The sequence below is a fragment of the Glycine soja genome, chromosome 5, assembly GCF_004193775.1.
Source record: "Glycine soja cultivar W05 chromosome 5, ASM419377v2, whole genome shotgun sequence".
Lineage (NCBI taxonomy): Eukaryota > Viridiplantae > Streptophyta > Magnoliopsida > Fabales > Fabaceae > Glycine > Glycine soja.
Genome location: NC_041006.1, coordinates 7,617,201 through 7,689,289, shown reverse-complemented (window position 1 = coordinate 7,689,289; position 72,089 = coordinate 7,617,201). Strand labels below are relative to the sequence as shown.

At 34.3% G+C, this 72,089-nt stretch overlaps 2 protein-coding genes and 1 pseudogene across 2 annotated transcripts; all 3 read right to left on the bottom strand.

Moving 5' to 3' along the window:
• Positions 1-21,481: 21,481 nt before the first annotated feature.
• On the bottom strand, positions 21,482-34,471 carry LOC114411095 (putative receptor protein kinase ZmPK1). The gene is made up of 3 exons (XM_028374857.1): positions 34,467-34,471; positions 22,980-23,037; positions 21,482-22,630 (listed from the first exon to the last, which is right to left on the bottom strand). The coding sequence occupies exons 1-3, from the start codon at positions 34,469-34,471 to the stop codon at positions 21,488-21,490; spliced, it is 1,206 nt and encodes a 401-aa protein (XP_028230658.1). The 3' UTR covers positions 21,482-21,487.
• LOC114411094 lies at positions 34,345-44,419 on the bottom strand (annotated as a pseudogene).
• A 12,774-nt stretch (positions 44,420-57,193) lies between these two features.
• On the bottom strand, positions 57,194-59,334 carry LOC114411092 (transcription initiation factor IIB-2-like). Its single transcript, XM_028374856.1, has 3 exons — positions 58,822-59,334; positions 58,433-58,754; positions 57,194-57,336 (listed from the first exon to the last, which is right to left on the bottom strand). The coding sequence occupies exons 1-3, from the start codon at positions 59,332-59,334 to the stop codon at positions 57,194-57,196; spliced, it is 978 nt and encodes a 325-aa protein (XP_028230657.1).
• Positions 59,335-72,089: the final 12,755 nt, after the last annotated feature.

Sequence of the window (72,089 nt, the reverse complement as noted above, 5' to 3'; positions counted from 1 at the left end):
TGACATTATGCAGGACTGCCTGACGATCGCGAGAGGGGGACCCAATGCTGATGGGACGGTCAGGGCTCGTCAGAGACGCCGCACGGACCATTGATCATTGTATTTATTTTTTGTGTTGTAGTTGACATGAATATTTGTAATTATTACAGTTTTTGTTTAATATACTTGACGTGTTTTGCACAGTTTATTATTTTATAATATAGTTTATTATTCCGATTGTTTGTTGTCCTTAAGCGAAGTTTACGGTTGTTTTAAATTTATTTTTTAAAAAAGGGAACCTATAATCATGAGTTTTGTTTGTAAGAATTACATAAAAAATAAAAGTTTTTAAAATCATTAATAATTCATAATTCATAATTTACACCATTAATATATAAGGTTGTACCAAAACTTAAATATTTTAAAAAAATTACATGACAATGAAATCGCCATATAAGATACTACAAGGTTAACTTTAAAAAAAATCCATGTTCAAGTACCCATGTTTGGGATTTTTTTGCGTGGGTGTGCCAGTGCCGTGAGACAATGAAGGGTGGCCATTTGTCATGTTTGGACGTCAAAGAACCCAAAAAAAATAGTCCTGTTCCCCGGTTCTGTCAACTAACACGTCAAAACAAAGCCTCAAAATCCAAAAAAATAGGAAATGGACCCTTTTTCCATGTTCAAGTACCAATGTTTAGGATTTTTTTGCATGGGTGTGTCAGTGCCCTGTGACAATGGAGGGAGGCCATTTCTCATGTTTGGATTTCAAAGAACCCAAAATAAATAGTCCCGTTCCCCGGTTCCATCAACTAACATGTCAAAACAAAGCCTCAAAATTCAAAAAAAAAAATAAGAAATGGACCCTTTTTCCATGTTCAAGTACCCATGTTTGGGATTTTTTTGCGTGGGTGTGCCAGTGCCCTGTGACAATGGAGGGCGACCATTTGTCATGTTTGGACGTCAAAGAACCCAAAAAAATAGTCCTGTTCCCCGGTTCCGTCAACTAACACGTCAAAACAAAGCCGCAAAATCCAAAAAAATAGGAAGTGGACCCTTTTTCCATGTTCAAGTGCCCATGTTTGAGATTTTTTTGCGTGGGTGTGCCAGTGCCCTGTGACAATGGAGGGCGGCCATTTCTTATGTTTGGACGTCAAAGAACCCAAAAAAAATAGTCCCGTTCCCCGGTTCCATCAACTAACATGTCAAAACAAATCCTCAAAATCCAAAAAAAATAGGAAATGGACCCTTTTAACAATTAATTTTTTGGACCACTGAAACAACACATTCAACTTTATTATGGGAATTAAACACCCTGTAAACAGATAAAGGTTACATCAACGAAAAAACAAAAAATTAAACATCACATTCAGTTGTTTAGCGGCGTCCCACTGACCTCGTCTTCAACATATTTAGTAAAGACAGCTAAAATTTCTATTGGTCCATATTTTTTCCAGTAGTTAGATTGTACTAACACCTTCAGCAGTTCTTCGTTGGTGATCAGCTCATTTATTTCATATTTTATAACCGTATCTGAATACTCAAACTGAGCTGGTTGGCAGAAAAACAATCGTCTTACCGTTTGTGATTCGTGAATTCCAAGAGGGGGAATCCCTTTAGGTGCAACTTGCTTGATTAAATTCTTCAGTTCATCGATGGTACATGTTGAAGGAATTTGAAATTTCTTAGGATTTTTTCCTGTGAACGCGCATCCAACAAATTTGTTCTGCGGTGGCATGTTCCATTTCCCGTTGTAATACAGGATCGCGTCATGAATACGAGGCATAGTGCGTTCAACTAAGTTTATTATTCCATCTGGTGTTCTTCCAACGGTGCATAATAACTCAATCGGACCAACACAAGAAAATTGATCATTACACATTAACATTGTGTTGACATCGTCATCATTTATCAATTTGATACACTCAAAGAGAATTTGGTTACCTGTATCGGTGAATGGCTTCCGGTAGTGAATTTCATCCAAAAATTGTTTGTCGGATAGCTGAAGGGTATTGTGTATTCTGGTTTTTAGGCTTGCAAAATCACACCTATTTGGTACTCGAATGGGCACTGGAGTTGAAGTTTGGAAGTAAACCCCAGTATCATTGTGAATAATCAATCCATTTGGATAAATGAAAGCCAACCTTGAGTTGACAATCGTCTGACTGCTAGTTTCTCCTAAAAATGCCATAGTTTGTGTATCAGTTGGGAGATTATTTGAAAGCAAGATAATGTGTGATTTAGTAGCCTAGTCTGCCATATATATAGATGGTTGTGACCGAGCCTTTGTTTAACTTTGTTTACAAAAAAATAGACACGCATAAATGTGTAGTCAAGTCAGCCAATGTGTTGTCGCTAATGTGTAGTCAAGTCAGCCAATGTGTTGTCGAGCGACTGCTAGTTTCAGAATGTGTACTGAAGTCAGCCAATGTGTTGTCGCGCTCAAACTGTAATACGCATGCATGTCATTATGTGTTGTCAATTATGACAATGATGTATGTTGCACGCGTAAATGATTTTTGTTGGACCAACAATTTCCTTGCTTAACCAAACGAGTACTTGATAATATTAATTGGTTAGTAACGGGTTCCAACAAATTATATCGCATAATGAATACAATTACATAAACAATGCATGTTTAGTCTTCATTTAGGTCTACATAGTGTGTTTTGAATGACATCAAGCTTGTGTATTGCTGCATTCTACTAATATATGGAATTGCCCACTGCTCTGCCTGAGAATAACAATTGCTTGACCACAATAGCACTGGAGGCGGCAACAGACAATGGTCTTTCAAATTAACCTGTTGTACATGAACAAACATTATATCATGCGCTGACCGTGCCAAACGAACCAGCGAAGTCATTGCATAATTGTTACACTAACTATATTCAATGTACCTGAACAAAATGATTTCCAAACACGTGACTGACACATATGATGCGGTGGCCAGAAGAGTCAGGTGGTGGTTGACTTCTAAGAGGGAAAAATGTCATGCTTTGTTGTTGGGACAACGATACAAGGATTACGTTATACCGTGAAGCAATCACATATCCCATGTCTGTTATATCCATCCACTTGTCCACACTAACCTGAATGAACCAAACATACACATGTAAGTAATTTAAACATTGTTATTAAAAAAAATTAACCTAAAAACATACCTTTGAAAAGCCATCAACAAGTAGGGACAACTTTAATTGTTCAAATCTCTCTGTGCCACCGAAGAGGTTCATGTACTCATGCGACCACCTGCTAAGTTCTTTAATCAATTCATTACGCACTAACGGCCACGAATATTCCCCCATAGCTAATAAAGCGGCAATGGACCGATATCCACAATTACCATCCGCTTTCACATCCACAACGTCACGAATGAAACCTTGAAAGAATGACGCAAATTGATCCAACATCGGGATGATCCTTGTTGGCTGACGCGGTTGAGAACATGATGCACTTCGTTTCACTGGAGACTTGCTGCTTTGAACAGAATGAAAAGCATCAACATACTCCCAGTAAGACGGATCACGCTTTGTGGATGTTTGACTTCTTTTCATCGGTTTCTTCGGTACACCTTTAGTGTTCACCTTTGACGGAGGAGGGCACATAGAGTTATGATCAGGGTATGCAATTTCTCGAAGTTTACTCTTCAGAGTTACTTTGCCAGCCACATCAAGTTCATCAAACCTTTTAGATATGACCTCTATTTCTTCCTTGATGGTGACTTCCGTCTCACATAACCCTTGGTCTGAAAAGCAAAGTCTCCTCCAAAAAAGATGGACTGACTCCAATGGGATGCTGCCAGCAGTATACCTAGAAAGCTCACATGCACAAGGAAGGCCGTGCGTGCTTCTCATCACACAACCACAAGAAGAGAGATTGTTGCCGAGATAACGTAGACGGTCAATCTCAGAAGCAATCTGATTTAAAGCATCCCTCGAAACCATCCCAAGAAGCCTCTTGTATAAGGTTTTTTTATATACATGGCCAACCACATGCGTACTGGTTTCAAAGGATGCTTTAATTTCGACGTGTTACAGCGTGATCATGTTGTTCATGGCATCCCAAACACTACATAGGTCTCTAACGCTATTTTGTAGTACTCTTTTGAGAGCCCAATGAGCTGATTCAACCCTACATTTAAAATATACAACAAACATGAAAATATACAACAATTAAATACCATTTAATACTAATCGTTACTAACAAATAAAATCAGTTCTTAATACCTGTTTGTTGTTGTGTTGCCTAGGTGCATGACCTTATTCGTCCATGCTGTAATAAATTTTTCCTTGTGGGGGATAATCCATGTGTCGTTAACATAGTCAATGAACATCGGCCAAGGCGAACAAGCAACTTGAAACTTCTGATGTGACTCATGGAACTCGTGTTCGGACGGACAATCAACCAAAGTACCCCAGCTATCCATTACATAGTCCCACGCATTTTTTTCCCCGATTAAAGATTTGCACTTCGCCTTCACATTCTTATCGATATGAAACCTGCACAACAAATTAGTAGACTCGGGAAACACAGTTTTCACTCCATTCATCAGTGCTAGGTCTCTGTCAGTGACAATAACAAGAGGGAGGCGATCGTGTCTTAAAAATAGGCCTCGAAATCGTTCCAAAGCCCATACAATATTATTAACACGCTCAGCCTCCAGATATGCAAACCCAGCAGAGAATGTCATCGCCGTTGGTGTCACTCCAACAAAGTCAAGTAGTGGGAGTCTGTACCTGTTTGTTTTGTAGGTATTGTCTATAAAAAACACCAGATGACATGCATTGCATAACTTTACTGCATCTAGGTGACACCAAAACAGATCACGCACCACAACTTCATCCTTCAATCTATGTCAATGAATGTATTGATCACGTTCGAGAAGCTTCATCAGATGCTGCATTTCGGTATCAGCTCCTCTTATTGAAGAACGATATGCACTTCTTGCATTGTAAAATTGCTTTATCGTGGTGCAACTGTCGGCATTGTGTTCCTTCAACGTTAGCAAGATGTTTTTCGGTTTCACCATCGACTTTGTCATATCAGCAATAATTTTCTTTTCTTCCTTAGTCAATCGCCCGACGTATGGATGTCCAACTAAGGACTTCACCAATTCATGATTATGAATCCCACATATCAACTTCACCATCCAACCTTCCCCTCCATGCACTGGTTTCCCACGAATCCTGAAGGGACAACCACATTTCCTACTCCCGGTGTCTTTTCTAACGAATTCTTTATTTCTACACTTGTACGTACCACTCCTTTTACACCCAATTAAGATAAATAAACTTCTTCCTCTGCTACCGGTCTCTGTGTCAGATCTCATAATCACTGCAACAAATCCATTTTCATGGGCAACTATTCGAGCCCATTGCAAAACATCATCTCGAGTAGCGAATACCTACAACGCAACCCTAACATATTAATTTTCATACAAACCATCAATTCAACCAATGACTCAAATTATCTATGATTACCTGAGATGTATTAAAAGCATTTGAACAATTGACATGTGGTTCATTCATCCCACATTCTTCTTGATTATCATAATCATAATCCATATGAACTTCTTGTGACATCGCAAAGTCATACCTCCATTGATCTTCGTCCATCTTAAGGACATATGCATCATACACAAGTACATTCAAATTATCATATAACCACATCCAAAAATTTACTACAACTTAAATAACAAACATATTAATAGCACATATGCATCATACACAACTATATTAAAATTATCATATAACCACATCGATAAATTGACTACTTATTAACTAACAACTAATACAAATATATTCTAAATTTATAACTACATTATTTACTTAAACAAAACTTATCACTATAATAAACAACTAATAAAAAAATTTTGTACCATTATACATTTAAGTTACCTAAATCATTTAATATTATACCATTATACCTAATTAAATCAATAATCCACAACATATATAAAACAGAAATAAAAAAAATTATAAAACAGAAATATATATATATATATATATATATATATATATATATATATATATATAAATTATAAAACATAAATATAAAAAAATTACTAATAATTTAACATTCCGGAAGACCTTCTGGATCTTAAGCTGGGGGTTTAGCTAGGAAAATCTAGCCGAGCACAAAATGGGGTGCTGTTAGTAAGCGTGTGTGAACAAAATAAGATAAACCCCCAGTTCCTACTGAATACACCGCTTTGGCAGATTTTTGTTTCTGGATCTTAAGCTCAACTCTAACTATTTTATTAATCATTCTTTAGCCCATACCCACAGTAGTCATTGAATATTTAGTAACTAAAATAAGATAATTATTATTAATGTAATCATTTGTTTTTATTCACTAAATCAATACATATATATATATATATATATATATATATATATATATATATATATTACAATATTATGTCATTGTCATATCAACATATGTCACACATCATAAATCATTATACAAATATAAAGTGAAAAAGAATGAAATTTATTTCTAGTATATATGTTTCTTAAATATTTTATTTTCAATAGATTGAGATATGAATGTTTAATTGAGGATTTAAATAGAAAAATGATGTGGTTGTTTGAAGAATGCTTGGAGTGGATTTTGCACTGTGATATATGTAAAAATTCTTAAGGGGTTTCCTAGACTATCAATTATAAGAAACAACAGGATCTTGAAACCTATGATTCTCACAAACAATCAATAAATAATAGATAATGTTTTGTGTACCTTTCTCCGTAGGAAGACTTGTACCTTTCTTCATAGGAACTTCTGTCTGTCTGGTGTACTTTGATTTCCTTGGAAAAGGAGAGAAATAAGATTTCACTTCCTTAGGCCTTTCTTTTCTGCCTCTCTCCGTTCGTGATGGCTATGGGTGAGAGAAAACACTTTCTGGTCAAGAAGGGGACCTTATTTCACGTTAGTGGGTATTAACCCCCTTTTATAACCACTACTCCCATCAAGTAGTAGTTACCTCTAGAAACTTCTCCTATTAAGCCCAATTACAATTTAGTCCTTAATCGTTAATTATTTATTTATTAGTCCCTACATAAGTCACATGCCTCTCACATGAGACATAAATTCTAACATTCTCCCACTTGGCTCATGTGACATTAATAAACATTATGGACTAAATAAATAAATAGATTAACTAACATAATGCGCATTAAAATTGACTAAATTGTTCTATACATTGGGTACATCATAATTTCATGATTAAGAATAGGAACCAATTTGAGTCATGGCGGTTGTACATCATCTAATCGACATAGTCCCTTCCATGTACTACAAATTAGTCTTCTCCTTAATGTGACCATTAGTTAGGAGTACATAATTGGTCCAACATAATGTCTTCATTCAAGACAAAACCTGTTAACATTACTCTAACACAAACATGCATGCAAACATAGAGAACAGGTAATCAGAAACATATCATAATTGAGCTCAGAGTGTCAGCAAAATTACATAAGGTAAATTACACTTAATGATCATCAATAACAATAATTCCCATACTTTCAACATGTTCTATAATGTCTTGGGCAATAATCCCTTATTCAAAGGGTCAACTATCATAAGGTTTGTGCTAATATGTTCTATTGACACTCTTTGTTTCTGAACTCCTTCCTTCACGACAAAGTACCTCAATTTTATATGCTTAGCACCCTTAGAGTACTTGTCGTTCTTACAAAAAAATATTGTTGCGGAGTTATCACAATACATTTTCAGCGGCCTAGCAATACTGTCGACAATTCCAAGCCCTGAAATAAAGTTCCGCAACCAATTAATCTGAACTGTAGCCTCAAAATATACTACAAATTCAGCTTTCAGATGCAACAACAACTGATGCATACAAAATAGCTTTCATTTATTTTCGTTCCATATCATTTCTAGGACATTCTGCGAGACTAAATTAGTCTCCCTTCTAAATTAGAATAGGTGATGTTAAATACCTTTCCATCTTGAATCTCTCTAGTACTTTATCGATATATATACTTTTTGAGATAAGTCTGACAATCATTGTGATCTATTATGGAATATTTCTATCCCTATCACATAGCTTACCTCACCCATATCTTTCACTTCAAAGTTTCTAGAGAGAAATTTCTTAGTCTCATGAAGAAGACCAAGATCGTTAGTTGCAAGTAAGATATCACCAATATACAAAATTAGAAAAATAACCTTACTCCCACTGACCTTCAGATACATACACTGATAAACAGTATTTGCCTTAAATTTAAAGGAAACAATGGCGTCATTAAACCTCAAATACCATTGGTGGGAAGCTTACTTTAAGACTGTATATTGATTTCTTTAGTTTGCACACTATGTGTTCCTTTCCTTCAACTGAGAACCCCATTGGTTGGTCCATACAAACATTCTCCTCTAAATCTCCATTAAGAAAGGCAGTTTTCACATCCATCTGATGTAGCTCCAAGTCATAATGGGCTACTAATGCCATAATAATCCTGAAAGAATCCTTTCGTGAGACCGGTAAAATGTCTCTTTATAATCAATGTCATCTTTCTGAGTAAATTCCTTAGCAACAAGTCTAGCCTTGTAACGTTCAAGGTTACCATGAGAGTCACGTTTAGTCTTGAAGACCTACTTACAACCAACTCTCTTACAACCCTTTGGTAATCCTACAAGGTCCCAAACTCTATTATGTTCCATGAAATTTATCTCTTCTTTCATGACATTTAACCACTTCTCAGAATTATCACAACTTATAGCTTGTGAAAACAAAACTGGATCATTATCATTAATGCTTAAGTTTGTTTTTGTTTCATGTAGGTATACCACATAATCATTCGAAATAGCTAGTCTCCTTTTCTCTTTGAGACCTTCTTAATGCTACTTCTTGTGGTTCCTCCATAATAGGTTCATTATGCATCATGGGTTCATTATTGTGTTGCTCCTCTTCATTAATTTTGTAGCAATAACTGAAGGAGCAATCACCTTACTGTTAGAGGCATAAGTTAAAAGGACTTACACTCTAACTTCTTTAATTTCCATTTCTCGTGGAACTGTACTCCCACTGATTTAATCATTTCTAATGAACCTTGCATTTCCAGTTTTGACAATTCTCATACTATGATTAGAACAATAAAACATATACCCTTTTAACTTTTCTGGATAACCAATGAAATATCCACTAATTGTTCTTGCATCCAATTTTCTTTCTTGCGGATTATAAATCCTTATTTCTGCCTGGCAACCCCAAACATACAGGTGCCTCATACTAGGTATCCTATTTGTCCACAGTTCAAAAGGTGTCTTTGGAACTGCCTTACTAGGAACCCAGTTCAACAAATACATGGCAGTTTTCAAGGCATACATCCACAAAGATACAGGTAAAGTCTAATTGATTAACATACTCCTAACCATATCCATTAAAGTTCTATTACGCCTTTCTGATACACCATTTTGTTGTGGTGTATTGGGAATTGTGTATTGCACACAAATGCACGTTTCTGAACAAGCTTAGTATATGGACTTGGGTGTTGCCCAGTTTCATCATATCTTCCGTAATACTTATCACCTCTATCATATCTAATAATTTTCACATTTATGTCTAATTGCCATTTTACTTCATTGTAGTAAATTTCTAAAGCATCCATTGCCTAAGAAATCTCGGGCAGTAAGTAGACATAACCGTAACGTGAATAATCATCAATAATGGTGATAAAGTATTATTCCTTTCCGAAAGAACTAACATCAAAAGGTCCACAAATATTAGTATGCACAATTTCAAGAAGCTGAGTGCTTCTTGTAGCTCTTTTCTTTGTATGTTTTGCTTGTTTTCCATTAATACAACCCACACAAATATTTAGATCCATAAAATCTAGATAAGGAAGAATTTCATTCTTTATTAATTTTTCCATCCTTTCTCTAGAAATGCGACCTAAACGTTTATATCACAAGAAAGCAGATCGTTCATTCACTAAACTATGTTTAGTGTCAACATTATGATGCAGAGTCAAAACAGTTTCAGCATACAAACTGTCTAATTTCAATTTATATAAACCATCATAAAGGATACCAGTACCAATGAGATGATTATGCTTAAATAAATTGAAACATTCATTACCAAAATTAAAAAAGTATGTAGTAACATCAAGTTTAGATAATGAAACTAAATTCCTAGATAAACTAGGTACATAAGGAGTTTCCAGTAAATCTAAACGATGTCCAGTGTTGCGTTTTAAACAATAAGTCTCAACTATTTCCACTGGAGCTTTCATTTCATTCCCCATGAAAATAAACTTCTCATTTGGGCTTATGGTTTGTATTTTAAGGAATCTCTGCATAATGTTAGAAACATGAGTCATACATCCAGAATTAATCCATCATGTATCATGGGAAACTACAGTTAAGTTTGATTCAAAACATACATGAGCATTAAGCTCACCATTCTTTTCGAACCAAGACTTACACTTTAGGCAATCCTTTTTTTTTTTTGGAAATATCTTAATTTCACAAAATTGACAATTATTGCCCTTTAATACCTTTCTTCTGGATTTGCAAAGAGTCGTCATTGTTCTTTAATGACCATTTGCCTTTATCATGCTTCTTCATAAATTTATTTTCAAGCTCCTTGATTTCCTTGGTGGCTAACATAATGGACTAAGTGACTTTCTTGATTCTTAAGCCTCGTTTCTTCCTGAACTAACATACTGTGCAATTCATGCACATTCCATTTATCTTTCATAGTATTATAGTTCATTTAGAACAAGCCAAACTCAGACGATAATGAATTTAGAATAAACTGAACAAGAAAGTTCTCATTCACAACCATTATATTCCCAAGGTCTTAAGTCTTGTTGCAATGTTTGTCATCTCAATGACATGTTCATACATAGTACGTGAACCATCAAACTTCATGGTGTTCAATGTACTCATTAATGTCCCAGCAACAGACTTATCAGCTGTTTGAGAGTGTTCTCCCACTAATCACATAAACTTTTTAGCACTTTCGATTTTAGGGAGAGTTGTCTTAATACTGTCTGCAATAGTCATTCTCATCAACATTAGGCTGAGTCTGTTGGATCTTTCCCAAGTTTTATAATGAACTTTCTCTTCATTTCTACTAACATCAATAATAGTAACAAACTTCTCTTCCAACATAGCAAGATCATGATCCAAAACACCGAGGTGAAATTGGATTTGCTCATTTCAGTCAGAGAAGTTAAGCCCATTAAAATTGGCTCAGATGATACATAAGAATCCAATGAATTCAAAACATGTATTACATAATAAAATTCACATAAGTGTTTTGAGACATAAAATACATGTCATACATATGATTCATTCAGATAACAGTCAATGTATATTGATGTTCTCCTTTGGGTGATACATCAACACAACATACAAACATAATGATGCTAATAAAATTTTAACATTATTTGGCAATTAAATATGCACCAATTAGTAGTATCTATTTCCTTTGGGCATATAAATAAAACTAATGATACACACAAATCGCCTACAATTATATTCATTAATTATAAGAACAACTAATCAACCTTTGGGCGATCCATAAATGCCTTATAACAATGAATTTCAATTACTCATAAACCAATAACCATATAATTTAGCATCCATTATTCTATGAGTAATCAAAATAATAATTAATTTTGGAATTAAATAACCTTACAAATTTGGCCACTTTGGTGACTAACAAATTCAACATACATTTAATTCCAACCAAGTATAATTGAAATAATCATTAATTTGGAATTAAATAACCTTACAAATTTGACCACTTTGGTGACTAACAAATTCAACATACATCTAATTCCAACCAAATATGTATGGCCTGCACATACTTATTGCTATTAACAATTCATAACCATTCTATTAATTTCATTCCAGGCCATAAAATAATATTTACATTTATTTGTGTTTTTGCATTCAAACACGTTCAAGCAAATATGTAGCATGTACATATATTTACTGCTACCAATAATTGCAAAACATTCACATTAATTTAATTATAGAACATAAACTTTCAATCCTTTAATCATGTTCAACAATAATTTTTCGGTAAAAAAAAGATCAAGTGGGATTGGAAATAGCAAACATAAGGTTGCAAATAGCAATTTCCAAAATTTCACAGCTTTTCAAAATTGAAATTGAATCTTTACGTTTAGGCACGCTTCCTTTCTTTCATCATTAGAAGTAAAAACTTTCTCCAAATTCAATATATACATGTCGTGCAACTTTCTCTCCCATAATCATAAGTTTTCAAATAATCTTTCTCCAAAAATTAGTATTCAACAATAATAAAAATATTGTCAATAAAACAATACATGCAGCGGAAAATAAAATTCCTAAATTTCATAATTAGGATTTATGCATAATTGAGAGAAATTGAATTATCCCTAAATTTCATAATTAGGGTTCATACATAATTGAAAGAAATTAAATTATCCCTAAATTTCATAATTAGGGTTCATGTATAATTAAGGGAAATTAAATCATTCTTGGAGAATCATAAATTTCATAACACATGCTCTGATACCACATGTAAAAATTCTTAAGGGGTTTCCTAGACTATCAATTATAGGAAACAACAGGATCTTGAAACCTATGATTCTCACAAACAATCAATAAACAATAGATAATGTTTTGTATACCTTTCTCCGTAGGAAGACTTGTACCTTTCTTCATAGGAACTTCTGTCTGTCTGGTGTACTTTGATTTCCTTGGAAAAGGAGAGAAATAAGATTTCACTTCCTTAGGCCTTTCTTTTTTGCCTCTCTCCGTTCGTGATCTCTATGGGTGAGAGAAAACACTTTCTGGTCAGGAAGGGGACCTTATTTCACGTTAGTGGGTATTAACCCCCTTTTATAACCACTACTCCCATCAAGTAGCAGTTAGCTCTAGAAACTTCTCCTATTAAGCCCAATTACAATTTAGTCCTTAATCGTTAATTATTTATTTATTAGTCCCTACATAAGTCACATGCCTCTCACATGAGACATAAATTCTAACAATATAAAGCCCCAAAACATACTTCTTGATGCTAGTTATCAGCCCAAGGTAGCAGATTTTGGCTTGTCGAAGCTACTAAACAGAGATAACCTCCACAACAATGGAAGACTGGTAACTTGGGTGAGAGAGAAAAGGAGTGCCACATCTTGGCTAGAGCAAATAATGGATCCAGCAATCAAAACAAATTATGATGAACGCAAGATGGACCTTTTGGCCAGAGTGGCTCTGGATTGTGTTGAGGAAAAGAAAGATTCGAGACCCACCATGAGCCAAGTAGTTGAAATGCTTCAAAGCCATGAAACTAATTAATCCGGTGTAATATTAATGGTGCATGAGGTTGTATCATTAATTCTTAAAGATTATTGTCAACATATTAGGCATTTGGATCCTCTCCCGCAGGAACTTCTCTCATGCTCTCTTCAGCAGCAACCTTGTCCAAGTATTATTTATACCAACATTGCACACTGAGGCATTTCTCCAACTACTGAAGTGTTATTGGAAAGGGCCTTACTTACAAGAGTTAGGATGCACATGTAGATAATGCTTAATGTATTGATATTTTCTACCTTTGTAACTGACATGGTGATATAGAGTTATGCATAGGATAAATGTTAGAGCATCGATATACAGAAACATTATATCAGAAGTATTTTTTGAATTGAGTCATAGCATCCATCCAGTTATGCCCATGTACTAAATCCATGTAATACTACACAATTATGCTTCGTAACTCACCACTTCAAGGAGAATGAAGTCTAGGAGCTTAGCTTGTTTATTAAATCATGAAATTTGGTGTCATCCATCTACATTAAATTTCAGGTAAATGATTGTGGAGCCATGCAACAGTGTGAAGCTTGCTGGCAATTCCTTTAAGTAATAAAGTGACATGGTTCTGCTTATTGTTTAAGAGAGGAGGAGGGGAGGGAGAGGTCTGTGTACACGTGAGTTCGAATCCTTCTCACTAACAAAAGCTAACAAATTAACAACTAACATTGTCCTTTAAAGAAAAGTTTAACATGAGAAGGGATTATTACATGGATAACAACAAATTAGGAGGATAGTGGATAAAAATGATATAAATATAACTAACAAAACTGTTGTGGACTTATGGTTCAGGTAGGTGCACATAAGCATATAATTACACTACATCTCCCAGATTATCCAACAAAAATAAATGCAGAAACAATTGAGCAAGAGTTCTGAAGGCAATACAGTAGTTTTAGGTTGGTCATGGCAGTGACACTGGAAGGAATTGGTCCTTTGAAATCCGTTGAGGAAAAACAAAAATCCCTGGAAAAGAAAAAACTAAAAAAATGAATGTAGATGATAATTAACAGCTTATGCAAGGGGAATAAGCACAAGAAAAAAGTTGACTTTACTAAAGAAAAGGTTATAGAGAAGGCCGTTGTAGCAGAGGGGCAAAGTCGAAGGCCTTATAAAGAACACGTACTAATCGGCACCGTCTTGCCGTCATGGCGATTTTTTTGTTCTTTTTTCTTTTTTGGCAGTGTTCGCTGAGTGCAGGAGGAGTTCGGTAGTTGAGAAGAGGAAGGGTGAACCAGAGAGGTATGCGCCATAAGATTAATTCAGTGGCTCAGATTAATTTAATTCTTGTGAACTTTTGGATATAAATGTAAGGTGGTGATTGGTGCAGGAGAGAAGTTCCTCCAAGGTACTTATAGGATACTTCTAAATTATCATGATTCTTATTAGTCTTTGCGATACCATAAATAATTAAATAGGGAAGCTATTAAGTAGCTCTAAATTATTATAATTTTTCTAACAAGTCTTAATTCAAGTAATTTTGGTATCAAGTTTAAGTATTGTGAATGAAAAGAATATATATTTAGGAGAAAAAATCTCATTAAAAATTATTAACTAAAACTTTTAGCAAAGAATAATTACAAGCAAAGTCTTCAAATTAAACAATATTATTATTTATGTTAATCTTTACATATTATCGTTTTATTGGGATAGAAGATACTATGTCGTTTTAAATATTATGATTCTTTTTTAATTTTTATATAACATTTTTTAGAGGAGTTTCTTATATAATATATAATTAAATATGTTAGTATAGAGCAATAAAAGAAGAGAAAGAAATAAAGGGAAGAAAGAAAAAAACACACAGTTTAACGTGGTTCAGCACACAATGTATGTGCCTACGTCCACGGCTACACTAGGAGAACTTTTTATTACTTGCACATAAAAGCTTACAAGGTGTCTCTATATATAACACTAATGAGACACAAGTTTTTACAAACCAAGCGATGTGGGACTAAGCCCACACAAGTTTTACAGACCAAGCGATGTGGGACAAAGGAACTAAGACCACAAACTCTAACAATTCTCCCACTTGGGGTCTAAGTTCCAAACTCTAGCAGCTCCTTGTAAGCAACGAGTTCATCGACTCTTTACTTAGTGTAGCGCCTTCATCTTCAATTATCCTTGAAGGCCAACTGAGGCAATGCAAAGCCTCAGTTTGTCAGTTGTAACAGCTTTAGTCAACATATATGCTGGATTCTCTGATCCTAAGATCTTCAATAAAGATAAGTCTCCATCATTTATCAACTCCCTGATAAAATGGTATCTTAATTGAATATGCTTGCATCTAGAATGGAAGACTGGATTCTTCGCAAGACTTATAACACTTTGACTATCACTAAACATTGGAGCATCATCTTGTTCTTTCCCCAATTCATTGAGAAAATTCTTTAGCCAAATCATCTCCTTAGCTGCTTCTGAGATAGCTATGTACTCGGCTTCCGTGGTTGAGAGAGCAACTCTATCTTGAAGTTTAGACTTCCAACTCATAGCAGTACCTCCCAAGGTAAAAATGTAGCCTGTGGTGCTCTTCTTGGTATCAAAATCTCCTCCCAAGTCTGCATCTGAAAATCCCTGTAAAGTGAGATTGCCTTTTCTGAAGCACAAACACATCTCTAAAGTACCCTTCAAATATCTGAGTATCCACTTTACTCCTTCCCAATGCTCCTTTGCTGGATTTGATAGGAACCTACTGACAACTCCCACTGCATGTGCTATGTCAGGTCTGGTACACACCATAGCATACATCAAACTCCCAACTGCTGATGCATATGGTACTCTTGACATGTAACATTTTTCTTCATCTGTCTGCAAAGATTGCTTCTTTGAAAACTTCAAATGAGATCCCAAAGGGGTATTCCTGGTCTTAGAATCTCCAAGGTAAAACCTGTCAAGCAACTTGTGTATATATTTCTCCTGAGACAGCTTCAAAATTCCTTCTGATCTGTTTCTAAGAATTCTCATACCAAGGATTTGTTTAGCTGGACCAAGATCCTTCATTTCAAAGTTTTCTGCCAACTGCTGCTTCAACCTGTTCATTTCTGCCATACTAGATCCTGCAATCAACATGTCATCAACATACACAACAAGGATAACATAACTATTAGTATATTTTTTAACATAGCAGCAATGGTCATGTCACATCTTTTGAATCCTGAGTTACTCATAAACTCATTAAACTTCTTGTACCACTGCCTCGGTGCTTGTTTCAAGCCATACAAACTTTTGTGAAGCTTGCATACAAGATTCTCCTTGCCAGGCACTCAAAACCTTTTGGTTGGGTCATATAGATGTCTTCCTCTAAATCCCCATGCAAGAATGCAGTTTTAACATCTAATTGCTCCAAGTGAAGATTCTCTGCAGGTACTATGCTCAGAATAACTATGATGGTAGTCATCTTTACAACTGGAGAGAAGATCTCTGTGAAATCAATTCCTTGTTTCTGCCGAAACCCTTTCACCACAAGTCTCGCCTTGTATCTTCTTCTACCGTCAGATTCTTCCTTTAGCCTATAGACCCACCTATTCTGTAATGTCTTCTTTCCTTCTGGCAATTTAGTTAAAGACCACGTCTTATTCTTCTGAAGGCATGTCATCTCATCTTTCATCGCTAGCTCCCACTCAATAGTGTCATTCCCATGTGTAGCCTCATTGAAACATTCTGGCTCACCAGCATCAGTTAACAACAAATAATGCAATGAAGGGGAATACCTATCTGGTGGTACTGAAATTCTGCTAGATTTTCTTAGAGGAGTTGATGGTTCTGGTTCTGACTCAACCTCTACGCCTGTACTCTGGTTTCTGTTGGCTACATCACTTTCTGAGATTTCTTCAAGTGTTGCTTTCTTAGAAATTTCTGACAGTTTACCTGCACATGTAGATTCTGCAGAAAATTTGTCCTTATATAATAAGTTCTCATTAAAAGTAACATTTATGCTTCTGATAACTTTCTTGGTTTGGTCATCCCAAAACCTGTAGCCATACATGTCAGATCCATAACCAATAAAATAACACTTCCTTGCCTTCGGATCCAATTTATCTCTACTATTAGAGTCTGTCAGTATATATGAAACACAACCAAAAATTCTCAAATGTGAAAGTTTTACCTCCTTTCCAGACCATACTTCTTCAGGCAACTGATAATTCAAAGGAACTGATGGTCCTCTATTGATGAGATATGCTGTTGTGTTTATTGCTTTTGCCCAGAATGCTTTAGGCAAGCCAGATTGGATCCGCATACACCTTGCTCTCTCATTCAAGGTTCTATTCATCCTTTCTGCAACACCATTTTACTCAGGTGTTCCTGGTATTGTCTTGATCATTCTGATCCCATGTTCTGAACAGAAGTCTTTAAACTCCTGACTATCATACTCCCCACCATTGTCAGATTTCAGACTTTTAACCTTTAGACCTGTCTGATTTTCAACTTCTGTTTTCCACCTTTTAAACACAGAAAACACATCAGATTTATTTTTAAGAAAATAAACCCATACCTTTCTGGTAGAGTCGTCGATAAAGGTGACATAATAGCGTGAGTTTCCAACAGATTTCACTGGGGCTGGCCCCCAAACATCTGTGTGCACCAATTCTAGCTTTTCAGCTTTCAGAGTCTTCCCTGCCCTTGAGAAACTGACCTTTTTCTGCTTTCCAAGGATACAATGTTCACAAGCACCAACATCAACATGCTTGAGGCTTGATAGCTTACCCTTTGCCGCCATAAGCTTCATTCCTTTTTCACTCATATGTCCAAGTCTTTGATGCCACATGGTTGAATTATTGACAGCCTCAGTAACTGCTACCATATCCTCATCTGCAATCATGTAAAGAGATCCTCGCTTCTTTCCACGAGCCACAATGAGATTGCCTTTTGTTACCTTCCAAGCTCCATCTCCAAAAGTGGTGTGATGTCCCTCATCATCCAACTGCCCTATAGATATTAAATTTCTCTTTAAGGCAGGAATATGTCTGACATTGTGCAATGTCCATAGGGATCCACTGGAGGTCTTGATGTTGATATCACCTCTTCCGACAATGTCAAGAGATTTTCCATCTGCAAGGTAAACTTTTCCAAATCTTCCAGAAACATAGTTAGACAATAAATCTTTAGAGGGAGTAGTGTGGAACGACGCACCTGAGTCCATGATCCATGAATCAACAGGACTATCCAAACTGCAAATTAATGCATCATCAAGTTCATCAGTTGCTGCATTTGCGGATTCATCATCATCGCGCTTCTTGTTTTTGTGCGACTTGTTCTTCTTTGGTGCCTTGCACTGATTGCTAAAGTGACCTCTCTTGTCACAATTCCAACAAGTAACGTCACTTTGAAATTTTCTCTGACCTTTCCCTCTTGACTTTGATCTGCCTCGACCATTCTGACCCTTCTGGGTAGTCCTTCCCCTGCCTTCAGTATTCAATGCTGAATTGGAAACATGACTGGAAGATTCTCCTGAATCTCTCTTGCGAACATCTTCGCTCAAGATCAAGTCACGGATGTCACTAAGCTTTAATGTGTTCTCCCTTGTAGAACTACTAACTGCAGTAACAGTTGCAGCCCAACTATCCGGTAGTGATGACAATAGAATCAATGCCTTCACCTCATCCTCAAATTTAATCTGCATAGATTCCAATTGGGCAAGAATAGTATTAAACTCATTAATATGATCAGTTACAGAGATACCTTCTCCCATCTTGAGGTTGAACAACCGGCGCATCAAGTATACTTTGTTGGCTGCTGACGACTTCTCGTACATATCTGATAATGCCTTCATTAATATGAACGCGACGTTCTTGGCTAATGTCAATCTGATCACGCCAAGAGCCTGTCGATCTAGCAAGTTCCATTCTTCTTGCTTCATGTCTTCTGGCTTAACCCCTGATAAGGGCTGATACAGCTTCTTCTGATATAGATAATCCTCTATCTGCATCTTCAAAAAGCTGAAATCTCTGCCATCGAACTTCTCGATCTTCACCTTCCCCTCTTCTAATGCCATTGCTCCCACTGCCTCCTCTAAACTGAGAAGACTCCCACTAATTCCTTTAAACTAAGGAAATCCCGTGGAGTAACCAAAAGCTCTTGATACCAGTTGTTAGTATAGAGCAATAAAAGAAGAGAAAGAAATAAAGGGAAGAAAGAAAAAGACACACAATTTAACGTGGTTCAGCACACAATGTATGTGCCTACGTCCACGGCTACACTAGGAGAACTTTTTATTACTTGCACATAAAAGCTTACAAGGTGTCTCTATATATAACACTAGTGAGACACAAGTTTTTACAAACCAAGCGATGTGGGACTAAGCCCACACAAGTTTTATAGACCAAGCGATGTGGGACAAAGGAACTAAGACCACAAACTCTAACAAAATATTATCAATTGTAAATTTTGAATGTTATATATAAATATTCATTAGGATTATAGACATATGATAGTTTTTTTCCTTTCTTAGAAGACATGATAGTTGGAACTACCTAATAATTTTTTTGTCACTGTATAAGTTTTGGTGGGCATGCACTATTGACCGATCTTGTGATGAATGGACCAATAAAAAAATAAATTAATGAATAACAGAAAAACGGGCCATTTCATCTAACAATACAACAATTGGGCAATTAATTTTGCATTTGGTTAATTTTCATGAATTTCCTTTATGAATATTTTTGTAGAATTGACCAGCCATTAACATTGAACGAATTTAATGTGGATTGACTAATCTCTCTAAAACCATTGGATCAATATTCATTGATATTGATCAATCTTGTGATCAATGGCATGGACCAATACTAGAATACATTTACTAATTAATACAGATCACTACGGTAATCAATCGTCTTGGTTTAACTATAAAGAGAAAGGAAAAAAAAATCTTGAGTGAATAACAATTGTAAAAATAAGCTAAAATATTTCTTTATTCATAATAAATATTTAATTTTTCATTTATTTTTTAATAATTTTTTTCTTTTGCGTTGAATCTTTAGTGAAACAATAACTTTTTTATCTTTGATATTTTATTATGATCCTTGATAAATTAACAATTTTATTTTAGCTCCTAATAATTTTTGTTCATTTTGTATTAATCCCTTTGTAAAAGGATTAATAACAAACAAACAAAATTTATTAAAGATCCAAAATAAAATTTGTTAATTAATCAAGGGAAAAAAAATAAGAAAGATAAAAAATAAAATTACAAGTTTAGAGTATAATAGTGATCTCTGATCCAGATATCACGATTGCTATTCAGAAGACAGTTCCTATTGCATCAGCTAACAGCAGAAGCTGAAGTTGAGGAGGACAGTGCTCAATAACTGATCATCTGAATTGGCTCCAGATTTTGCAATATCCAGTGAGCACAGACATTTGGCTCTCTAAGGGCATGCTTAAAAGACAGCTGCCAGGGTCGCGCTACTACAAATCCCTGTTTTTACGATGGTTATTTCACACATTCGATGATGATTTTCAATCGTCTTTGCAGCCAACATTGTGAAAAGGCAGCAATTTTCATGACGATTCAAAACCCATCTTAGAAGGTCATATTTGATATCGATATGATAGCAAATTGTGTTCGTATATTTAATATTTACTCGATCCGGACATATAATCACAGATTGCATAAATAACAGAATGCAAAAGGATGATAAGCATGAGTGCCTTCTGTTATTAACTTGATGGCTGATGTTGAATCAGATTCACAAACTAAGTAGCGTAACGATTAGTTAATTTGTTCTGCCATTTGTCCATTGAACAATAGATTAGTCAATATTAATGAATATTGGATTAGTGGTTTTGGCCATTAGTCAATTGACATTAAAATTGCTTTAATTTTAGTCAATTCCAACAAAAAATATTGATAAAAACTAAAAAGAATTCATTAATATTTGAGCAAATGTCAAATACATTTGGTCAATTATTGTTTTGTTAGATGCATTCATCCATCATTTTATCATTCGTACACTGTACCCAAAAAAATGCTTTGAATCGTCTTCCTGTGTTATTCATTTGAATTCAGACCATCCTCTTTAGTTTCCTGTTCATACCATACCTTGATAAAATTAGATGTTGGACCCAGAAGTATTATTGGTGTAATCATTTAATTTCATTCTATACATATCATCTAAACTTGATTTAACTTTCGAGTTGTTAAACAATATCATGTATATTGAAAAACATCTATTTAAAGAAATCAACACCTTAAACAATCATGGCTTTGAAGCATTTCTACTACTTGGCTCATGGTGGGTCTCCGATCCTTATTTACCTCAACACAATCCAAAGCCACTCTAGCCAAGAGGTCCATCTTACATTCATCGAAATTTGTTTTAATGGCAGGATCAATGATGTGCTCTAGCCAAGATGCGTCACCCCTTTTCTCTCTAACCCATGTTACCAGCCTTCCATTATATGATTCTTCTCCAGCATTGCTATGGACACCAGTTGTTGGGTTTTTCCCAGTTATCATCTCCAATAGAACAATTTCATAGCAGTAAACATCTACTTTGGAGGTGATTGGTGTGTTGTATACCCACTCCGGTGCCATATATCCTCGAGTTCCTCTGATCACTGAAAACCTTAAATTGTTGTTGAGGTTATTTCTGTTTAGTAGCTTGGACAACCCAAAATCTGCTACCTTGGGCTGATAATTAGCATCAAGAAGTATGTTTTGAGGCTTTATATCACAGTGCAGTATCCACTCCAAGCATTCTTCATGCAGATATGCTAAAACTCGTGCCGTTCCAAGAGCAATGTTATATCTCTTACTCCAATCAAGTGTGTTGGATGAGAGATTTTGTGCCAAAGAACCATTCTCCATATACTCATACACCAACAACCTATGCTTTCCCTCAGCACAATATCCCCACATTTCAATCAAGTTCATGTGATTGAGCCTTCCAATGCTGCTCACTTCAGCAAGGAATTCCTCTTCTCCTTGTTTGGCTTCATAGAGTCTCTTAATTGCTACATGTCTTTGATCTGATAAAATGCCTTTGTACACAATCCCTTCTGCACCCCTTGAAATCTCTTGGTTGAACCCTTTAGTCACCTCCTTCAATTCAGAATAACTATATTTTCTGAACCACATTTCTGCTTGATGGTAGCCTTGTTGATCTGCACCAGACTTTTGACGCGTCTTAATCAAAAAAACCCAAATTATCAAAAAGCAAACCACTTCTAAAGCTCCAACTGCAGTAGCAAGCCACAGAAAAAATCTCACAAAACGATTTTCTGGCTTTCTAACATACTCTTTGTGAAGCTGCACAGAAAAAACATGACCATATGCACTCACAAAACGATTTTCTGGCTTTCTAACATACTCTTTGTGATCCACCTATTTCAATATATAACAATTGTTTAATAGGTGAATGTGAAAAAAATATATATATAAAACAAATTATAAATTATTAAAGTTGAAATAACTAGTACTAGAGTTCGTGCAATGCATATACAAATTGATTAAGCTTTCCAATATTTAGTTGTGTTCTATGTTTTCTGCAAATCATAATTTTTGTAGACATTATTTTTAAATTTGTAGAATTAGAAGTAGATAATGCAATTAGATAGTAAATTTAACTATTTTGGTACTTGTACTTATACGCATAATGAAAGTCTCAAATCTAAAATTTAAATCAAACAAATGTACCAATAATAACATGCAAAGGATACCAAAAATTAATTACCTCCAAAACAACCAAAGAAATTAAAAGTATCTCATGCATGCAGTTTGCAAGGAATAATCTGAAAAGAAATACATGAAAGCCAAATGTAATAACATTAAAATATACAACATGTTTGCTATAATAAAGATGTTCATATATCTAATAACTTTACAAAATTATAAAAATATAATCTAAAGCATCATGTGTGGTATCATAAACCACCAAGAGTTATAAATAATATGTAATAAAGATTGGTACAATTTATCCAAAGGTTTTTTAAATTCCTACTCAAGACATGAACCAATGATGGAAATAGGAAAATTATGCTTTATAAGAGTAGAGTTAAATCAATTTATATGATATAAGCTCATTTTTAAGGTCTAATTTAATCTTTATGATAAATTATATAAAATTTTCTTTTACAAAAATATTCAAAGAATATGATCTATTAAGAGGGTTTAGCTGAGTTGGTTGAATATGATGTGTAAATATTATAAACCCCTAGTACCATGTTCAATTCCAACGGATAAAAAAATAATACAATGATGTGAATCTCATATAAATGTGAATCTCATGATCTCAACGTAAAGTCATATGAATGTGAATCTCATGACATTTCAACACATTAAATTCTCGCAAACAACTCACCAAAAACTCATATGAATGTGAATCTCATGATCTTAACATAAAGTCAACTCTAATAATAAAATAACATCATTTAAACCACATTTCATATCATCATAAATTCATAAAAATCTCAAAATAGTTAATTTATGCAAGGAAAACAAGCATTAATCACATCAACATCCAAACTAATCATTGGACTAAAAACTTATTACTGAACTCAAAATGGTCATTGGACGTTGGATGCGACATTGGATGCAGAAATGGCCACTGGACGTGACACAGGACACGAAAATAATCACTGGACGTGAATTATGCAAAATTGTCTCTCATGACTTCCAAATCACCCCAAAACAAACTCAAACTCTTTTCCACCAACTCCAAATACATAAACAACATCAAAACACTTCACAAATAGAAAATTTTAATCAATATTCATCAAATAAATAGCAAGCCAAATTTTAAAAATCAAAACCTCAAATGCTCAAATTTCCATTTTTAACAACATCATTCATTTTCCAACAACCTTGAAACCAATTCACAACAACCTAAGCATAGAAAAAGATAAAACTTCTCTTACCTATCAAACCCAAAAAAATTTCTTTGAGATGAAGAAAATGAAGAAAGGAGGGAACTTTGGGTCTAAGGAGGAAGTTTTCTTCAACTCTACTAGCAATTCAAACTACAAGGATATTATCCATACCAAAAACTGACACAAAGTCAGATTCAAACCAAAAGCTAAACCTTTTCCATGGAACCCACATGGGTGCCTTAGTGAAAAAAAAAACAAAAAATTGAATATAAAAGAGGGAAGAGAGGTGTTTACCACACAAAGGAACAACCAATGGACACAAAAATATAGGCAAAAAAGACTTCCTTTAAGCAAGGAAACCAAGTTGTCAACTCTTCAAGGAATGTGTTTTCTTGGAGAGAAAGAAAAAAGCAAAAAGAGAGCTTTTGCATTTGTGTTTAAGATTTTTTAGAGTTGAATGAGAGTTTATGAATCTTGCAATTTCCATTTTCATGCCTAAACCTTACTATGCACACCCACCCCTTCAACCATAAACTAAAGTTCACCCTCTTAAGCTCAAAACACTAAAACTCACCAACCACATACACAAATACAATCGAATCACTAAATTTATTATTTAATTGATTCAAGTACTTAAACTAAATTTAATTTCTCTTATAATTTAATTAAATCACTTGTACAAACAATAACAAAAACACAACATTACAACATGCAGGTTAGTTTGTGTTTTAATTTAAAATTTATAAATATATATTAATTCCATTTTATAAAATAAAATATTTATTTTAGATTTTCTTAAGATTTTATTTTAATGAGTCAACTAGTTTGTTAGATTTGTTTTGACAACTGTAGGTTAGTTTCCAACGGTCATATTTTGTTTGTTGCTTAAGGTGATCTGTTCCTATATATTCTCTTTCCTCCTTTCTAAAAACATGACAGAGCTACAGTCTCATCCCTTTCTCCCAAAATTTTCTATTTCTTTTCTTATAAAATAATTTATTTCTTGAGAGTAAGAGCATTGGATTTCATAAGGTTTGAGGATCCTTTCGCTGCACACGATCGGAACCAACGGGTTGTCATATCTTGGGAGAGGAACGCAATCAGAATTTCTTACCCGTGCAGTGGGGGCGTTTTCTCTCTAAGGATAGCGTTTACGCCCTTCAACCCAGGCTATTTAATTCTTTCCCTTGATTTAATTTTTCCTTGTGCTCATTGTATGATATAATGCATTATTTATGTGGTGTCAATTAAATTTATTTTGCTATTGTTCTTTTGTTATTTAATTCAAGACTGTGCATCTTCTTATTTATTTTCTTTCATTTTTTATTTTATTTTCCAATAGTCTTAGAGAGAAAAAGGTTTTAGAGAGAAAAATGTTTTATACTTTCTTCTTGCATAGTCTTTTCTGCAGTAGCATGATGTTGTATCAAAATATCTATAATGGATATGATTAAGTTCCTTTCTAGTAAGCATGAAAAATTAATGGATGAAAACACAATGCATGATGTTCCATTAAAAATGTTTTTATTATATTATTTATTTCCTGAAATTTTACATTAGTTTGAGATTGTTGAAAAATATTTTCTTTGTCAATTGTATTTTTGTTTAAGATAAAATGCTTTTAGAATTAGCTTGTGTGAAAAAAAACTAAAAGCATCTCACTACTTTCATTCCTGCCTTAGAAAGTTATCTTTTACTTGGTCAAATGATTCTGTGAACACAAGTCTTTAAAATCAAGACATTTGTTGTTTGGTTTTTTAATTTCTATTGTTTAATTTTATTATTATTATTGCAAGTATTTTGTTGCTACGTGTTGACTGATTGTTTCTTTATATATAACTCATTGATAAAAGATAAGCCTGTGAAAATATAACACACAAAAATAATAAAATAAACATTTTGGTGAAACTTTATATTCTGCATGTCGTATTCTTAATAAAGTACCTATAAAAAAAATCTCTATGAGCTACGGAGAAAAAAAGAACCAAATCTGAAATATCTTAAAGTGTGGGGGTTGTCTAGTAAAGGTTAATATCCCTATTAATAAGAAAAGAAAAATTGAAAAAAAATGTTAATTGTATTTTGTTGGATATTTTTTAGATAATACTACTTATAGATTTTTAGTTGTTAATTCAGAAATGTCTGAAATTTCTAATGGTACTATTATGAAATCTAGAGATGTCACTTTCTTTGAAAATGTTTTTCTTTGAAAAATAAATTGTCTAAATCTGTGTGTGATACTTCTTGTTCTAATTTGTCTTCTTGTAGTAATACTAATAAGGACATTGTGTTTGAACCTAGGAGGAGTAAAAGATCTAAAAAAGTTAAGGATTTTGGTTCTGAATTTTGCTCTTTTTTGCTTGAAGATGATCCTAAAACTTATGGTGAGGCCATGAGGTCTATTGATGCACCTTTTTGGAAAGAAGCTATTAATGATGAAATGAGTTCTCTTAAAAATAATAAAACTTGATTTCTTACTGATCTTCCCCCTGGTTGTAAAAGTATAGGTTGTAAGTGGGTTTTCCGAAAGAAATTAAGAACTGATGGATCTATAGAAAAATTTAAGGCAAGACTTGTTGTGATGGGGTGTAAACAAATAGAAGGTGTAGATTTCTTTGATACATATTCTCCTGTTTCTAAAGTTACTACCATTAGGGTCTTAATTGCACTTGCTTGTGTTTTTAATTTAGAAATTCATCAAATGAATGTAAAAACTGCCTTTTTAAATGGTGAATTAGAAGAAGAAATTTACGAGTCAACCTAAAGGCTTTGTAGAACCGGGGAAGGAAAAGAAAGTTTGCAAACTTGTTAAATCTTTATATGGTTTGAAACAAACTCCAAAGCAATGACACGAAAAATTTGATCAAGTTGTTCTTTCGTATGGTTTTCAAATCAATAATATTGATAAATATGTGTATGTGAAACAATTTGATGATAATGGATGTGCCATTTTATATTTGTATCTGGATGACATATTGATATTTGGTAGTAATATGCATTTCATAAATTATGTGAAGTCCTTATCGTTTAGAAACTTTGACATAAAAGACCTTGGTCAAGTAGATGTGATTTTGGGAATTAAGCTTATAAAGAAAAATGATGGCATGACTTTTACCCAATCTTATTATGTTGAAAAGCTATTGAAGAAGTTTAATTATTTTGATGCGAAACATGCTTTTACTCCTTATGACTCATCTATTGAGTTAAAGAAAAGTTTCAGTAAACTATTTTTTTTTACATGAATATTCTCAAATTATTGGTTCTATGTTACATTTGACAAACTTCTCTAGGCTTGACATTGCATATGCAATTGGTAGATTAGAAAGTAATTGAGGGGTTTAATGATGCAAATTGGATTTCTGATTCTGATGAAACAAAATTGACAAGTAGTTATGTCTTTACTTTAGCTGGTTATGCAGTATCATAAAATTCTACTAGACAAACTATTATTTCACATGAAAGTAAAAATTATTGTGTTAAATACTGCTACTAGTGAGGCTGAATTTCTTAAAAATGTATTATGTGATTTGTCATTGTTAAATAAGCGTATACCTCCAATTCCAATGCATTGTGATAGTCAAATTGTTATATCTAAAGTGACAAGCAAAATTTTAATGAAAAAAGAAGACACTTAAGAGTGAGACATAAGTTTATAAGAAATTTGATTTCTCATGGTGTCATTTCTCTTGACTTTGTCAGGTCAGAAAATAATATTACGGATCCGCTTACAAAAAGGTTGACATGTCAACAAGTACTTGAGTCGTCGAGGGGAATGAGACTAAAGTCCATTATTTAGTTACAACAATGGACACCCGTCTCCATGTGATTGGTGATCCCATGAATGGAGTTCAACGAGTAACAAGGAAATTGTTTGTTGACTAAAGTACACCAAAATGAAATTTGGCGGAGTTGTTCCGTTTCTCATTCCTATGACGAAGTGTATTATAAATTCTGGCAATATTAAGGTTGATGTATTTATATATGTGTATTTTTGGTAAAAAAAAAAATACCTCTTAATGAATCCGATGACAATTATTGTAGGGGTGGGGGTCACAATCCACTCTTTGAGGATTCACCTAGTGAGTGTGGTGGTGGGGCCGCCACTGTGAGATATGGGCTAATCTCTAAGTGACATTCACGAAACAAGATATAAGCGCCAGGCCGTGTAACGCGCTACCACAGATTAGAACCTAATTGAACGCCAATATTGTAGGGGTTGTGTACTAAAGTCCGATTAAAGAATATGTAGTTCAAGACAATCAAGTCACTATATTTTTCTCGGATGGAAGTTCATAAACACTAGGTATAAGGCTCAAACCCGGAAGGTTCCTTATACCGAAATACAATATCACATGCTCTTTCTCTTATGTTTTTATACAAATTATCTTTTAGAAAATATATTTTAAAATTTTAAATTATGTGGGGGAATGTTGGTAAATATTTGTGTTTTAATTTAAAATTTATAAATATATATTAATTCCATTTATAAAATAAAATATTTATTTTAGATTTTCTTAAGATTTTGTTTTAATGAGTCAACTAGTTTGTTAGATTTGTTTTGACAACTGTAGGTTAGTTTCCAACGGTCATATTTTGTTTGTTGCTTAAGGTGATCTGTTCCTATATATTCTCTTTCCTCCTTCCTAAAAACATGACAGAGCTACAGTCTCATCCCTTTCTCTCAAAATTTTCTATTTCTTTTCTTATAAAATAATTTATTTCTTGAGAGTAAGAGCATTGGTGTTCATAAGGTTTGGGGATCCTTTCGCTGCACACGATCGGAACCAACAGGTTGTCGTATCTTGGGAGAGGAACGCAATCAGAATTTCTTACTCGTGCAGTGGGGGCGTTTTCTCTCTAAGGATAGCGTTTACGCGCTTCAACCCAGGCTATTTAATTCTTTCCCTTGATTTAATTTTTCCTTGTGCTCTTTGTATGATATAATGCATTATTTATGTGATGTCAATTAAATTTATTTTGCTATTGTTCTTTTGTTATTTAATTCAAGACTGGGCATCTTCTTCTTATTTATTTTCTTTCATTTTTTTATTTCCAACAATACAGACATACAATCAAATCACTAAATTTATTATTTAATTGATTCAAGTACTTAAACTAAATTTAATTTCTCTTATAATTTAATTGAATCACTTGTACAAACAATAACAAAAACACAACATTACAACATGCATCTTTTATTATCTCATATCCATTGGATCTGAAATTACCTTCCTTTGTGATTGAAATTTGAGTTTGAATTTTATCTATTAATGCAAATTTGTGGGTAGGTGTGTTTTTGTGAAGATGGCTTAGCTGTTGATAGGTGTTAAAACTTGTCATTAATTTGTATAGAGTATAATAGACAAATTTATATTGATGATTTTGTTTTTATGAACTAATTAAAGGTCTCAAGTTCAAATATCATGTATTTAGTTGTATTAAATAGGATAAATTTTTTTATCATCCATGATAATCCTACTCAACTTAAGTAAGATTGTTTTCTATGAAAAATACTTATGATTTATACCAATAAAATATTAGTCATGATTCTTTGGAGAAAATATAATGATCCATCTCCTATTTATTTATCATTTTTCTATTATGATCAAGGTTTCAAAGGTTAACACTTATAACTATTTAGTTTTATTTAATTTTTATTAGCATATTAATTTTTATTAGTATTATGATGGGATTACAAGTACTTCCTAGAGGAGATGATCATGCTTAAATCTAATAGAATTATTATAGGTGACTAAATTCTATTTTTGAATATTAGGTGGCTAGAGTACTTATGTGGATTGATTTGCGTATTCAATGATTACTTTTTCATGATTATATCATTATTTTATTGTTATTTTTTGAAATATTTTTAAAACTGTTTCATTTTTATTAGTATTTTAATTTTATTATATTATAATTTTTATTTACTTTGTTATAACATCATTGTATATTTATTTTTATGTATTATTTTAGTATGATTTAAATATATATATATATATATATTTATATAATTATCAATGTGGATCAATTTGTAAGAATTTTTTTAAAGTAATTGTCTCATTTTTTGTTATGTATGTGTAAATATAAATAAATTATAAAAATTTAAAATCACGATTTGTATTTCAATTTTTATTATGGGTATATATTTTTCTGAATGGGATGTTTGATAAGGGGGAAATATTACCGGTACGTAGGATTTAACAGATTTATATAATCATAGAAATTGTTAGGATAAAATATAGGCAAAATATTTGACTTTATTTTATTCAATTCAAATCAAAACTATAATTATCCCTTACTAATTTGTATAATATAATTTGTGTTTGATTTTAATACATTGACCGTATTAGAAAAATTATATTATCAACTAATTAAAAATTGTTTTAAATATAATTTTTAAATTAATAATTATAAAAGTTAATATTTTTTAATTATATCTTAAGTAAATATGTAATTTTTACATTATTAATATATCTCTATTAAATTCATTTAAATTTTGGTTGCACAATGCACGATTATTTTCCCAAGTTTTGTCATTATCATAGCTGCTTAGTGGTCGACGACTCATCGCGGAGAAAGTAAAATTGTGACTATCTTTTCCCATAAAACTACAATAATTGAGCAATGATTATTAGAATATTACTGAAAAGGACATAATTTTGTGTATACGTGTATATTATTTACTTTTTAGAATATTAGTCTCCGTCTCATTTTAAGGGAAAAGAATTATATGCACTGCATGAGATCCTGACCATTCAAAAGAATTTATGATATGATATATTTTTGTTTTGAAATTGAGATTTTAAAAAATAAATGGTGAGAAAAAAATGCGTGTGCTTCTCGTATTTTTGACACTTTATTTTAATATATATATATATATATATATATATATATATATATATATATATATATATATATATTCTATTTTCATCCTTTCTACCAACAAGAGCATTAGGAATAGAGAAAAGACATTAATCCATTGTCAAAAATCTGCTCCTAATAGTTGTTTGATAGAATTATTCTTTAGTTTGACTTAATTATCTATTTGATTTTATAATTATTTTAAAATGTTCCAAAGCTCCATTCTGATGTAATTAAATATTTTAAAATAATTATAGAATAAATTGATAATTAGACCTTTAAGTTTCCCAAAAATCTAAATATTCTCAAAAAATATTTTTTAATTATGTTTTTAGCTAAACTTTTCTCATAGGAGGTGGAAATCCAAGATGTCTATGAAATAAGTTTTTTTAATTATTTTTCTCATTCCAAGAAATATCTTAGACGTAGCCAACATATTTATAACATTCGCTGAAAACATGATTTTCAAAAAATCTAATTACCAGAAAACATACTTTGCAGTGATGAAAAAATGTTTATATATCAAATGTAATACATATTAAATGAGGTTAGAGTAACAAGTTTACTTATTTTCTTATTCACCATGAAAGGAGAATTTTATAATTCTAAATTCAACCTAATTAAGATCTCGGAACATATAACACAAAATTGGATATCTGTTGGACACACTTTTACACTTAGTACCAATGCCAAAGACAGATGATGTAAGACTTCCTAATACATTATAATTAGTTAAATTATATAATTAAATAAATATACAATTAATTATAAAATTGACTCCGTAATTGAAAGGAAAATAAAGAAAAAGACATGTAGGTTCAAATTCTTCCCCTAACAAAAATTAATAAACTAATAATTAATTTTTATCAATAAAATAATATACAACTAGAATTAAGATATATTTTATAAAATATATTCTAAAATAAATAATATAAATATAATATCAATTTAAATAAAAGATTATTTAGTAAGTTAAGAAGTTATGTTATCAATAGATAATTGTTTATATTCTTTAAAAAAATATGATATTAAACTAAACTAGATTACTAGATTGAGAATATTTAAAGTATAATTCAAATTTATTCTCAAAATACATCAAAGTCTAATTTCTTAAATTACAACCTGTCAAAAGTTTCGGGAATAGGTCATGAATACTCCCCAAGTTAAGTGGCTTAATGATTCTCACGTTAGTCGTAAAGAAAAAAAGTAATTGAATCATTAAATTAGGTAATCAGTATATTATCATCAAAATCTAAAATTAATAGAACTATAAACAGTTTTTTTTATTCAAAAATAAGTATAAGTAATTTTTAACAACTTATCCTCCTTACTCAATCAATTCAACTAGATCTCTCATTGATTAATAAAAGTTTCTGCATAGCAACTGAAATGCTAGAGATTTGCCATTAGCAATAGTTAGTACAAGTTATCACTCTCGTGTAACTCATCTATTCATGCTAAAAGTCTAGCTATTAATAATTGAATTCTCTGACTGTAAAAAAAAAATTGAATTCGACATTTTTGTGAAATTTTACCGTGCTGGGTGTTAGTACATCCTTTTACTGTCTATTAAATTCGGCATCGTTGAAACGCATTGTAGTTCTTTAACCAATTAGTAGAAATAACGTCTGAAACAATATTTTAAAATTAAAAATATAGAGAAATTAAATTTATGATTCTTAATTTTTTGAAGTGACAGATACAAGATTCCTTGAATTTTGCTTTCATCAATCCAGATTTAGCAACATAGGAAAAATAAATTTAGGATTCTTAACTTTTTGAGGTGGCAGATACAAGTTTCCATGAGCAAAACTTTCATCATACGACCCTGATAAAAAAAAAACCATAAATAAATTCCTCGTTACATGGATTTGCTATTATATATCAAAGTTTTTTTTTTTTTTTTTCTGAAGCTGAATGATTAGAAAGTAGAAAGTTGCTGGTGGCATGAGTCATACGGATGTAGAACTTTTTGACATTTGATCACGCTTAGAAAGATTTATATTGATTCGAGGGTGGAAATTTAGCATTAGATAAAAATTCTACAATAATGGTTTGAACTACAATTGCCTAAAATTTAGCATTAGATAAAATAACAGATAGGGACGGGTGGGGTTGCAATTTCTGGAAACATTCAAACAAAAATCAGTTGAATTACTTTTTTAAATAAAATAATTTATGATAATATATCTGATAAATAAAATAATTTCTAACAATTTTGAATAGAGAACGTTTATTTACTTGTGCCTTGTTACTTAAGCTTGGTTATGGTTTGGTGTTGCAGTGGATGGGCGCAGACAAAAACAAGTTACCAATTTACTTCTGTGTCTTTTTAACCTTCTAAAAAGGTTGATTACATTTTAGATTAATCTTTTCAGAATGTAGCGCTTTACATTATGGAAAAGCTAATCCGGAATATAATTTTATATTTCAAACTAGGAGCAGAAAGCAACCGCCAATTTTGTGTCATTTTCTCTTATAGATGTGGTTTAGTTAGAGAGGTTGCCTACACAAAAAAAAAATTGTGATTTGTTTGTATTCACTGCAATTAAGATCGTATATAAAATTACCCTTCAATTTCTCTGTTGCTGTTGTGTAACCCTGTTCTGGGGGACACCGGGCACCATATTAACTATGATGAGCATGTTAGAAATCAAGTGAAAAATGACTTTTGAAATAAAGGTATTTTTGTAAAATGATCAGAGTTCTTGTTTTTATCCATTTGATCTGCATTGCATTAGAACGTGCACGCTAATTTCAACTACAAAGCAAACATGTGCAGTATCATTGATCAAATGAGTCACACAAAGTCAATTCATAACTAGTCACACAAAAACTATCAATTAACACAGATAAATAAATGCTGAAACAACGATACTCATGTTAGAAACCCAAACAACTAATTTTAAAAAAATATTTTTATCTGACTCTAATACTAAACTAAAAGGGTTACTCTAAAAAAAAATACTAAACTAAAAAGGTACTAAGTTATTTAAATACAGTAAGTAATTTCAATTAAACAACTCACGACCTTTTAAATTTAAGATTTTGAGATAATTAGTTTATAACAGCATGTGACTCTTATTAAGAGTCAATGCCACATACAACCGGAACATCATCCTCAACTGTATTTTAAGGATGATTAATCAAAATTTTGATGCAGACATATTTCTGTACAATGTACAGAATGATGGAACATGTACTCTACTGCTTTCCATTTTCTATAACATGTACTCTACTGATATTATCACACGATGGTATTGAGAAAATTCCAACAGTTTTAACAGTCCAAATAAAATATATTAACCATATAAATAAAAATTGCATTGCAGATTGGTGCAATGTCTAAGTTGACAGTGCCTAGGATTCTAAAAGCAAAATTGTATATATATTTATGTACTAGAAGTCTAGTATACCTTATTGCAACATCAACGGTGGGAGAAACCAACTACGATTAAGCTAATGATGAGGGGTTTGGATAGGATTCAAACCTCATTTCCACAATGAAATATAAAAGAAAAAATAAAACCAAGTTCGGAGACCCCCTTTTTGCTTTCAAGACCTCTCTCTGAACTCTTTTAGATAAAGTACTACTGACAACGAATATATGTGATGTTAGAACCTAAATCAGGAATTTTATTTCCACAGCTTTACATAGTTGTCATAACTTGCAGAGGCAACCATTCCAGTGACAGTGGACTGAGCCAAAGCAGAAATTACATTTTCATGTGCAGAAACTGCCAAGCTTTTGTTATCGGTCATCTTCCATAACTCTAAGGACTGCAGAGCACAAGGAAAAAAAATATACATTATTGTCACAGTAAACAAGAATGGGATGTTTTTAGAGAAACAGAAGTGTTGAAATGAGGATAGTTTGCAGTATTACAATGAAATGGGTGCAGTTTTTTCCATGGGTCTGATGCATGCAGTCCAGAAGTAAGGTTTTTGAATCCATGCATTCATTACAACAGATAATGAACAAAAGCTTACCGAACTTCCTCCAATCACCAACAAAGTTGAATAACTTGGATGAAAAACACAGGAATGCAATTGGCTCCCAGTGGAGCTGAACTCATGAATCCATTCTCCTCCTGAGGTCAAACTCCAAACCTTCACCAAATTTGGACTCACAGATGCCAAGGCATCACCATTCCCATCCCAGCAAATATAGCTCACCGGTTCAGGATGTCCCTACAATGACAAAATGATTTGAAGTTTAAACTGCAAAATCCATCAAAGATGCAAAGCTCAAAATAAAAAGACCATATTGTAGCATAAGGTAACCAATCTTCAGTCATGCCATCAAATTTTCTGATTTTCCTAGTTAATTTTTTTTATCAATACTATTAATTAAATAATTATAACTTAAACATGGAGACTGGATAGGACATCATTAAAAATAGAAAGAGAAAGAGAGAATATGGAACAGACTCCATCCATTATTTAGAAATTAGCTGAAATGAAACTTTCATAAAACGAACAACCATCAATTTATGAAGGATGGGTTTCAAATTTATCTTTATAATTATACAATATCAGTGACCTTTGTTTAAGAGATTATATTACAATATTAAATTATACATAAGCAAATATGCGTATAGATTTTACCTGGAGGGTGTATATTTGTGTGTCAGATTCAACATAAAAAATTGACACTCCTTTATCAGAAGCTGCTGCCAGGAAACGCCCTAGTCTAGGCTGAAACCTCACTTGTGCACTAGCTCCCTGAAACAACCAATTGTTAAAAAAAAAAGATATTAGAGACATGTGATAAAATATTCAAAGAGGAACACTTACTCAACGAACCTTAGTTACACGGGTGCAGGTGGCTGAATTAATATTCCAATACCAAATTTCATTTTCACCATCACAGAAGCAGAAAACTTCAGTCTTCTTAGGATGGAAATCAAGAGACATTATAGCTGATGAATGCCCACTATATTCTTGCACACAACGGCTTGGCTGTTGAAATATAAACTTGATTTGGGCCTAAATTAATTATTTGATTCCTTGGACTTAGTTATTTTGGGCTTAAGTAATTATGGGTCATGTTTCTAGAGAATTCTTGTAGTGTTTGGAGTATCTAGATATTTTTTATGGTTTTAATATTCTCTGGAATACTCTTTGGATCTCTAGAGTTGAGAACTCTCTAGAATTAGTGTGTCTAGAGTTCTCCTTAGAGTAGTATAAATAGAGATGTAATCCTACACATTTGTATCAAGCAAAAATAAAAAGTTCTCTCCTCCATAAAGAATTCTCCTTCCTATCAAGTTTCTATTCAAAGTCTCCAATATTCCTAAACACTTTTCCTAAACATAAAAAGCCTTATTTTCAACAAATTGGTATCAGAGCTTCAAGATCCTCAAAAGATGGCGAATGGAGGTTTTCCTTTCCAAATGCCGATGCTCACAAAGAACAACTATGATAATTGGAGTATCAAGATGAAGGCGCTACTAGGAGCTCAAGATGTGTGGGATATCATAGAGAATGGCTTCGAGGAGAAAGATGAAGCCTCGCTAAGCCAAGGTGTAAAGGAAACGTTGAAGGAGTCAAGAAAGAGAGACAAGAAAGCTCTCTTTCTCATTTATCAATCGGTGGATGAAGATACATTTGAGAAGATATCCAACGCAACGACGGCCAAAGAAGCATGGGATAAGCTCCAAACTTGCAACAAAGGAGTTGAGCAGGTAAAAAAGATTCGTCTTCAAACTCTTAAAGGTGACTTTGAGCGTTTGTTTATGGAGGAGTCCGAGTCAATTTCTGATTATTTTTCTCGAGTATTGGCCGTAGTCAATCAACTTAAAAGAAATGGTGAAGATGTTGATGAGGTGAAGGTCATGGAAAAAATACTTCGAACTTTAAATCCAAGTTTTGACTTCATTGTTACCAACATTGAAGAAAACAAGGATTTAAAGACCATGACTATTGAGCAACTCATGGGTTCCTTACAAGCATACGAAGAAAAACAAAAAAGAAAAATTAAACAAAAGGAGGCTACGGAGCAACTACTACAACTCAACGTAAAGGAAGCAAACTATGCAAATTACAAGAGCCAAAGAGGACGAGGTCGCGGCCAAGATCGTGGACGTGGACGAAGACATGGAGGAGAAGGAAGAGGTGGTTACAACAACCACTCCAACAAATTCAATAATGGAGAAAGAAGTTGGAATCCACAAGTAACAAGAGGTCGTGGAAGAGGAAATTCATGGTCGAGGTATGACAAATCACAAATCAAGTGCTTCAATTGCAACAAGATTGGTCACTACGCATCCGAGTGTAGATTCTCGAAGAAGGTTAAAGAGAAAGCTAACTTTGTAGAAGAAAAAGGTGGAGAAGAAGAAACTTTGCTACTCGCGTGCCAAAACAAATTTGAAGAGAAAAGAAACAAGTGGTACCTCGACACCGACGCAAACAACCACATGTGCGACGATAAAAGCATGTTCGTGGAGATCAATGAAGCGGCAACTGGCGATGTCTCATTTGGAGACGACTCAAAGATACCAGTCAAAGGCAAAGGTAAAATTCTCATACGTTTGAAGAATGGGAGTCATCAATTCATATCCAATGTCTACTATGTGCCTAACATGAAGAATAATATTTTGAGCTTGGGACAATTATTAGAGAAAGGCTATGACATCCATTTGAAAGAACATAGTCTTTTCTTAAGAGATTGTAGACATAACTTGATTGCTAAGGTGCCTATGTCAAAGAATAGAATGTTCCTCTTGAACATTCAAAATGATGTGCCAAAGTGTCTCAAGGCTTGCTATACTGACTCTTCGTGGCTATGGCATCTACGGTTTGGGCACCTCAACTTCGACGGTCTAGAACGTTTAGCGAAGAAGAAGATGGTGAGAGGCTTGCCTAGCATCAACCACCCAGACCAACTTTGCGAAGGATGTCTAATTGGGAAGCAATTTCGTAAAAGTTTTCCAAAGGAATCAACAACAAGAGCAACAAAGCCGCTAGAGCTCATACACACCGATGTCTGTGGACCAATCAAACCCAATTCATTTGGTAAGAATAAGTACTTTCTCCTCTTTATTGATGATTATTCCAGAAAAACCTGGGTTTATTTCTTGAAGGAGAAATCAGAAGTGTTTGAAAACTTTAAGAAGTTCAAAGCCCTCGTGGAGAAAGAAAGTGGTCTTTCCATCAAGGCCATGAGATCTGATCGAGGAGGAGAGTTCACTTCAAATAAGTTCAACAAATATTGTGAAGACCATGGAATCCGTCGCCCACTGACAGTGCCAAGATCGCCACAACAAAATGGAGTAGCAGAGAGAAAGAACCGGACCATACTTAACATGGTGCGAAGCATGCTCAAGAGCAAGAAGATGCTGAAGGAGTTTTGGGCTGAAGCAGTGGCATGTGCAGTTTACCTAACAAATCGTTCTCCAACAAGAAGCGTGCATGAGAAGACACCACAAGAAGCATGGAGTGGAAGGAAGCCCAGGATCTCTCACCTCAAAGTGTTTGGAAGCATTGCCTATACCCATGTTCTAGACGAAAAGAGGACAAAGCTTGATGATAAAAGTGAGAAGTACGTGTTTGTGGGTTACGACTCAAGATCCAAGGGGTACAAGCTCTATAATCCAAATAGTAGAAAGATCGTCATAAGTCGCGACGTGGAGTTCGACGAAGAAGATTGTTGGGATTGGAGTGTTCAAGAAGATAAGTATGATTTTCTTCCTTATTTTGAAGAAGATGATGAAATTGAACAACCAATCATAGAGGAACATATTACACCACCTGCCTCACCGACACCAAGGCTGGATGAAACAAGTTCAAGTGAGAGGACACCGCGACTAAGGAGCATTGAAGAGATTTATGAGGTAACCACAAACCTAAACGACATTAACCTCTTTTGTCTTTTTGGTGATTGTGAGCCTCTAAGCTATCAAGAAGCAGCGGAAAACATAAAGTGGAAAGACGCCATGGACGAAGAAATCAAGTCAATCACGAAGAATGATACGTGGGAACTTACTACACTTCCACGAGGACACAAAGCAATTGGAGTAAGATGGGTGTACAAGGAAAAGAAGAATGCTAAAGGAGATGTGGAGAGATACAAAGCAAGATTGGTGGCTAAAGGCTATAGTCAAAGACAAGGAATTGACTATGATGAGGTATTTGCTCCTGTTGCTCGTCTTGAAACTATTAGACTGATCATTTCTTTGGCAGCCCAAAATAAATGGAAGATCTATCAAATGGATGTGAAGTCAGCCTTCTTGAATGGTTTTCTCGAAGAAGAAGTCTATATTGAGCAACCACTGGGCTATGAAGTAAAAGGGCAAGAAGAAAAAGTCTTGAAGTTGAAGAAGGCGTTGTACGGTCTCAAGCAAGCACCGAGAGCTTGGAATGTTCGAATCGACAAGTACTTTCAAGACAAGAATTTCATCAAGTGTCCATATGAGCATGCACTCTATATCAAAGCGCAAAGTGGAGATATTTTGATTGTGTGTTTGTATGTAGATGACTTGATCTTTACAGGGAACAATCCAAGCATGTTCGAAGAGTTCAAGAAAGATATGTCAAATGAATTTGAGATGACGGATATGGAGCTCATGGCATATTATCTCGGCATCGAAGTAAAACAAGAAGACAAAGGAATTTTCATCACCCAAGAAGGCTATGCCAAAGAAGTCCTTAAGAAGTTCAAGATGGATGACGCCAATCCAGTTGGCACCCCGATGGAATGTGGCAGCAAGTTGAGCAAGCATGAAAAAGGAGAGAATGTGGATCCAACTCTTTACAAAAGTTTGGTTGGAAGTTTACGTTACTTGACATGTACAAGGCCGGATATTCTCTATGCTGTAGGAGTAGTAAGTCGCTACATGGAAGCTCCAACCACAACTCACTTCAAGGCGGCAAAGAGAATCCTTCGATACATCAAAGGTACAACAAATTTTGGCTTGCACTATTACTCTTCTGACAATTATAACATTATTGGCTATAGTGATAGCGATTGGAGTGGAGACTTGGATGATAGAAAGAGCACTACTGGTTTTGTGTTCTTTATGGGAGATACTGCTTTCACTTGGATGTCAAAGAAGCAACCAATAGTTACACTATCAACTTGTGAAGCCGAGTATGTCGCTGCCACATCATGCGTTTGTCATGCAATTTGGCTAAGGAACTTGTTGAAAGAGTTAAAAATGCCACAAGAAGAACCTATGGAAATATGTGTTGACAATAAATCAGCACTCGCTTTGGCAAAGAATCCAGTCTTTCATGAAAAAAGTAAGCACGTCGACACCCGTTACCACTTCATAAGAGAATGCATTGAGAAGAAGGAGGTAAAGTTGAAGTATGTGATGTCTCAAGATCAAGCTGCCGACATTTTCACAAAGCCACTTAAGTTGGAAACTTTCGTGAAGCTAAGGAGTATGCTTGGAGTCACAAATCAAGTTTAAGGGGGGAGGTTGAAATATAAACTTGATTTGGGCCTAAATTAATTATTTGGTTCCTTGGACTTAGTTATTTTGGGCTTAAGTAATTATGGGTCATGTTTCTAGAGAATTCTTGTAGTGTTTGGAGTGTCTAGATATTTCTTATGGTTTTAATATTCTCTAGAATACTCTTTGGATCTCTAGAGTTGAGAACTCTCTAGAATTAGTGTGTCTAGAGTTCTCCTTAGAGTAGTATAAATAGAGATGTAATCCTACACATTTGTATCAAGCAAAAATACAAAGTTCTCTCCTCCATAAAGAATTCTCCTTCCTATCAAGTTTCTATTCAAAGTCTCCAATATTCCTAAACACTTTTCCTAAACATAAAAAGCCTTATTTCCAACATTGGCTGAATTGAAAGAAAGAAAAAAAAATTAGTTCATTGCAATGTGTAGAATATAATTGCAAAAAATGAATGAAATGTCAAACACAGGGAACAAGGCCTGAAGAAGCTAGAATCTAGTTATAAGTTTTATACACCAGATGTATAAGTTACACATAATTTATAGGAAAACTGGGAAAAGTATGTTACATTGGTTGTGTCCCATAACCGCATAGACTTATCACGTGAAGCAGTCGCCAACTGAGATGAATTAGGTCTAAAACGGACATCTGTAATAATTGATTTGTGTTCTGCAGGAGTGCTCTCTATTTGTAAAGTGTCCATGTTCCAGATGTCAACCTAATGCAAATTCCCCCAAAAATTAACATATACAACTTTTAGCATTTCAATTTATAAATTGAATGAAAAATTTCTCACAGCAGTTGTTTGGCAAATTAGCCTAGGATTAGAGACCAATGTCCCATGCTTGGCCTTATGAAAAAAAAATGACAATTATATAATAGAAAAAGGTAAATCACAAGAACATGATATGTTGCTTGGGATAAAATGTTGCCAAAGGGAGATGTTTGGGATATATATATATATATATATATATATATACACACATATAAAGGGATGTAGGAAATTCCTTAGGATGCTAGTCTTCAGATGAAAAAACAAAAAATTATAATCACCACCTATGTTGAGTATGTTCCTTAAATGAGCCACAATTATGCAAGTGAATTACCTTCATGTCATCTCCAGCACTGGCTAACCACTTTCCATCTGAAGAAAAGTGACTACAAGTAACTTTGCTGCTCCTTGTTCTTATGCAACCAACTTCACCAAAGGTACCTGAAATGAAAAATAAGGTTAATGATACTTTCCTGTAACACTTTTAGAGTTGAGACATATACAAAGATTACCTTTCGAAGATTCTTTCAGTTGCTCAGCTGGACTTTGTTTCACTGTTCCATAGAGATTTCCACCATCTCCGCCATCATTTGATAGAAAGGATTCGACATTATCATCTAAAGCATCAACATCTCCAAATCGATCCATGTCGTCCTGGTTTATGAAATGATAGTGTCCAGAGCTCAATAATTTGTTCAGCTTATAAACTCAGCATCTCATAAAACATGGGCACTCAAATGTTCTAGTTAGTTTCAGTTCTGTACAACACATTACAACTGTACAGCAACAACTGTCAATCTATTCGGATCTGATAGGAAGTTATGATACAGTTTGTAATAGTTTGATATGACTCAGTCTACAAATAGAATCCACTTCTTGTACTCATGTGATTGACTATAAATAAAACATATGGTTACGTATTTTCATCTCTCTCTCTCTCTCTCTCTGTTTACTGTTCTTATCTTCTACTTATTTGCTGCAATCTCAATAGTTAGCTAAATAGAACTTTTCAACTAATTATGACTGAACTAAACGTCTAAACATATGTAATGATACATCAATGAGCTGCAAGTACAAAGAAACATAAGCTATACTGGTCAACAATCGGGATGGCTGTTATACAAATTACATCACATCAAATGTGCAAAGAATATATCATAATTTATATATACATAGACACATACATAAACTAAAATTATTGACAAAATTTACCAGCAAATTTGACGATGATGCAAGGCCTCCTGTTGTCTCTGTGCCATACATCATCATGCTCTTTTGGACACTGTTAACATGCTGTAAGCTGCTTGCTGTATTTAATCCATCACCAGGTGTATGTGTTGATGGTGATGAAGTAGGGGACGGAGCAGCAGTGTTACCAGTACCAGTGCTATTGGCAGCTCCAGATTTTCTTTTTCTGTTACTCTGATGTCAAAGCAGAAACTACATTAATTAGCTTTGAAATTGAGAAAAATTTGAGGTGGGGACAAAGAATGATAGAAAATCAAAATATATAGCCATGGAAAATAAATCTAATAGCAGCAGCAGCCTAAGAAATTAAGGTAGTATAAAGTAAAACAAAAACAAAATAAAAACATCAGATCTCTGTCCCTTTCCATTTTCCAAACACAACTAAATAAAAAGATAAAGGTCAAACAGCATAGTATGGACACTTGATACCACATACATCTGGTCACATTCCATGCAGAAAAAAAATGACATTAACCTGCTGCTGTAATTGCTCCTGCTGTTGAGAATGAGATAATGATTGTTGTGACTGAGCCATCTTCATCTGCGACACCCATTAAAGATAAAACAAAAAGGAAAATTAAAACTGACCTCCAACAAGTGCAGTATGGTTCAATTTATATCATGCAACAAAGGAAAATACAGTGTAAATATTACCAACTCAGAACCAATTTATATGACTTGCCTATCAAGCAGAGAATGAAGGTAATAAATATACAAGGTACACACACTTTTCCATTTTTCTATTATTAGTAAGACCATCATGTCCATGCTACTTAGGAGATGCATCTTCTTTTTTGAATCAACAGCAATCATGAAGGAAATAAGCTTATAATAGCACACTATAACTACTTGGTGACAGGAAAGTTTCCTCAAGTCCTCATGTATATTATTGAGAGATCAAGGAGGGGTTTTCAGCATGAAATGTATTCACTTCTCCCACTGAGAAGTTTAGAGAAATCTTTCTCACAGGTCTAGGCTGATATTTAAGTGACTTGCTATTTTCTTGGGATTTTTGGAATCTCAAGGGAGTGGAGCCACATTGGAAGCCTTTTTTTAAAGTTTATTGTCTATTATAAAGTCATGAACTATTTTAATTCTTTATTAGTATTTTTTCAAGAGTAAAATGTACTTATTTGTTTATGTATAGAAGTATCAACTATCAAGGGTTCTGGAGACTCACTCAAGCAATTCATAGAACTTATATGTGTGTGTGTGTGCATGTGCGTTGAATTTAAAGATATTATATTATACATGTTAATCAAACATTAATATTTCTAAATTCTAATTGACCTTTTTTAATTTTTGAAAAGCTAGTGCAACCTTAGGTGAATCTGACTGCATTTGAGAGCAAATAGATCCATCATTTCTGGTAGACTGGCCATCCTTTGCACTTAAGCTACCTCGAGGAAGACCAAAAAGTCTACGAGGATCCATGTCACCATAATTAGAATTCCCAAGGTTATTTTGTGCCTGAGCCTGTGCCAAGGCTTGTTGCTATTGTGATGCCAAAACAAATTGGTTCTGGGTTGTCAAATTGGGCTTAGAAGCTTGTACACCCAAATTAGGTTTTAGTTGATCAATTCCCTGTAAAAGAAGGAATAGGTCAACTATTTCACCCTCAAGGAGTTTAACAGAACTTTAGAGAAACAACATTGATGCCAATAATATTCAACTTACAGATGCTAGAGGCCAACCCTTCAATGGAAGACTTGTAACTCCTTGATTTATTCCTGAAGGATGATTAATAAACATCAACAAAAAATACCTCATGTGATACAAGTTTCACAAGATGTGTCAGCCATGCAATGAATGTGTCAAGGGCCTGCCTCACATACTGAATTTCTGACGTTGGCAACGGGACTTGAGCGTCACCATCGTAAACTTTTTCAACACTCACCGTTACCACATCATCTGCATAAGGCACGTTGTGTATGGTAGACCTACCCTCATATATTTTTCCCAAGGCCACCAGGTGTGTACAATGATCACCTTGCACATACAACCCCATAGTCGGCATCACATAAGCCACATGTTTTTTCCCCTGATGGATTGACAACAGTTTCATCATTGCTCCCTATTGTGCTCACACGTGCACCTAATAGCTGTATATATGGCTCAATTGGGGGTGAGTTTTGCGATCCTCTTTAGGATAACTCAATTTTGATGGCCTCCTTCCTCCACTCTTCCTTAAGGTTTCCGATTATCTCATTCATCCACTCTTCCTTTAAGGTTTCCAATTATCTCAGCCAACTGTCAGGTGGTGGATGTAGAGGAATTGTTGGAGCCACGAGATATCATTCCAAAGTATTGACTGATTATCACACCAAACCCCGTTGCACGAACACGACCTGCATACTCCAATTTCCCAATGGCAATAATGAGTATGTCATCATGACCATAAGGAACAAAGTTGTCCTGTGTCATCTGTTCTTGTAATGAGTTCTATAACAAGCACGACACAGAAAAACATCAAATGAGTTTTTGTTATTATACAAAGAAAAACTAGTGAAATTAAATCTTAAAAAGAACTCACAATTTTATCAGATATTTCTTGTTTCACCTTAGATGTCATCTGCCCATATCACTCTGTGCGGGCCAACTTCCACCTCACATGTCTTTCAATGGGAGATGGAGGGTCATCAATCAATGGTCTATTCTCAGTCAGCATTGCCTCCTCTTGTCTTTTTTTCCTTTTCTCCTCCAATAAATTCTTTTCAAGCATATCATAACCCGCACGAGACAACATGTGTAGGTAGTCAATGTATTTTTTAATTTCCTTTGTCTTCTACCGGATTCCTTGTCATAAATTATAGATAATTTCCATCTAATTAATCCAAATGAAATGATATATTTAAATTCAAATTTAAAGCAAAACACATCAACATCTAACCTGCCAGTTAGGGATTTTGTGTGTTGCAGCAAATTCTTCCCAAGTTTATGAATCTAGACCATATTTTATATAAGGATCCTGATTATCTTCACCCACAATGTCAGCATATATGAATTTAGTGGTCAGTGAAGACTTAAATTTCCTCCATCTAGTGGCGACCGTTGACATCACCTTTTTCTTAGCATTGGGTGCTTTTGAGATATCAAATTTGCCCTGCATAAGAGATTGTTGTGTAACAGTTAGCGAATGTCATCATTTTCAAGTCTTCATAATAGAAAATTATATACACATGCCTGTTAAGTGGATATACCAAAATGTCATCCCATACTAGGTCCTTTACAGATTCTAGTACATCTTTCTGATTGCTATGTACAATAGGAATCTTTTCTCGAACTATGACCCTCAGATAGTTGTGGAACTTCTCTTTATGGGGTCTCTCCTAGTTGCAAGATTGACATTAACCGTTAGTCTGGGCTAATCCAAGTTTCTTAAAGTCAACCTTCTTAGCTGTGTGGATTGCCTACTCCTTGACATAGACTCTAAATGACTATCTGAATGCAGAGGGGACCTTGGTGCTGTTACCATGATCCTGTGAAAATAAAACAAATTCATTAATGTACATCAATTAGAAATAACATATAGGTAACAAATTGTAAATATTCACATTAAAAAAATTGGTTACAAATAATGTAATATGATATACATTACTTTAATACAATGCAGTTATGTAGGAATGTTCTCCCATAAACCTTCATCATGATCATTACAATTTGCATGTACATCATCAACCTCGTGTTCTTCAATTATAGAAGGCATTCGTATGCAAAAAGCAGGCATCTCACAAATTTCAAGTGCTAAATCATCGTTTTGGTGACTGATAACACTTGGTCTTCCTTGTAGAACCATTGACAATCTTGAATCACATGGATCTTGGACGTAAAACACTTGTCTGGATTGTTCTGCCATGATGAAAGGCTCATCCTTGTAAGCCACCTTATTAAGGTCTACAAAAGTAAATCCCAATTGATCTTGATGCACACCGGTATTCATTAATCCACTTACAATTAAAAATAAACACTCTAAATTGACTATAATCAGGCTCTTAGATTTCTTCAATCACTCCAAAGTAAGACATTGACTCTCAAATCGGGTTGTTATCCGATGCACTACAAAAGTGTTCAGAATCAGCCTCAAGACTCACCCCACTATTTTGCACACTACTTTTACCATCTTGTGACTTTGTTTAGAATGAATAATTGTTGATATCATATTCCTTCCAAGTGCGGACATTAAGATTTGGGCCAACAACTAACAGTCTTAATGTTTTGGAAGCACTGTCATCACTAAAGGTTGTTTCTTTAAACCAATTTATGAAAGTTCTATGATGCTCTTGCAACACCTTTATCATGTTCATTTTTGGGTGAGTAGTTGTTAGATATTGTTTGAGTATGTATGTAGGGAAGAACCTCTTGTGCGTTCTGAAAGATATACAAATGCGCTTATGAGACCTCCTGTCGAGTCATTGTTACAACATTGTATCCTCGTGTACCTTTACCTCCCTGTGTTCAGTGATGACAAGTTTCAGGAAGCCCAACAGATTTAACTGTTTCAATGAACTGGGAACAAAATTCAATAGATTCTTCAGCAACGTACCTTTCAATAATGGAAGCTTCTGGTCGGTATTGATTCTTGGTATAACCCTTTAAGACCTTTATGTACCACTCAACTGGATACATCCACCATAAAAAAAACAGGACCACACAACCTGATCTCCCTCATGAGATGAGCAATTAAGTGAACCATTATATTAAAAAATGACAGAGGAAAATACATCTCCAATTGACAAAGGACAATGGTAGCCTTATTCTCCAATCATCTAATTGTCGATGGTCAATGACTTTGCTACGAATAGCATTAAAAAAAGCACAAATGACATATGGCAACCCTAACTTTGTCAGGCAAGATATCGCGAATCGCTACAGTCAATAGTTGTTGCATTAACAGGTGACAATCGTGAGACTTCAAGCCAACCAATTTGAGATCATTGAGGGATACAAGGCTCTTGATATTTGAAGAGTATCCTTGTGGGACTTTTAGACTCCACAGACATTGACAAAAACTTCTCTTTTCTTTTGTTGACTTTGTGTGACATATCGGGGGCGGATACGTTTTCCGACCTTGTGATATCGGACCAAGTTTTTATGACATGTCTTGTATACCCATGTCAACTAAGTCTTGACGACATTTCAAACCATCCTTTGTCTTGACTTTAATGTTAAGAAGGGTGCCAATTAAACTATCACAAGCATTTTTCTCGACATGCAATACATATATACAATGTCGCACATGTAGGTCGAACAAGTACGGAAGATCAAAGAATATTGACCTTTTCTTCCATATGTTCGTCTCAGATGATGCTTTCTTTTGGGTATTCCCAAAGATAGTTACGATGTCCTTCACCTGATCATAAAGTTCTTTTCCAGTTAATGGTTTTGGTCCACTTTCATTCTCCTGGCTTCCATTAAAAGCTTTCTTTAATCGCTGATAGAGGTGATAAGGTTTGAGAAATCTTCAGTGCCTAGTATATATTGTCTTCTTTCCATGTTTAAGTTGGATGAAGCTCGTCTCTTTCTCACAGATAGGACATGCGTGATGTCCTTTGACACTATATCCACTCAAATTCTCATATCTTGGAAGTCATTAATGGTACAAAATACCATTGCACGCAACCTAAAGGTCTATTGGAGATTCCCATCCCACACGTCAACTCCATCTCCCCATAAGTTTCTCAAGTCTTCAATCAATGGTTTGAGATAGAAATCAATATCATTTCCTGAATATCTTAGACTTGCTATTATCATACACATCATAATGTATTTTCGCTTGGTGCCCAACCAAGGAGGGAGGTTGTAAATCATAAGCAAAACATTCCATGAACTATGGTTAGTGCTTAAGTTACCAAAAGGATTCATTATGTCCGAAGCAATACCAAGCCTTAGGTTTCTTGGCTTGTCCCTAAAATATTGATACAAATGATCAATTGTCTTCCAATGCGGAGAATCAGCTAGATGTCGAAGCAATCCATCACTTTTTCTGCCATCTGCATGCCATGTAAGGTTTTTTGCATCATGTTCATTAGCAAGCAATTGCTTAAACCTTGGTATTATTATAAGATACCAGCACACCTTTGTTGGACGACTGTTGTTTGTGGTTGCATTATCACTGCATTTGTCATCCTTCACTTTGTATCGTAATACCCCACATGTGGGGCACTTGCACATTTTGGCAAACTGATTTCTGTACAATATGCAATCATTAAGGCATGCATGTATTTTCTGGTACTCCATTCCCACAACACATAAAATCTTCTTCGCCTCATAGTGATTTTTCGACAACATGTTATCTTTAGGAATCATCATCTTTGATAACACAAGCAATTTAGAGAAGCTTTTGTCACTCCACCCAAATCTTGCCTTCAAATTGACCAAAGCTAACACTGTTGTCAACCTTGTGAAAGTTGTGCACCCCGAATACAATGGCTTCTTTAAATCACTTTCTATTTTCTTATACAAAGGTGCATGTGCTTGCTGAAAATCGTCTTCCCCAAGATCGCGAATCATGTCTTCTATACGATGTCTAATCTCTACATCAAACGACTCAATGTGAGAGACTGTTGGCATGTCTGGCAATTCCCCATGCCATATCCATTTTGTCTAATTTGGAATGATCCCATGACATATAAGACGTGATCTTATGTCATTTACTGATTAGTGCCTCCCATTCCCACATTTAACACATGGACAAAAAAATTTTGCATGCAAACATGTGGCATTTCATTTAGTAAATTATAGGAATTGCTCAACTCCATTCTCATACTCGTCACTAATGCGTGATGTTTTCATCAAACTTTGATTCATGTTTCCCCTTTGTTGTGACATTTCATTAGGTTATCCAACATGCATGAAAACCTCGCTCCCATTCAGGAAGACATTTTTTTATAGTAGATATTCACATGTAAAGGTTAACTATTTTTTCTTAGATTTGATGAAAGTTTGATAGCATTTTGCATTTCTCTCCAAGTACATGACATGAAAGCGGTGACATGTCATCATCCACCACATTCAAGTATGCACTCGGAGAACAAAGTGAAATGCACTGTACCAAAATTTCGTCAAGTTTAAGAAAACCGAATTAACCTATATGTATGAATCTACTATAAAACTAAGTCTTCCTAAACTGTCAAAATGAACAATTCAAAATCCAATATATCAATTAATGAAAATTTTCTGTACTAATTGTTGTATTGAATCTCAAACGAAAAACTAACGTTCACTCACAATGCACATAATTGCTTATATAAAACAATAGCCATATATCAACAGGCATGTAATAAGCACAGAAGTGGGACAAACAAATACATACCTCGAAAGATGCTCACTAACAACAATAAGGAGTTGGATGATGGTAGTGTTATATTATACAAAACTGATGACTCAAATACACTAGTTGTAAAAGAAGACTAACTTCCTAAGTTTTAGTCCAAAACTTGTACCTACAACCAAAATCAATTGTTAAAGATTGAAGACTAATTAAGGTAGATGAGTTGAAAGACTTTTGTTTGCCTTTAATTGTGTATGGCCAACCCAAAATAATGAGAAAAATAAAACGAAAAAGACAACAAAAGAAGAAGTATTTAAGTGAAAGAATTCAATATCTAATGGGAAACTTCATGACTTTTCTCAATTATCTTTTGTTAGTAACATGATTGTTGAAAATGAAATTTCTAGCATTCATGTGATATATAATATATATGATGATGTGGAATCTTTTGTTTATTTGCAATATCTTTCAACATGATAAAGCAATTTTATAGGGAAAGAAAGTAACAAGTATAATTTTGAATTATATTTTAAAGCACTCTATGAAATGTTGTTATATATGGAATACGATGTCATTGATATGGAACATGGGTTTTGTGCTTCTAGGAAATGGACAGAGGCTTGGAGGACAACATCAATATTGTAGAAATGGATGTTTATGAATCAAAAGGTAACTCCATAAGCAGAAACAATAGTGTATGTCATCATGGACATCAAGAACAATATGACAACAGATTTTCTACACATTATTCAACAAATGGTTCCTACTCAAAGGAAGAAAATTACAAGGTATCACCAGCTCCATCAGCATTGACAGAGTTGACTCCAAGAGCCTGCAGTGGCCATTATGAGGACTCTTTTAGCACCGCACAAAGCAGTCCTCACCCTCAGTTCTACTCTACAGTTTCAAGAATAGAAGATTCAAAGCACCATTTTGCTTTCCCTAGGCCAGCTTATGCAAAATCTATGTCCTATGACTACCCTTTGTTCCCAAATTACATGGCTAACACTGAATCATGAAGGGTCAAAGTCAGATCACATAGTGCACCAAAACAAAAGTTAAACCAAATAAAACAACCCAATTTGGTCAAGTTTGATCCTTAGCCTCAAATATTTGAACTTAAATAGAGGTTTGTAGCAAAAAGTAGCTAGCATGAGTGTTATGAATGCAAGAACAAGGGGGAAGAACAACCTAGCTTTGAGGGCTAGGAACCTCCATAAGAGAGAAAGATAAGGAAGGAAAACTTGTATTCTTTTTCTGTTGTCCTCTATTACATACTAGGCATCCCTTATATAGAGGCACTAGCCAAGGTTGTTGCTACAAAAAACAAAAGATGCTAGAACGCCAAAAGAAAATAACAGAAAAGTGGAAAATGACAAAAATGCAATGCTACACGATGGGAAGCAACATGCCAAAAGCATATTCCCTATGAACCAGTATCCTCCTGACAGCTCAGCACCTTCTAACAAATTTTGTTAAAGGGAATCCACCAAGGGGTTTATGCCCTTAGTGGTGCTTTTGTTGGTTTGTTTTGTCCCTCCTAACATTCCCTGGCCCATCAAAAACACCTTGCTTTCAAGGTGTTGGGTTTTCAAACCATGGCTTCCAAAAATAATACTGGGATCCCAAGGTCTATTCCAACGAATTGCACCTGGTTTAACAGTTGTGCATAGTGCAAAGGCAGCTGGTGGAGCTTGTATGCGGCCATGGCAATCCCATAAAGAGGAATAATGTTGATGAGCTTGTTGAAGGAAATGGTGGTGCGAATGAGACTGAGATTGGGCAGATGAAGAGCAGCGGAGGTGGCGGTGGTGACTGCACAAAGGAAGAAAGGTAGTGGTGGCTGGTTCTCGGAGGTAGTTTTAGAAGAAGGGCACCCAATGTGGATTCGAGGCGGTGTTGAGCTGCAGCAAGTTTGGCCAAGACGGCCTTGAGGCGATCCTCGTGAGCGGCAGAAAGTTCGACGTCCGCCATTCTAGGTGTGTGCTGAAATGGAAGGGATGGTGGTTGCTAATGGAGGGTAGTGTGGAAAGGAAGCAATGAGGAAAGGTGGTTCAGCGGGTGGTGTGGGTTGCGGTAGTCGAAGCTGGTATGGCAGCCATGAGAGCTTTTTTGGCGGGTGGTGTGGGTTGCGGTAGTTGAAACTGGTATGGCAGCCATAGAAGGCAGCCATGGGCTCTCAATGAAAAAAGCACCAAAATTTATGAACGCATGAACAAGGGGGAAGAACAGCCTAGCTTCAAGGGCTAGGAACCTCCATAAGAGAGAAAGATAAGAAAGGAAAACTTGTATTATTTTTCTGTTGTCCTCTATTACATACTAAGCATCCCTTATATAGAGGCACTAGCTAAGGTTGCTGCTACGAAAACAAAAGGTGCTAGAATGCCAAAAGAAAATAACAGAAAAGTGGAAAATGGCAACAATGCAGTGTTGCACGATGGGAAGCAACATGCCAACAACATATTCCCTATGAACCAGTATCCTCCTGACAGTTCAACACCTTCTAACAAATTCTGTTAAAGGGAATCCACCAAGGGGTTTGTGCCCTTAGTGGTGCTTTTGCTGGTTTGTTTTGTCCCTACTAACAATGAGCTCGTAAAAAAAATAAGTTTTTGAATTAGACCACAAAAACCTAATACGTATTCAAATATGCAATGCATTATTTTCCAAAGATTGTCTCTTATAAATTAGATTTCAATAATATTTATGTTTATGGTGGTTCAGTTTCCCGGCTTGAAGGTTTTGTTTTCAACATGGAGTAGTCTTATGAAGATCCTATTGAAGAGTAAAGTAGTTGTTTCATTTTGTGTTTCCACATTTTTGTTCAAATAGCTTACTTCTATATAGTTTGACCCTAATGCTAGAGCTATTTTTTTAAGGTTGTTGTATGCAATTTTTATAGTTTCAAATGAAAATGTAACAGTTAGGGACTTGGCAACAACCCTACAGACTAATTTGTCATAGTTGCAAGTTGTTGCTGCTTTTGTATGTTGATTGGGATGGACAACAAAAGTACTTGATCCAAAATCTATTATTGGAGATTCAACTATACTTGCATCTCCTGTTGCAAGTACAACTAGTGATGAAGTTGCTTTTATTGCTAGTCAAAATTATAAGAATACTCTTTTCACTAATGACTCCATTCAACAAAGGGATGCTTCAGCTTTAGGGAACAATGGACCTCATTCTTTGTACACTCATTGCTTTCATAGTTGATGCTAATATTACATCCTATCTTATGATGGGATCTGTTTCACCAGGTTTATAGCCTTCACTCTTAGCCTCTTCAAGCTTAAATTATTTCCTATAGTTTTATATTTTTAATAGTTATTATTATTCTTAAAGGAAACTTGGATAAATTTCTCTACAAATACTAAGAAGAAAACAAAATTTTGACTATTCATTACAACTTGTTATTACTTAATACTATTTCTCAAACTTTGATTTTTAACCGTGCTGAATGACGTCGTGTGATCCATGTAGCCAACCTTACCTGGTGGGATAAGGCTTTTTTGTTGTATTACGTACAACTTGTTGTGTGTCTCAAAATTCGTTTTTGCATTTGACTAAATTATACATGCCAAACTTTGCAAGCCTGAAATCTCATGCTGTTACACTCTATGAAGCGGGGAAATTGGGTTATGGCAGCATTGCTGATCTTTGCAAGGATCTTAGTACCTTGGAGTGTGCAACATATGAGGGAGAATTACAGGAATTTGCTAACCATTTATTTAGTCTACATTGTGTCTTAGAGTGTCTACAATCAGGTGAAATAGTTACCAACATAAAAGAAGAGGGAAGTTCTGATAAGCTGAGTATGATTACCTCAAGTAATGATGGGCAAAGTTCTGAGATAGCTGAAAGTTCTTTGGTTGATAAGTCAGGAGATTGTAGTGTTTTAGAAACTAATAAATAATGAGGATCTAATAAATTCTGATTCATAGAAGCTTGTGGAGGCTTCTATTTACACCGACCATGTTTCTAGTGGAATGGATGATGAGACTTCTCACTCTCCTTTTCCTCTTGTTTCTCACTCACCCTCTCCTCTCCCGTTTCTCACTCTCCACTACTCCTTCTCCGCTGTCGTCGCCTCTGAGGACTACGGCAGCAAAATGCTCACAACAACAACAACAATGATGTTCAGTAGCATCCTTTGGTTCTCTCTCTACGATCTCGGATAAAACCTTAAATTTTTCCCTTCCTTTTTCCTACCAACTTCGATTGTAAACCAAGAAACCACCACCATCAATTGTCTCCTCTCCATGTCCGCAACAAAACCCCTCTGATTTTAGTCTCTGTCGCCGTGAGGCAATTTTTGGCCACCGTAAGCTACCATCATCTTTCTTCTTCTTCTTTTTGTGTTCCTCGTTTGTTTTTCGGTTATAAATTCTAAAATTCCAAACACAATCCTCTTTTTTTTTTCATTCTAAAATTCTAAATTTATGTTCCTCTTCTGTTCTTCTTTTTCGGTGTCAGCGCGTGATGTTCATGGCGAAGGAGATGAAGAGGCTCCTCGTTCTCACCAAGGAGGAGTCCGTTAGGGTCGAGACAGAGTCGGAGGCTTCATGTATTAATTATCTTTGTATGTTACTTTGACTTTGAAAGTAGCGGCTGATTGTGTGAGAGAGCGTATATATATTTTGCATTGGTTCAATTTACTACAAAATGGATCCTTCTAGGAGGGCATTTCAGAGGATTTTAGGTGGTCAAAATTTTTATATAAACCATTTTACTTGGATTTTGCATTACCTTTCATTTTTTCTACATTTCTTAGCATATTACAACTATTTAAATATGATCTTGAACCAATTAAGCTGTGTGAAATTGTCACGGTTGAGAGCGTTGAACTTCTCCATTAAAACCATTGTTTTAGTAGTGATTATTTGTTCCCAATTTAGGACCAAACGTGGCATTCCCCCTCTTAATTTGTCCAGTTTGTGATATTTAGGAACTTGTAATGCTTTAAGAGTTTGGCTATTGCTATATATAACAATAAGTTTTTGCCGCTTCCCCTTTCACTTGTTCAATGTAGGACTAATGCATGTTAGAAATGCTAGTATTAGTGCAATACTTTTAGCATACGTGTTAACGTGATAAATCAAATTAAGTGAAATGAGGATTTTATTATCTACATTTAACATATCTGTATGATTTGGTCTTCATATGTGTAAGGTTGAACCTTAAAACTTGTTTTACTCATTCTTTGTTGGTTCAGTTCTGAAAATATTGCGTTGTTTACTCGTCAAAAGTTGAGTTTTTTTAGGTGAGTATATGCTTCCCCAGATTATGTAAAGGATGACCAAATATGATTTTTTTAGTATAAATTATGTCTACGGATTATGAAGGTCAAGATGCAGAAAGAAAACACAAATGTATCATTATTGGCCCTTCACAATTTTTCCTTATGGATAATTTTGTGTGCATAATCATGTGTGGAATTAAATTAACAATTTTTAGTTAAGTACTACCTCTCAACAAAATTTGCATACCATGTATAAGGTTCAACATCGATGTTTGGGAAAATAGCAAAAAGTGTACATAGCAGGATGTTAGATCTGAATTCTCACCGTTTAGTATTGAACCTCATGGTCTCATTCTATAATCTGTCTCCGTGCATTCATACTACTGTGAGGATCAAGGATTTATTTTAGGAAATAGGGACATGGCTCATTCTATAATCTGTCTCTATGCATTCTATATTTTTAATTAAATCCAACCTTATTTTCAAAATTTTTTATTATGTATGCTAAGACAAGCTACTTGACTAGACAAGAGTTGATTGTGGATATTTGCCTGGCCACTAGAGTCCACAGTGGAGGACTGATTGACGTGCAGGAACTCTGTCATCTCCTTTGTCAGAGACGAAAAAGTGATCGTGAAGTTGTTTCTGAGATTGATTGCCTGCGTGCTATTAAGAAGCTGAAGGTCTTGTGCTTTAGGTTGCCTATTAACTAGATCGTGAATATTACTGTTTATGGGGGTGATGTAGATGTGGTATGTGACTCAAAAATCACCAAAGCCACAAAAGTGAAGGATTCATTTGTTGATGACATAACTGAATTCAGTTATTATAACTGAATTCAGTTGTCATAACTGAATTGATTACTTGGCGTCAAAGGAAAATCTTTGTTCCTAGAGCTAGCAACTAGTGTAAATATATTCTTGATCATGTTATGGAGAAATAGAGTTTTTGCAGGAAAAGTTCAGAGAGTTCAAAGGAGATAATGAGCTAGGAGATTGAGAGAGGTTTTGTTAGAAAAAAACCGAGAGAGATTAAAGCTAGCTGCTGCTTGTATTGAACTTGAATTTCATGATCAATGTGATGATGACGAGCTGTCATTTCTCGTGGATGTAGACACACTACTGAACCACATAAAATCTGGTGTAGATCCTTGTTTGTTTTTGTTGTGCTTGTGCTTGTTCTTTTTTTTTTTCTTTTTTTGATCTAGTGCAGGTCTAACAGACTAGAAGAATCAATAGTAGATAATGTATGCTTACAAATGTTTGGTATTTAGGATGGGAGTTTGATACTTCTCAGAACATAAATTCAGTGATGGTATGAGAAAAGGTCATGAATGGTAATAGCCAAACACATTTATCAGAAAAATAAAAGAAACTTGATAATATTCAGTTAAAGAGGAAAGTTGAGATGTGATTGGGATTTTAGGAATTGAGGAAAGAAGGGTTAGGGCAGGGGTAATGGTTGAGGAGGCATGGGAATCAAATCAAATTCATCTTGATTTGATTTAGTGTATAACAGAATCAAATCAAATTCATGAACTTGAAATGTAGTGATCAATTTACAATAATTTTGTAATGAATGGGTTTTATCATTATGAGTTGGTTTAATTAATTGTGTGTCCCTTTGTAGGTGTTAACATTCTTTGCAGGAGTTCTACTAGAGAAACAGATAGTTGTTGTCTGTTCTAATTTGGTATGTCTGCACTATGCAATTTTGGTCACCGTGTGCTTAATTATGTGTTTCTGTGAAATAGATGTGCATTGAAAGTATACTTGGGGGATCTCATGTTGAGGACGTCCTCGCAACCTATATGTCACGTTGTAGTCCTAATCGCTAACAGGTTACGGTCACAAACAGTTAAAACTGTTGTGGTCCAAATCACAGTCGCGGGCCATTTTTTAGAACCTTCACATGTTATAGCTAGACAATGATAGAAATAGAGTAGAAAGTAAAAACAAAGATGAGAGACTATTGAGACTAATGCCAAAAGAGATAAATGGATTCATTACTAACTAGATGAAGGTTGTAAAGTGAAACTAAGCTAACAACTAATACCAGGAAAATATTTCCTATAGTTAAATTTATATCCAAATGAGAGAAAAGAAGGAATACTGTATTCTAAATAGATTATTGTAATAAGTTAAGCTAGCTTTTATATATACCGAAACTAGTTTGTTGGTGGAATCATGCAATCATTATCTAATTTATAACATACATAAGAATAGAATTGGAGCACTGGCGTTGTTGTAACGATGGGTGGAAGATGAGCTTCAAATAATGCAGAGTCGCTTTATGTCCTCAGCATTGGCATACCAGCTTGGAATCAGAACAAAAGCAAGTGCATGAAGATCTCTATATGCCTTCTTTACTGTATATTCCTTCACTATACAAGCTTTTGCAACTTCTTTGATGTCTGACCCAATTAAATACAAATTCTCATCAAGATGCATACGAAATTCAAAACTTGGATTACAAATAAAACAAAACACTTGTAGAGAAATTGGTCAAGTTTCAATGACATGTTGATATTTTTTATTGTAATGTACCATAATCCATAAAAATATATATTTTACAAAAATAATCTAAAAATTTAATGAGGGATGAAGAAAAAAAGAAAATTCTTCTTGGTTAGACAAAAATTTTAACATAAAAATTCAATCAATTAGAATGTGAATTATTTTTTTTTAATCTCATCACGTGTATGTCTATATAGATTGACAAACATTATATAAAAAAGATAGATAGACAAATGGATATGTAAGAATTTCACTTTACATATCTCATGTTTCATAGTTATGCACAGTGAATAACAGTTCTTTTAGGAGGAAAGAAGTAGGCAATAGAAAAAAAACTATGCCACCAGAGTGTCAGATTATAGGAAAGGAAAAGAAAAATAAAAACAACTTCAACATTTCATATATGAAACTCGAATTTGAAAAAGGGAAATGATATACTTAGATTCCTCTATGCCATTAGACACCAAGATATTAAGAGAACCAAATAGAAGAGAAATATGTAAACAGGTAAGTAATATATGATATATAAAAATAGCTTAGTTAAAAACAAATAAAAGGACTTTCTAACTTATCCCAATTAAAAATGAGGTCAAATAATCCCTAGAAGATGATTAGTGCGATTAAAAAAATTATATCAACCATCTTGAAGTATATAGTTAATTGCATCAATATCTTTTACAAGATTTAACCTTATTTTTATTTATAGTAACTTAGACCATCTCATAAGAACAATGATTTTTCAAAATTTGCATTTTTTTTCAAACATCTAATTAACCTTTATGTTTTTCTATCTCTTTCTTCTTATCATATTATTATATCATTTATCATACGTATACTTTTCTCATTTTGTTGCTCTCTCACTGAATGTAAATAAAACAGCATTCTGAGTATTCAAGAGTATTTTTTAATAAATAATAAGTAATATTCAGATCCTTATATTTACATATTAGAATTTAGATATATAAAGCAAGAGAAATCAAAAGAAAACCCTACCTCGGAAGTGCATCATATTATCTGAAGAAAGTTGATCAACCATATATATAGTTGCTGCCAAAACGGAAGAAGGTCTGCTCCTTTCAATAAACTCCAGAGCTTTTTGCAGCACTTCTCTCACAGCTTTGATGACATGGTTGTCAAGGCCAAGATGGGTGCACAAGCGTTCACCTATGTCCAAGACCTGTGTCTTGTCATAATTTCTGCCCACCTGAAAATGCTTTTTGAACACTCCTATGGCCTTGTAAATATGCTTATTCTTCTCTTTGGCTCCTCCAGAAACACTTTGAATTTCCTTTACAGTCCTTTGGAAATCCCTCTTCTTGACATGCCAAGTACAAGCATGCCACCATAGAGGCCCTTGAATGTCTTCTCCGTCCCCTAAATACCCTTCTATCTTCTGCCTTCTTGTAGAGTTCCTTGGCATGATTTTTTATGCTCCAAGCCAAGCCTAAGTTATTAGCCATTTGTTCCATGGTCAAGAGCGCGGCTACGAGATCGCAATCTGTCTTCAGTTTTCTCTTGGCATCCCTGTTGGAATTCTTGATTCCCCGTTGATTCTTTCGAGTTTTTACCATATCACTATTGTTATTATCATACAAGGAGGGGTGTGTAACAAGAGTGCTAAGGCCAGCTCCACTAGTAAGTAGTAAAGTGTTGAAAGGGTCACTCACACTGAATCCTTGTTCTTGATGCTCATCTTCATCTTCATGGTCACCACCACCATCATCATCATCCTCATGTTTATCCCCATAGAGTCTCAATTTTGGTATTTCTTCTTCTATGGAACGGGACTCAAGAACCAAGCCACATTCGGAGCAGATTGTGTCCCCAGCATTGTGATCATACACTAATGGAGTGTAGCTTTTGCAGTCACTGCAGTACTCTTCATCAGCTATCATATGTGTATCTTTCTGTGTGTTTAATTTGAAGAATGAATGAACGAAATGGTTTTATGTGAATAAGGGAGGCTTAGTGTTGTTATATATTGGCAGAGCTTTGGATTATTAATAGCATCAATGTAGTTGAGGATGCGGTTTTTTTACAGAAGAATTACATCATCCACCGAATCAGTAATAAATGGCAATAACTCCATGTATCTGATCAATGCTGTTGAAGATATACTTTTGTAACTGCATAATATTTTATTTTTCAATTTTTAAAATAGGATTTAGTAAATAAATTGATTCCCTATATTTTAGGAGTAAGGCAGTTTTAATGGATTAGCCTAGTCAAATAAGTGATTCTTATCTTTAAGGAGCAAGTTAGTTTTAATATTCTGTTTTGCTAATATCTTGTTTTCTAATTAGTTTATCTTTTGCTATTTATTGTATCGCTGCTGAGAACAATTTGAATTAGAATAGAATAATTCTATTTCCTCTGCATACGTATTGTCTCTCTTCTCTCCTCTGTTTTTTTTATAATTTCCTCCTCAAAACCAACAATTGGTATCAAGAGCCTTATTCTTACGGGACTTGTACCATGAAAGGTGAAGCAAGTTTTTCCCACATAACTCTTCCAATCTTTGATGGAGAGGATTATGATCTTTGGGAAGTGAAAATGCAATCCTACATGGAGTCTTTGGATATATGGGATGCTGTGGAAGAGGATTATGAAATATATCCGCTGCCTGAAAATCCCACTATGGCCCAAATTAAAAATCACAAGGAAAGAAAGATGAAGAAGGCAAAGGCGAGGTCATGTTTGTTCACTGGTGTTTCACAAATGATATTCATCAGAATCATGACTCTTAAATCACCCAAAGCAATTTGGGATTATCTGAAAGAGGAATACACTGGAGATGATAGAATACGAAGCATGCAAGTGCTTAATTTAAGGAGGGAATTTAAACTTCAAAGGATGCAAGAGTCAGAGACAATCAAAGAATACTCAAACAAATTGTTGGGTATTGCCAACAAGATAAAGTTGTTGGGAAGCAATTTTGCTGATTCGAGAATTGTAGAGAAAATTTTGGTAACGGTGCCGGAGAGGTATGAAGCATCTATAGCTTCATTGGAGAACACAAAGGATCTGTCGAAAATCACATTGGCAGAAGTGCTACATGCCCTGCAAGCTCAAGAGCAGCGAAGGTTGATGAGGCAAGATCGTGTTGTCGAAGGTGCTTTGCCCGCCAAACATCATGAAGTTGATGAAAGCAAAAAGGATTTTTTCAAGAAGAATCAGCCAATAAGCAGCGAAAATAATGCAAACAACCAAAACAAAGGTAAGGATAAAAAGAAAAATTATCCACCTTGTCATCATTGTGGCAAAAAAGGTCATGCACCTTTCAAATGTTGGAGGAGACCAGATGCAAAATGTAACAAGTGCAACCAGATAGGGCATGAAGCGGTGATCTGCGCCAACAAAAATCACCATGATGAGGGAGCTCAGATTGCTAATCAAGAAGAAGAGGACCAACTGTTTGTGGCCACATGCTTCTTGAGTAGTGAATCAAGTGAAAGATGGTTGATTGATAGTGGTTGTACGAACCACATGACATATGATAAGACTTTATTTAAAGATTTGAAGCCAACTAATGTCTCAAAGGTCAGAATTGGGAATGGTGACTATATTCCAATAAAAGGAAAAGGAACTGTTACAATTTCAACGTGTTCAGGTAACAAATTAATATCAGATGTTCTTTATGTACCTAACATTGACCAAAACTTGCTAAGCGTATGTCAGTTGATTAAAAAGGGATTTAAAGTGTCATTTGAACATCAACATTGCTTTATCTATGACAATTTTGGTCAGGAAGTTCTAAGGGTTAAAATGAAAGGTAAAAGCTTTTCATTTGATCTAGCAGAGGAGGAGCATACAGCCTATTTCACTCAAGTCACACCCACGGAACTCTGGCACAAGAGACTTGATCATTGCCATCTTGAAAGAATGCTAAACATGAAAAAAAGGAAATATGCAAAAGAAAATTTGAAGAAGTTTCAAATGGAGGAATGCAAATCTGCTAGCACACTAATGAATCAAAAGGAGAAGTTCAGAAAAGAAGAAGGTGTTGATAACATTGATGAAGGATATTATGGGAGTTTGATTGGATGTCTAATGTATCTCACTTCAACAAGGTCAAACATTCTATTTGCTCAAAAGAACAAAACTGAAATTTTTGTTGACAATCAAGTAGCCATTGATATTGCAAACAATCCCGTGTGTCATGGGAAGACTAAACATTTCAACATCAAGTTCTATTATTTGATAAAGATGCAACAAAGTGGTGAAGTGAACTTAATTTATTATAAGTCTAAAGATCAACTGGCTGACATGTTTACAAAGTCACTACCTATCAACAAACTTGAACTCAAAGAATTGGAGTTTGCAGTTCTAAAAGCAAGGAGGAGTGTTGAAGATATACTTTTGTAACTGCATAATATTTTATTTTACAATTTTTAAAATAGGATTTAGTAAATAAATTGATTCCCTATATTTTAGGAGTAAGGCAGTTTTAATGGATTAGCCTAGTCAAATAAGTGATTCTTATCTTTAAGGAGCAAGTTAGTTTTAATATTCTGTTTTGCTAATATCTTGTTATCTAATTAGTTTATCTTTTGCTATTTATTGTATCGCTGCTGAGAACAATTTGAATTAGAATAGAATAATTCTATTTCCTCTGCATACGTATTGTCTCTCTTCTCTCCTCTGTTTTTTTTATAATTTCCTCCTCAAAACCAACAAATGCTAAAAAAGAAACAAATTTGCAATACATCTTTAAAATTAATTTGTCATGTAGTGTAAATCATTAATTGTCAGTGTTTGGTAAAATTAATGTTTCATTAAATTAAAGATAGTCAATATATATATATATATATATATATATATATATATATATATATTAAAAAAAATTATTTAAACACAAACAAATTTTTTATTGTGGGACATGAGAGATTTTCAAGATCAATGACAAGTTTTTTTCTTATAAAATTATGTGTCTATTAGTGTAAAGTGTAATTAAGTATAAATATATGTGATTTTTCATCAAGAGACTTAGAGACATTAGATGTGATTCTTTACCTAGAATTATTGATGTGAATCTTCATTAATGAGATGTGATTGTTGACCAAAAGTCATGACACCTGAGATGTGTAAAAGATGAAATCTCTTAACTCAAACACATGAGATGGTTTATACACAAAGAGAATTGAGAAAACTATTATTCCATAAATCAATTTACATGTAGAAAATTAGAGAATAATACAAAACCACAGAATTCATCATATTCTTAATTTCGATTTCAAATCCTCACTTCTTTTCTTTTGTTATACACAGAGAGAAATGAAAAAACTATTATTCTATAAATTATCATTGACGAAGACTTAATGTAAGTGTCCAAATCATGTCAAAGAACTTGAATATATCACAAAGCAACTTCACTGGTACACCTTATTATGTCCAATTTCTATATAGATGGGCGAGAAAGAATCAAACCTAAATAGTAGTGCTTTACACCATCCTTGGAGATTTGTGTTTTTGTTTGTTTCTTCTTTCTTGCAAGACCATTATCATCAATGCAGTCTTTTAAGATATTTTTTGTTGTTGCAGAGCCAGCACCACCAATTCACACCAACAATCTTTAGGTTCGACTACCAATTAATAAAGATTGTTTTAGGTTTGAGTTTGTCCAAAATGATTATTTCAATAATCTTTTGGCTTGAGTAGCGGTCAAGAAAAATTGTTCCAACAATCTATAGGTTTAATTTTCAATTAATAAAGATTGCTCACACAGAAATATTTATATACATAAATTTGTATGATCAATACTTATACTTTATGTTGAATTTTTATATTGCATTTCATACTACAAAGAGAATTTATAATTACACATGTATATAATATTAAGAAAAATTTAAAATTTGTGTGGGCAATTGCTCCAAATGTCTTAAGTAAATTTGTCTTGATGATCAGCAAAGTCAACAAACATATATTCCATTCCAATAACATGATAACAAAAGAAAAATTATTATTTTTAACTTTCATAAAAATGAGTTTTTATATTTTTATTTAAAAAACTTACATAGTTTTCCATTCATTTTTTAGAAAATTAAATCTGTTTTCTAAAAAATATTTATAACTGGCTATAGTTTCTTCCTATATTTAGAATAAACCTGACTTAAACATCAATGATGCCTTGCAAGACCATTAGCAGTTTGTTTCTTTTTTGGTAAAAATCCTTTGCAAGTATTTATCCCTACACTCTATTAAATGGACCTACCAAAAAAGTAGCAGCCAACATACGAAAGATCCCAAATGTAGTTTGAGTCATTTTAGGGCAAACTAATAACCTTTTATTGGGTGCATGAGAATTTAATAGGTTGGGTTTTAAGGAGGGTTAGTCAACAAACCTCATTTTAGAGCAAAGAAAGCTGCAAGTGCATTCATTATGGGCTCGCAAAGCAACATAATTTGAATTCTGAATACATACGTGACTATGTAAACAAATGTGACTCAAGCTGATATGAGGCAGATAAAAAAAACCCTATCTAGCTGTTTGTTTGTTGGTTACATATTACAAACAAAATATTTTTCTTTTTTTCCCTATGATGTGTGTGCTTTATTGAAGCTATTTTCAATTTCCATTACAGAAAAGAGCAATGTCTACAGATTGGTACTAAACCAGTGTCTCAACCACACTGTCAACAAACTTCTGCCAGATCCCTTCCAATTGGTTCTCCTTGGAGAGGGATTCCAGTCAAATTAAACTGCCCATGCTTCATTAGTACTAGCTAGTGCATCACCGACCTGACCTACATTACCTTAATTCACATTATTGTTGGCATGGTATATCTTGACAGAGCTCCAATAATGGAGCCTCAATCAACTCATGCATCCCACCGTGGAAGTTGTAACGACGATGACTCGATCGGAAGATGAGCTTCAACAATGCAGAGTCGCTTTATGTCCTCAGCATTGGCATACCAGCTTGGAATCTGAACCAAAGCAAGGGAATGAAGATCTCTGTATACCTTCTTCAATGTCTCTTTCCTCACTTTACAAGCTTTTGCAACTTGGTCCATGCCTAAGCCAATTAAATGCAAATTCTCATCAAGATACATACGAAATTCAAAACATGGATTTTAAAGAAAAGAAGCTAGAGACTTATAGAGAAATCGGTGGTCAAGTTTCAAACTTCTTTTTAATGTTCCAAATCCATAAAAATATAATAAGTTTGATTGTACAGAAAGAAAAGGAAATCAAAAACATCTTCAACATTTCCTACGAAACTCTAGATTTTGAGTAAGGGAAATGATATACTTAGACACCAAGAAAGAGATTCAAAAGAAGAAAAATGTATAAATATAATAAGTAATATGATATATGAAATTAAAAGAGCTTAGATAAAAATAAATAATGGGATTGTCTATTATTGTCTATATATCATAACGGGATTGTTTAATTTACCTCAAGTAAAATTTAGATTAAATAATTTCAAGAAGATAATTGATGCTATTAAAAAAAATATATCAATTTGAAGTACATAATTAATTACACCAATCATATGTTTTATAAGATGGTTTAATCGTATTTTTATTTAGATTGAGAAAAAGAACCGGATAAGAACAAATTTTTTTTAACATTTTATTTTTTCAAACATCTAATTAACATATATGTCCCTCTATTGTTTTCTCACTAGTAAAAAAATGATTTTAACATCGGAAAGTTAACATCAATTTTCGATAAAACCAATGTTAACAAAAACGCAGTAATATTTTCGTAAATAAGATATTTTTGTTATGGTGCAGCGGTAAAGTTGTGCCTTGGTGACTTGTTGGTCATGAGTTCGAATCCGGAAATAGCCTCTTTGCATATGCAAGGGTAAGACTGCGTACAACATCCCTCCCCCATACCTTCGCATAGCGAAGAGCCTCTGGGCAATAGGGTACGAAGTTTTTTTTTTTATTGTGTGTTAGCTAACTTTGTTTTAAATTTATACATAATTTACTTTATTTTAATAATAATAGGCATATGACTGAGACAATTATGTGAATAATGAATGCCTCGGTGTATGAATTCTTCAAGTCACAGTCCATACAAAAATCCCTATATTTTCATCATCATCGTCGTCATCGTCATCATTATAGAGTCTCCGTTTTGGTGCTTCTTCTTCTATGGAACGGGACTCGAGAACCAAGCCACATTTGGAGCAGATTGTATCCCCAAGCACCATGATCATACATTGATGTATTGATGTAGTGTAGCTTGTTTTTGCAGTCACTGCAATACTCTTCATCTGCCAATGCTATATGTATATTTCTCTTTGTTTATATGCTTTTTTGATCAAAATGAAATAAGGAGTTTTTGCGGGTTTTTTTTTTTTAACGATGGAGTCTTAGTGTTTTGCATTAATAGAATCAATGTTGAGGATGGTATTATTACAGAAGAATTACACCAATCACCCAATCATTAATAAATGAAAATAACACGATATATCTGGTAACTACTAAAAAAGAAAGAAAACTTTTGCAATATATTTGTAAAACATATTTGACTTGTGTAAATCATTACTTAATTGTTAGTGGTTATTACTTGGTTTAGAATTTTTATTTAATCATAAACAAAAATAAATACTAATTATTATTTTTTAATCAATATTATTGCATTCCGGAGTAAAATCAGGTTAGTTTTTTAAGCAAAGTATCATGTTTGAATTTTATAGAAAAAAAATATATGATTAGAAAAATACCTCGTCAAAATTGGTCAACTAGATTTCCTAGTAAATATTAGTCAAAATTAATATTGTGAAAACTGAGAGATTTTTAAAATTAATAAAAAAAGTATTTTAAATCAATTAATATTGTCTATATTACAAAGAGATATGATATATCTCATTAAAGTTGGTCAATTAAATTTTTCATTAAATACTAGTCACCAACAATGACAGGCATGGAAAATTTATATTGTCGGGAGTGTGAAAGATTTTTAAAATTTGAAAGGTTGTATTATAAATCAATTAATATTATCCATATATATACTAATGTGTTTACTTATCAAGGTTCATGATATGTGTTTTAGGTAAATGTGTAAGGATGAATAAATGTGATTGAATTAAAAAATTGAATAGATCTAATTCCTCATGAAGATACATGACTTGTGACTTCCTAACATCATGAGATGTGACTCTTCATCGAAGATTATGAGCGTGAGATGTGAAATTTCACCAAGTCATTTTAGGGCAAACCAATGATAGCCTTTATTGCGTGTTTTGAATCTAAGTGCTGTAATGTTGAGTCTTGGGGATAGATCTTAAGCTGAAGATATGATCTTCCCTAGATCCAACAATGAAACACCCTCAAGATCTCCACTATGTAGATCCCGTTCTTGGGGGAAGAACTGTGAAGATCTATACAATTTAAAACAAATTATCAAATGTAACAGTAACAGTAAAATGAAGGAGGAACAAGAATAGTTGGCATGACTCAACAAAAAGAGATGAAGAAAAAAAAACAAACCAAAAATAATAAATACACTTGGAGGATGGGGGTCACGTGTGCAGAGGGGAAAGGGGCATCACAACAGAGAGGAAGGGGGAGGGGAGGTCGTGGCAGATGGGAAAGGGGGTGTCACGACGGAGGGAGAAGATGGAAGTGGGGAAGAAGGAGCGGCACCGAGAAGAGAGAAGAAAAAAAAAAGTGGAAAGAAGAAGAAAAGTGAGGAGAGAGAAAAATTGAACGTTGGAAGTGGGTGAGGAGAGAAGAAGAAAAGTGAGCGTTGGGAGAAAAAATTTAAAAAAATTCTAATAAAATATTTAAAAGGGGGGTCCATGTGGTTCTACTAAAACTTATCAAAAATCAAAAAATAAGATCTATCACTAAAGGAAAAAAAAATCTGAAGAGATTTTCAATCTTATATGACACTGTAAGATCCACCAAAAAATGTTTTAAGATCTTAATTTGGAATCTCCCAGTAAAGATGCTCCCTAATAGGTTGGATTTCAAGGAGGGTTAGTCAAACCTCGTTTTAGTGGAAACAAAGTTGGAAGTGCATTTGATGTGGACTCTCACAAAGCAACATAACTTTAATATAGACGGCTACATTTAAACAAATGTCACTCAAAATGCAGATGAAATTTATTGTTTTTTTATGGAGGCATTTGACTCAAGCTGACATGAAGCAGATCAGAAATAACCTATCTATTTGTTGGTTACATATTACAAACAAAATATTTTTCTTTTTCTTCCTATGATGTGTGTGCTTTATTGAAGCTATTTTCATTTTCCATTACAGAATAGAGCAATGTCTAGAGATTGGTATCAAACTATTGTCTCAACCACACTTGGTAGTCTAGTCCTTTGTCAACAAACTTCTGCCAACTCCCTTCCAATTGGTTTTCCTTGGAGGGATTCCAATCAAACTGTCCAAGCTTCATTACTAGTGCATCACCAACCTGGCTACATAACCTTCATTGTTTGCATGGTATATCTTTATAGAGCTCCGACAATGGATCCTGGCTCATTTCCGAGTTTCGATCAACTCGGTTATTACATCATGGATGCCAAAATCATAGAAATAGTCATAAAATATTGTAGACTGCAAAAAAATAATAAACACGACAAAAATAAAGATAGGGCCTTGAAGATTTCAAGATTTGTGTAAGCAAACAGATTACCTTAATTCCTTAGTCCTTGCAAACATGAAACTACAATTTTTTAACCGACTACAAATACAGTTCAATTTTTTCAGAAAAATATTATTTAACTACATCAATAATGATGGTTGTATCATGAAAGCATTAGATCATATTGTGGACTCAGTTCCTGGATGAGTCAAAATATATGCATATCCCTGCATGAGCTTATCCTGTGGGAATGGCCAGTGACCCTAAAAATAAAATGAAATGTTAAATCCATTTTCTCGTTCTCTAGCATTGATTGTAACTTGAGCATAAAGTCAGTAATAGTAATGCAACAATACGTCATGGCTCACAATTACCAAGGAAAAAATATCAAATGTTGGAATCAATGGAAAACAAAAGAATCTTATGTTACAACCACAAACTTAAAGCTATAGACAAGATGTTATCGCTACATTGATATAGAAGAAAGAAACAAGGAAAACCATATTATTTGAAATGATTGGGCCACAGATTAAATTGCATTTATCTAGGATTATGATCAAAGACTAAGACTAAGTAGAAGTATCTAATCAATTATATAGGCCAAACTTATGGTGCTATGAACCAAATCAACCAGAACCAACCACCGGAATAGAAACCAAAACCTCAAATGTAGCTAAGTTCAATGCGATGTTTCCCTTGTATACCTATATGATACCAAAGACTAAGACTGGTGGATTTTTAAGTTTTCATTCGCCAAAAATTTATCTCTTACAGTATCCAGAGAATGATCTTATACAAGGTGATACCCTTCAGGCCTAGATTCCAAAACTTTACCAACAACATTGTCAGGGCAGAGGGGAATAAGAAGTTAGTTAGGGACAATTAGGATGTTTGTTAGTTAGCTAAAGAGGTTAGTGAGATAAATATATAAATAAATAGGAGGATGGAAAGGAAGAGGATTCATTTTGTTTTGTTATCATTTGGGAAACTGAGCATTAGCTCCATTGCAGAAAGGGGAAACCTTCGTAATTCAATAATCACTGTCAACACATTTTCTGGGTTCCTAACAATATTTGATGTGACATACTACATCAGATAATTATCAAATATTCTGGTTGCGTTGAAATTGCTACTAATTTCTAGAATATTCTTAAATATAATATATATGAAAATAGTAGAATATCCTAGAACTATAGAATATGGTAGAACAATCTAGAACTATAATGTGTATGAATATGGTAGAACAATCTAGAACTATAAGTGTATGTATAAGATAAAAGAATCTAGAACTATCATGATATTAATCTATCATGAAAATTCTAGAAAGACCTAAAGTAATGTAGAAACATTCACCACCATTGAGAGGTTGGTGACTTGAGCCTATAAATAGGCAATTGGTATGTTGTAATTGATCAATCCAAGAAATCAATGACATAGCCTTCTTTCTAAAACAATTCTCTAAAACTATCAACTATCATCTAACCAACTACCAACAGTGGTATCTGAGCTACGTTCGGTCATACATTGGGCGTAGTTATATTACCTACCTACCATTTCAAAATCCTCCCAACTACTTCAAAAATTTCCTTTGTACTATTAACCCATTCTAATAATATTTTTTCTAAGCTATGGATAACACTACTCAATCGTCAACTATTTCTGTCCCTATCTTCAATGGTGAAAATTATGATTTCTGGCGTGTTAAAATGGAAACATATTTTTCATCTCAAGATTTACGGGACATAGTAGAAGAAGGCTTCACCATTCCCGCGGATACTTCAGCTCTTAATGCATCTCAAGAAAAAGAGTTGAAGAAAAATAAACAAAAAAATTCAAAGGCGTTGTTCACCTTGCAACAAGCGGTGACTGATCCAATTTTCCCAAGAATTATGGGAGCTAAGACTGCCAAAGAAGCGTGGAACACATTGCAGGAGGAGTTTCAAGGAAGTGTTAAGGTACGTGCCGTTAAACTTCAATCTCTAAGAAGAGATTTTGAACTATTGAAGATGAAGGAGTCTGAGACAGTTAAAGATTACTATTCTAAAGTTAAAGAAATAGTTAATCAAATGAGAGCTTTTGGGGAAGATATTCTTGACAAGAAAATTTTGAGAAAATTCTAATTACTATGCCCCAAAAGTTTGACCCAATCGTGACAACGATTGAGGAAACCAAAGATCTGTCCACTCTATCAGAGACAGAACTTGTGGGCTCTCTTGAAGCATATGAGCAAAGACTGTATAGGCATAAAGAAGATACAATTGAAAATGCCTTCCAGTCAAAGTTTAAATTTCAGCCCCAAAACAAAGAAAATAGAGGAAAGAAAAATTATGGAGAAACTTCTAGAAGAAGAGAAGGTTCTAGGAATTTCCTTAAGAACAAAACAGATAAAAATCCTCCATGCAATATATGCAAAAGGAAAGGCCACGCAGAGAAAAATTGTTGGTTTCGTAATATGCCACAATGCAACCATTACAAGAAGTTCGGGCACGTAGAGAAAAATTGTCACAACAAAAATAGGCATCAAGCTAATATCGCAGAGGAGCATGATCAAGAACAATGTACGTTCTACGCCACTCATGACTCAATAAAAGAAAATGGAGGAAGCTGGTACTTGGATAGTGGATGTAGCAATCACATGGCCAAGGATGAGACTATTTTCAAAAGCATTGACGAGTCTGTCAAAGTCAAAGTTCGACTGGGAAATGGAAGTGTGGTTGAATCAAAAGGCAAAGGCACTGTCATGGTGGAGACAGATAAAGGTACGCGACTCATCCATGATGTCTTACTAGTTCCCAGCCTAAAAGAAAATCTTCTAAGCATTGGCCAAATGATGGAGAGAGGCTACACACTTCACTTTGAAGGAGGTGTATGCAGAATCTTAGACAACAAAAATAAAAGGTCTGAGATAGCCCAAGTAAAGATGAATAAGAGCAATAGAAGCTTCCCTCTAAATTTAAAATATGCAACAAACATTGCCATGAAGGTACAAGTTGATGATTCATGGCTATGGCATCGAAGATTTGGCCACTTCAACTCACATGCCTTGAAGTTGTTACATGAGAAGAACATGATGAGAGATCTTCCAAGCATAAAGGAGAACAATGAAGTGTGTGAAGGATGTCTTCTTGGTAAGCAACACCGATTTCCTTTCTCAACAAGTGGAGCATGGAGAGCGAAAGATCGATTGAAGCTGATACATACGGACGTTTGTGGACCAATGAGGACGCCATCACATGGGAACAACAGGTACTTCATACTCTTCATTGATGACTTCTCTAGAATGACATGGGTATATTTTCTAAAAGAAAAATCAGAAGTCTTTGGAGTATTCAAAAAGTTCAAGGCCCTTGCTGAAAATCAAAGTGGAAAACGGATAAAAGTACTAAGAAGCGATCGTGGCAAAGAGTACACCTCTCGCGAGTTTGAAAGATTTTGTGAGGATGAAGGCATTGAGAGACAACTTACAGTCGCATATTCTCCTCAACAAAATGGAGTGTCCGAGAGAAAGAATCACACAGTTATGGAGATGGCTAGATCGATGCTCAAGGAAAAGGGACTACCTAACACATTCTGGGCTGAAGCAGTCTACACTGCTGTTTACATACTCAACAGATGTCCAACTAAGTCTGTAAAAGACAAGACTCCAATTGAAGCTTGGAACGGGAAGAAGCCATCAGCAAAGCACCTAAGGGTCTTTGGATCTATATGCTACATTCATATTCCAGACGTGAAGAGGCACAAGCTTGAAGACAAGACTATACGAGGTATCTTCCTTGGGTATAGCAATATCTCTAAGGGCTACCGTGTCTACAACTTGCAAACTAAGAAACTCGTCATCAGTCGAGATGTTGAAGTTGATGAATATGCTTCATGGAATTGGGATGAAGAAAAAGTGGAGAAGAACGTTCTTATACCCGCTCAACTACCTCAAGAAGAAGATGAGGAAGAAGACCCAGGTGAAGCACCTTCACCTCCATCACAACAACAAGATCAAGAACTATCATCACCAGAGTCTACTCCAAGACGAGTAAGATCTTTGGTGGACATATATGAAACCTGTAACTTGGCCATACTTGAACCTGGAAGCTTTGAAGAAGC

What these genes read in the sequence shown, in the direction of transcription:
- LOC114411095 (XM_028374857.1), bottom strand. An exon ending in TTTCTTTGGTTGTTTTGGAG is followed by an intron (nt 22,631 to 22,979) that starts GTAATTAATTTT and finishes ATATTGAAATAG; the next exon opens with GTGGATCACAAAGAGTATGT.
- LOC114411092 (XM_028374856.1), bottom strand. Translation starts at nt 59,334, where the DNA reads ATGATAGCTGATGAAGAGTACTGCAGTGACTGCAAAAGCTACACTCCA. An exon ending in AGAAGGCAGAAGATAGAAGG is followed by an intron (nt 58,755 to 58,821) that starts GTATTTAGGGGA and finishes TGGCATGTCAAG; the next exon opens with AAGAGGGATTTCCAAAGGAC. An exon ending in TAATATGATGCACTTCCGAG is followed by an intron (nt 57,337 to 58,432) that starts GTAGGGTTTTCT and finishes TAATTGGGTCAG; the next exon opens with ACATCAAAGAAGTTGCAAAA.